Genomic DNA, 64,975 nt, shown 5'->3' on the forward strand with positions numbered 1-64,975 from the left:
ACACCACCACCTTGCATTTATATAGCGCCTTTAACGTAGTAAAACGTCCCAAGGTGCTTCACAGGAGCGATTATCAAACTAAATTTGACACCGAGCCACATAAGGAGATATTAGGACAGGTGACCGAAAGGCATTTATGAGCTTTTTACATCGGATACAAGGCACAGAAACAGCCCGTTCGGCCCAACCAGTCCATGCCGGCATTTATGCTCCACTCGAGCCTCCTCCCGTCTTTCCTCATTTAAATCTATCAGCATAACCCTCTATTCCCTTCTCCCTCGTGTGCTTGTCCAGCCTCCCCTTAAATGCATCGATACTATTCACTTCAACCACTCCCTGTGGTAGCGAGTTCCACATTCTCGCCACTCTCTGGGTAAAGAAGTTTCTCCTGAATTCCCTATTGGATTTCTTGGTGACTATCTTATATTGATGGCCTCTAGTTTTGCTCTTCCCCACAAGTGGAAACATTCTCTCTGTATCCACTCTATCAAAACCTTTCATAATTTTAAAGACCTCTATTAGGTCACCCCTCAGCCTTCTTTTTTCAAGAGAAAAGAGACCCAGCCTGTTCATCCTTTCCTGATATGTAGACCCTCGCATTTTTGGTTTTAAAGGAGGAGAGGCGCGCAGAGGTTTAGGGAGGGAATGCCGAAGCTCAGGGCCCCGGCAGCTGAAGGCACGGCCACCAATGGCAGAGCGATTAAAATCGGGGATGCTCAAGAGGCCAGAATTGGAGGAGCGCGGAGATCTCGGAGGGTTGTAGGAGATTACAGAGATAGGAAGGAGCGAGGTCACGGCGGTATGTGAAAACGAGGATGAGAATTTTAAAATCGAGGCATTCCCGGACCGGGAGCCAATGTAGGTCAGCGAGCACAGGGGGTGATACTGGCAGGAAAGTTTGGGATGAGCTCAAGTTTATGAAGGGCGGTAGATGGGAGGGAGGCTGGCCAGGAGAGCGTTGGTATAGTCAAATCTAGAGGTGATAAGGCATGGCTGAGGGTTTCAGCAGCCGATGAGCTGAGGCAGGAGCGGAGTCAGACGATGTTAGAGGTGGAAGCAGGCGGTCTTGGTGATAGTGCATGTGGTCAGAAGCTCAACTTGGCATCAAATGCGACACCAAGATTGCGAACTGTCTCGTTCGGCCTCAGGCAGTTGCCAGGGAGAGGGATGGAGTCTGTGGCTCGGGAACGGAGTTTGTGACGGGGACCGAAGACAACAGCAGATCCCCTGCACGCTCCCACTCTCCAGACTCTTGATTAAATGCTTGGGGGAGTCAGAATCCTAGTACAGGAAACTCTTTAGTATCCGGCACCGACGGGACCGGTATGGTGCCGGTTGATTAAAAATTCCAGATAAGGAAGAAGGGGCACAGAGTGACAATGGCCCATGGTACGAGAGCCCCGTAACACAGCCAGAAGTGCTGGAGCCCCGTAACACAGGTACAGAGGACCCGGTTGCACAACCAGAGGTGCAGAAGCCATGGTTACACGGCAAAAGGTACGAGATCCCTGGTTACATAGCCGCAATTATACAGTATACGGAAGCCTCAAAACCTACTCCTGAATTTTGCCGGTTATTAGAGAATTCTGGATAACTAGGTGCCGTTTAAACGAGAGTTTCCTGTAGGTAGCAGTACGGCTGGAGGTCTGGTGCATAGTAGATAAAAGAAACAATTCATGCATCTCTAATGCAGTTTGGACATGTTGGTGTATTGTGCGACAAACATGCACATTTTCTCTGTCATTAATTTGAGGCAGGAAAGTTGATAATATTGTTTTGCAGTGTGGCACTGTCAAGCCAGCAACATACACCGACATTACCGACACAAAGGGCTGGATTTTCATTGGGCCGTGGAGTCGGGACTGGAGGCGTGTGGGGGTTTAAAATCCCAAAATCGGGGGTCCCGACCCCATGCCAGTTTCAAAGGAGGCGGGTACCCGCCCCGCACTGGGACCCGCCTCCCCGAGGCGGGAAGGGGATTAGTGCCAATTAACTGCCTGTTAACAGGTATTTCAGTTTTTAGCCTAATCCCTATTTTTATTGTTGAAGTGTGGGATTCCCGACGGCTCCAAACCACGCCAAGTTAGAGAGGCGGGCCGTCGGGATGGAGGGCTTGGAGGGGTCGAGATGTCCGGTGTTCAGGTGAGTGATGGGTGCATGAGTGCAGAGGTAAGTGTGTTTGGTCTGTGTAAAGTGTTTAAAGAAGTTTTACTTACCTTTACAGCCTTCCTTCCTTCAGGTCTCGGGAGTCCCTCATCTCACCGGCACAGAAAGCAGAATGGTCGCGAACTGTCAAAAGTTCCAGCATTCAGCTTTCTGTTCTGGAGAGATCTCTAAATCATCCTGAGAGGAAGGAATTAACCTGGAGTACAGATTGCCAGTGTTTGACAGCTTCAAACAGCTGTCAAACACTGATATTTCATCTGTCAAAAGGTCTTGACAGATGAAATTTCAATCTGTGACGTCACCTGTTGTCAGGTGGCCCTTAATTGGCCTGCTGAGTCCGCTGGGCGGGCTCAACAAGGTCAATCAAATCAAGATTGCTTGGGTTGGCTAGAACTCGATGGAGGCGGGACTACAACCCCAAAAGTTGTAGTCCCGCCTCCTACCCAACTCCTCAATGAAAATCCAGCCCAAACACTCTGAACAGTGTCCATCAATACCGACCAATCACAATCTCTCCCCTGCCTTGCAACACAGCCCAATCACTCCTACAACATGAGTTTTCCTATAAGAAGCAGAAACGCCCAGAACACAGTGTACTGTGAATCAGTGCGAAAACAAATCAAGTCCCTGCCCCCAAACAGTTGACCTCGGCCTCCACTCGCAATACTCTATCCCGTACCTCCGACAATCTACAGTGCTCGGTATTTCAAAGCAAAAGTATCTTTAGAAAAGGACAAAGAGATAACAATTCTGGGCACCACACTCTAGGAGGGACGTCAAGGCCAAGGGAACAGAGGAGGTTTACCAGGATGATGGACTTCAGTTATGTGGAGAGATCGGAGAAGCTGGGATTGCTCGAGGAATTCTGGCTCTGTGTTGAAGAGCTGGAGTCAGAGCTTCAAACACTGAGACACATCAGGGAGGGGGAGAGTTACCTGGACTCTGTGTATCACGAGGTATTCACACCAATTAGATTAATTAATTCAGATGTAGTCCGTGGCCAGGGTCAGGATGGTGTGACTAGAAGTGAGGCAGGTACGGGGATCCAGGAGGTAGTGTTGGAGGAGCCGCAGCCCTTGCACTTGTCCAACAGGTTCGAGGCTCTTACTCCCCGTGAGGATGGGAACAGGGACTGCGGGGAGGATGAGCAACCTGGCCACAGCACCGTGGAGCGGGGGGCCATTCAAGTGGGGGGGGAGTTAAAAGAAATGTTGTAGTGGTAGGGGATAGTATCGTTAGGGGGATAGATAAGAGTTCTTTGCAGCCGAGAACGAGAGTCCCGAAGGCTGTGTTGCCTGCCCGGTGCCAGGGTTAAGGACATCTCCTCTGGACTGGAGAGAAACTTGGAGGGGGAGGATCCAGTTGTCGTGGTCCATGTTGGTACCAACGACATAGATAGGACAAGGAAGGAGGTTCTGCTGAGGGAGTTTGAGCAGCTAGGGGCCAAATTAAAAAGCAGAACCACAAGGGTAATAATCTCTGGATTATTACCTGAGCCACGAGCGAATTTGGCTAGGACAAATAAAATTAGAGAGTTAAATGCGTGGCTCAAAGACTGGTGTGGGAGAAATGGGTTTTGCTTCCGGGGACACTGGCACCAGTACTGGGGCAGGAGGGAGCTGTTCCATTGGGACGGGCTTCACTTGGCCAGTGCTGGGACTAGAGTCCTGGCGGATCATATAACTAGGGCTGTAGAGAGGGCTTTAAACTAACTAGTGGGGGGGGAGGTTCCTAGAGAGCAAATAATAAAAATGACAACAGAGAAGGTCATAGACTTAGTTAGCAGTGGGGAAATTAAAAACCAGAGTGTGTCAGGAAGGGGCAGAAGGTATGGAGTAAAAGGTAAAGTAATAAAAAGGGCAAAAGCAGGAACTAAGTGTCACAAAACATATTTGAAAGTTCTCTATCTGAATGCACGTAGCATTCGTAACAAAATAGACGAGTTAATGGCACAAATAACTACATATGGGTATGATCTTGTGGCCATTACAGAAACATGGCTGCAGGGTGACAATGCCTGGGAATTAAACATACCAGGTTATTTAACGATCAGGAAGGACAGGCAGGAAGGAAGGGGAGGTGGGGTGGCTATGTTAATAAAGGAAGGAATCACTGTAATACAGAGAAATGATATTGGGTCAAAAGATCAGGATAATGAAACAGTTTGGGTGGAGGTAAGGAATAATAAGGGGAAAAAAACACTAGTGGGCGTAGTCTATAGGCCTCCGAACAGTGGCAACTCTGTTGGACGGAGTATCAATCAGGAAATAGTTGAGGCTTGTAATAAGGGAACATCTATAATTATGCGGGATTTTAACTATCATATTAATTGGACAAATCAAATTGGGCAGGGCTGCCTTGAGGATGAGTTCATTGAGTGTATTAAGGATGGGTTTCTTGAGCAGTATGTAACTGAACCGACCAGGGGGCAAGCAACCTTAGATCTGGTCCTGTGTAATGAGACAGGATTAATTAAAAATGTCCTAGTAAAGGATCCCCTTGGAATGAGTGACCATAACATGGTTGAATTCCATATTCAATTAGAGGGTGAAAAGGTTGGATCTCAAACAAGCGTGCTAAGCTTGAATAAAGGAGACTATGAAGGTATGAGAGCGGAATTGAGTAGAGTGGATTGGGAAAATAGATTAAAGGGTAAGACGATACATGATCAGTGGTGTACATTTAAGGAGTTATTTTACAACTTCCAAAAAAAATATATTCCACTGAGAAGAAAAGGGTGTAAAAGAAAAGACAGCCATCCGTGGCTAAGTAAAGAAATTAAGGATAGTATTCGACTAAAAACAAGGGGATATAAGGTAGCCAAATCTAGTGGGAGGATAGAGGATTGGGAAAACTTTAAAAGACAGCAAAAAATAACAAAAAGATTGATTAAGAAAGGGAAGATAGATTATGAAAGTAAATTAGCAAAAAATATAAAAACAGATAGCAAGAGTTTTTATAGTTATATAAAAAGAAAAAGGGTGGCTAAAGTAAATGTTGGTCCCTTAGAGGATGAGACCGGGAAATTAATGGTGGGAAACATGGAGATGGCAAAAACACTGAATGAATATTTTATATCAGTCTTTACAGTAGAAGACACTAAGAATATCCCAACACTGGACAAACGGGGGGGCTAAAGGGGGGGAGGAGCTAAACACGATCAAAATCACTAAGGAAGTGGTACTCGGTAAAATAATGGGACTCAAGGCGGATAAATCGCCTGGACCTGATGGCTTACATCCTAGGGTCTGGAGGGAAGTGGCGGTAGGGATTGTGGATGCATTGGTAATAATTTTCCAAAACTCCCTGGACTCGGCAAAGGTCCCGGCAGACTGGAAAACTGCTAATGTAACACCCTTAGTTAAAAAGGGCAGTAGACAGAAGGCTGGAAACTATAGACCGGTTAGCCCAACATCTGTGGTAGGTAAAATTTTGGAGTCCATTATTAAGGAGACAGTAACAGGACATTTGGATAATCATCATTTAATAGGACAAAGTCAGCATGGTTTTATGAAGGGGAAGTCATGTTTGACAAATTTGCTGGAGTTCTTTGAGGAAGTAACATATAGGGTGGATAAAGGGGAACCAGTGGACGTAGTGTATTTAGACTTCCAAAAGGCATTTGACAAGGTGCCACACAAAAGATTATTGCTTAAGATAAAAAATCACGGGATTGGGGGTAATATTCTGGCATGGATAGAGGATTGGCTATCTAACAGAAGGCAGAGAGTTGGGATAAATGGTTCATTCTCAGACTGGCAATCAGTAACTAGTGGTGTTCCGCAGGGGTCAGTGCTGGGTCCCCAACTCTTTACAATCTATATTAACGATTTGGAGGAGGAGACCGAGTGTAACATATCAAAGTTTGCAGATGATACTAAGATGGGAGGGAAAGTAGTGAGTGAGGAGGACATAAAAAACCTGCAAGGGGACATAGACAGGCTAAGTAAGTGGGCAGAGATTTGGCAGATGGAATACAATACTGGAAAGTGTGAGGTTATGCACTTTGGCAGGAAAAATCGTAGAGCAAGTTATTATCTTAATGGCAAGAAACTGGAAAGTACTGAAGTACGAAGGGATCTGGGGGTCCTGGTGCACGAAACTCAAAAGGTTTGTATGCAGGTGCAGCAAGTGATTAAGAAGGCCAATGGAATGTTGGCTTTCATTGCTAGGGGGATAGAATATAAAAATAGGGAGGTATTGCTTCAGTTGTACAAGGTATTGGTGAGACCGCACCTGGAATACTGCGTACAGTTTTGGTGTCCATACTTAAGAAAGGACATACTTGCTCTCGAGTCAGTACAAAGAAGGTTCACTCGGTTAATCCCGGGGATGAGGGGATGGATATATGAGGAGAGGTTGAGTAGATTGGGACTCTACTCATTGGAGTTCAGAAGAATGAGAGGCGATCTTATTGAAACATATAAGATTGTGAAGGGTTTGGATCGGGTGGATGCGGGGAGGATGTTCCCGATGAGTGAAACTAGAACTAGGGGGCATAGTCTTAGAATAAGGGGCTGCTCTTTCAAAACTGAGATGAGGAGGAACTACTTCACTCAGAGGGTGGTAGGTCCATGGAATATGCTGCCCCAAAAAGCTGTCGAAGCTACATCATTACATAAATTTAAAACAGAAATAGACAGTTTCCTAGAAGTAAAGGGAATTAAGGGTTACGGGGAGCGGGCAGGAATTTGGATATGAGTCTAGGTTCGGATCGGTCATGGCCCTGTGGGTAGCGGAGCGGGCCCAGGGGCCGTGTAGCCTGATCCTGGCTCCTATTTCGTGTGTCTAATTCTGTTAGATTCAGGAGATGGTTCTGTGATAGTGGATTGGCGGTTAGGATCAGATCAGCCATGATCTTATTGAATGGCGGAGCAGGCTCGAGGGGCCGATTGGCCGACTCCTGCTCCTATTTCTTATGTTCTTATTGTTCTCCTTGGAGCAGAGAAGGTCAAGGGGAGATTTAATAGAGGTGTTCAAAATTATGAGGGGTTTTGATAGAGCGAGTAGGGGGAAAGTTAACTCTGGCAAGTAGGCCAGTAACCAGAGGTCATGGATTTAAAATAATTGACAAAAGATCTAGAAGGGAAACAAGGAGAATTTTTTTCACACAGAGGGTTATTAAGATCTGGAACGCTCAACCAGAAAGGGTGGTGGAATCAGATTCCATTGGAACTCTCAAAAGGCAATTGGACGTGTACCTGAAATTTGAAGGTTTATGCAAAGGGAGTGGGACTAAATTGATCAGTTCTTTCAAATTGATCAGCACAGGCACGACGGGCCGAATGGCTCCCTTCTGTGCTATAAGATTCTATGATTCACCCTTATATGACAGGCCTATGTAACTCACTCACCATCGCCTGTCTTGTGCTTTACGCCAGTGATAACACTGCAGTGCTCCATTTCAATGAAGTATCTGCTGGATCTCAGTGACAACACCCACACGGCCAGCGTATTGAGCAGGGAATACGCTCTACCCATCACAGCTGACATCTGATGGCAGGAAAGGACGAGCTGATACTGGAGAGCAGGGCAGGAGACCCTGTGAAAACTTCAGATTCTTTAGCATCCCAAAAATGGTACAGCAACTGCAGGAAAAGCTTGCGTCTAATTCTCACCAATTTGCTCCTCTCTCTTGAAGCTGTTGGTGCCCTCCTTGGTTATCCTCAACAGGCACTAAGGTGCTCTGTTATACCTCGTCCAAGTGACAATTATTCACACGCAATCCTTGACAAGGAGCGGCGACTAAAAGCCCGACTATTCCGTGAGTCGTAGCCCCGCCCAACCCTGTCCCCATCAGACACCCACACCTTTGGTACAGGCCACTAGACTAGCGTCAGGAGCACCATCTGTAACTCATTCCCACCTCCCAAAGCTTAGAGTGGAGGCCAATTCTGGAGCCCCTACCTGCGACATTAGCAGACATCAGCCAACTCAACTCAAACTGGGGCTGGTACAGGAAACTTTGGTTTATCCGGAGGTTGTATGTCCGGAAACCTCAATCTAACGGCAGAAATCAGCAGCCGTTTTGGTTAGGTTTTTTTTCTTCTCCTAGCATTTTTTTTTTTTTTTAAACAGTCAGGCTCTGGAAAGCGTCTCTGTAGCTTAGCAACAGCTTCAGAGACGCTTCCAAGGTACGGGCCGAGTGTTTACAAGCTGTTGCTAAGCAACAGTGTTTGTTGTCAGATACGGAGATGAAAACCTCCGTATCCTTCAACATTAGCGCTGGTCTATCCGGAAGTTTTGATAGATCGGCAGCAGCTCGGTCCCATCGGTGCCGGATATCAGAACTTTTCCTGTACTTGGGACTGCTCCGGTCCACAGGGTTTAAGCTTCTTAGTGGCTCAGTTCGTTGACCCCACCGAGCGTTGTTATCCATCCCTAATTGTCCTCGAGAAGGTGGCGTTGAGCTGCCTTTTGACAACCGAGTGGCTTGCTAGGCCATTTCAGAGGGCAGTGCTGTGGGTCTGGAGTCACATACCGGCCAGACCGGGTAAGGGCGGCAGATTTCCTTCCCTAAAGGGCATTAGTGAACCAGATGGGGTTTTAAGACAATCCGGTCGTTTCATGATCACCATTACTGACACTAGCTTTTTTAATTCCAGATTTATTTAAGTAACTGAATTTAAATTCCCCAGCTGCCGTGGTGGGATTTGAACTCACGTCTCCAGCTCATTAGTCCAGGCCTCTGGATTACTCATCCCGTAACGTAACCACTCTGCTACCGTTCACGTTTATGCTCCTCGAGCCTCCTCCCATCCTTCCTCATCAGCATAACCCTCTATTCCTTTCTCCCTCATACGCTTGTCTAGCCTCCCCTTAAATGCATCTATACTATTCGCCTCAACCACTCCCTGTGGTAGCGAGTTCCACATTCTCACCACTCTCTGGGTAAAGAAGTTTCTCCTGAATTCCCTATTGGATTTCTTGGTGACTATCTTATATTGATGGCCTCTAGTTATGCTCTTCCCCACAAGTGGAAACATTCACTCTGTATCCACTCTATCAAAACCTTTCATAATTTTAAAGACCTCTATTAGGTCACCCCTCAGCCTTCTTTTTTCAAGAAAAAAAGAGACCCAGCCTGTTCATCCTTTCCTGATAGGTATACCCTCGCATTTCTGGTTTTAAAGGAGGAGAGGGAGAGAGGCGGAGAGGTTTAGGGAGGGAAATCCAAAGCTCAGGGCCTCGGCAGGTGAGGGCACGGCCGCCAATGGTGGAGCGATTAAAATCGGGGGTGCGCAGGAGGCCAGAATTGGAGGAGCGCAGAGATCTCGGAGGGTTGCCGGGCTGGAGGAGGTTAGAGAGAAAGGGAGGGGGCGAGGTCATGGTGGTATTTGATTTCTTGGTGACTATCTTATATCGATGGCCTCTAGTTTCGCTCTTCCCCACAAGTGGAAACATTCTCTCTGTCTAACTCTATCAAAATCTTTCATAATTTTAAAGACCTCTATTAGGTCACCCCTTAACCTCTTTTCAGAAGAAAAGAGACCCAGCCTGTTCATCCATTCCTGATCGGTATACCTTCGATTGAACAATCTGAAATAAACCAATATAAACGGTGAGAAAATAGTCCTTTATGTGGAAACCAAAACGCATTGTTGAGCATTCCACCAGTGAATGAAGTGATAAGTGAATTAACAACGTCAGCAACTTGCATTTATATAGCGCCTTTAATAGCAAAACGTCCCGCGGTGCTTCACAGGAGCGATTATCAAACAAAATTTAACACCGTGCCACATAAGGAGATATTAGGACAGATGGCCAAAAGCTTGGTCAAAGAGGTAGGTTTAAAGGAGCGTCTTAAAGGAGGAGAGGCAGAGGGGTTTAGGGAGGGAATTCCAGAGAAAAGGGCTCAGCCATCAATGAAGGAATAACAACGATAAGCCTGACCCTGACTGTTATTACAGGAGCAGGAGTTGAAAGGGACTGATTTTCAAGGTAGACTTGAACAACCAGTTTGTCATGACAAAGAAGAATTCAGAATGGCGCAAGAGTGAGAACGATGTTTCCGCTGCACCTGACTCAGCTGCCCAACCCAAAGTCAACAATGACGAGAGCAATATTGGGACAGACCATCAGAACATAAGAAATAGGAGCAGGAATAGGCATCTTGGCCCCTCGAGCCTGCTCCGCCATTCAATGAGATCATGGCTGATCTTGGGCTCAAAGCCACTTCCCTGCCCGCTCCCCAGAACCCTTCACTCCCTTATTTTGCAAAAAATCCGTCTTATCTCCACCTTAAATGTATTTAATGACCCAGCCTCCAACGTTCAGCAGTATATCGGTACCAAATGAAACTGCTGGGGAGGACTGCAGCACACAGTGGAGTTCAGCGAAGATTCACAAGGCTGATCCCTGGGATGGCAGGAATGACGTATGAGAGATTGGGTCGATTGGGCTTATACTCGCTGGAGTTTAGAAGAATGAGAGGGGATCTCATCGAAACTTATAAAATTCTGACACGTCTGGACAGACTAGATGCAGGAAGGATGTTCCCGATGGTGGGGGAGTTCAGAACCAGGGGTCATAGGCTAAGGATAAGGGGTAAGCCATTTAGGACTGAGATGAGGAAGAATTTCTTCACCCAGAGAGTGGTGAACCTGTGGAATTCTCTGCCACAGAAGGCGGTTGAGGCCAAGTCTTTAAATATATTCAAGAAGGAGTTAGATATATTTCTTAGAGCTAAAGGTATCAAGGGATATGGGGAGAAGGCAGGGACAGGGTACTGAATTTGGATGATCAGCCATGATCTCATCGAATGGCGGAGCAGGCTAGAGGGGCCGAATGGCCTACTCCCGCTCCTATCTTCTATGTTTCTATGTAACACGCTGAGCTTTCACCTCTGGGACCTCGATGTGAGTGCATGTCATACGAATGAGATGAAGGTTTCCTCTGTCTGCTGGCTGGCAAGACTAGGCAGTCTCGACCCATTTCCTAGTGGATGTGGGCCAACAGCACAAAACTGCCTCTAATTTGGCGCTGAACTTGAGATTTGATACACTAAGGCTACAAAGGGCAGCTGGTGTTTGGAGGAGGTGAGGCACAATTTTGGGGAAAGGGTTGCGAGGTTGGCTCGGCACTGAATCGAGCATTGCTTGATGCTGACACTGGGTTCTTTGACGGCGACTAGCAACAGGATACCTGACGACTATACCTCTCCCTGAGCTGGCCGATCTTGACGTCAACACCAAGTGCGCAAAATGCAAAAGTGTTTCAGTTCCCCATGATAACAGATGGATCAGCACAAAACAACATCCAAACTAGGAAAGGGAGGGGGGCGGAATGAAATGGCTCATTCTGTTCAAATATAAAAGCTCATAGAATCACTGGTCTCCTTCTGTGCCGTAAATTTCTATGATTCTATGAGCTTTTATATTTGAACAGAATGAGCCATTTCATTGGTCTCCTTCTGTGCCATAAATTTCTATCAGTGTCGGTGTTGGCCGACAAAGAGCTCTCCAGCCTAATCCCAATTTCCAGCTCTTGGTCTGTAGCCCTGTAGGTTACGACACTTCCAAGTACTTTTCAAATGCAATGAGGGTTCCTGCCTCTACCACCCTTTCAGGCAGTGAGTTCCAGACCCCCACCACCCTCTGGGTGAAAAAAGGTCTCCTCAACTCCCCTCTAATCCTTCCACCAATTACTTTAAACCTACGCCCCCCCCCCCCCCGGTTATTGTGATCGAGTAGTGATTCCTGCATTTTAACACAGTCCTAATCATATCATAATTCTTTTGAGTTTAGGGTTATTTTTGAAGTTTCTTTTAATCTCGAACATTCACACTTATGATCATCCTCAGGACAGATCTATCTATTGGGACTAGACTGAGGATCGATCATCAGTTCACTGGTTCCTGGGATGGGGGGATTGTCCTAGGAGGAGAGATTGAGTAGACTAGGCCTATATTCTCGAGAGTTTAGAAGAATGAGAGGTGATCTCATTGAAACATACAACATTCTTCCCGGGCTTGACAGGGTAGATGCAGGGAGGATGTTTCCCCTGGCTGGGGAGTCTAGAACCAGGGGTCACAGTCTCAGAATAAGGGGTCGGCCATTGAGGACTGAGATGAGGAGAAATTTCTTCACTCAGAAGGCTGTGAATCTTTGGAATTCTCTACCCCAGAGGGCTGTGGAGGCTCAGTCGTTGAGTATATTCAAGACAGAGATCGATAGATTTTTGGATATTAAGGGAATCAAGGGATATGGGGATAGTGCAGGAAAGTGGAGATGAGGTAGAAGATCAGCCATGATCTTATTGAATGGCCTACTCCTGCTCCTATTTCTAACGTTCTTATCACGAGGGAGCAGGTTTCACCACTGAACCTGATTTAGTACCCAGGCTTAAATTTCATTGATGCTCTGACTTGGCCGAGACAAGAGGGAGGAAAATGAGAAGGGCTCACTCCTTGCTAACTCGAGAATGACACCTTGATAAGGAAGCCAGATTTCGAAGCACATTTCAAGCTCGTCGGATTGGCACCATTTCAAGTCTAGCACCTAAAGCTTGACCAAGAAAAGCTTCTACTCAGCTGCCAAAACGGCAGAATCATCATTTTGAGAGGCTAGTGAAAGATTGTTACCACAGATTGATGAAAATGGGGACAGATGGCTCCGAAGAATGTTTCCACACGGACGGTTTTAGAACATACAGTAGATGGCGTTATCGCAGGTGGCTATTGAGGTAGAGGCCACATCGTTTAAAAAAGGAGTTTGGATACTTATTTGGAAAGGGAGCATATAAACGGTAAGAGGAAAGGGCAGAGAAATGAGATTAGCGTAAACAGCTCCCGCTGAAGACCCAGAACCAACACAGGTATCCCGGGCGGAACAATCTCCTTGTGCTCTGTCATTTCTATGGTATCGCTCTTCTGACTGGAATTAAACTACCTGCTGTGCAGGATATCTACCCCGAGAGGTGCCGGGGGAAGGCCCCGAGAATCATCAAAGACGCGAGCCACCCCAACCACAACCTCTTCGCCCTGCTCCCGTCCGGCAAGAGATACCGAAGTATACGGTCTCGTACCAGCAGGTTTCAAAACAGCTTCTACCCCCAGGCCATAAGACTCGTGAACAAATAAATTATTATTTATTACTGTTGTCTTATTTATTATTACTGTATTTCTATTAGTATTTTTATCATTGCTATGCCATATTTATCCCAATATTGGGAGGACTCGTAAAAATCAACATTTCATTGTGCAGTACATATGTCTGCTGCATATATGACAAATAAAATTGAATTGAATTGAATTGAAGAGTGGAGATGCTGGGAACGTGGTTCCCGAGGGTGAAATTTAAGTTTTTAAAGAAGCCTACAAGTTGAAATGTCAATTGTTTTTCTAATACTGTAGAAATGTTATCAGTAGAATATCACACCACAAACTGACAGCATAATGTTGCACTAAAGAATATTGCCAACTGAATAACATTTATCCCACCTCCTAGTGATATGTGTGTCCCTTAAAACCTGACAAGCTGCCGAGAACAATTGCGGCTCATTGTACAAAACCCATCATGTGTAACCTGACTTACGACTGCAAACTAGAAACACGCAGGTTCGATCATACGTGAAAGAGAAAGGCAGGTTGAAGGCTCGCTTTAAACAGCAAGCTCTCCGTTTGACGCTGACTTGAGGCATTTTCTGTTCATTTCTACTGAAATTAAATTACTCGGGGTAATAAAAAGCAAGAATGTGTTAAAATTTTCCATAAATTGTTCACAAGCGCGACAGTGCAAATCGCTCACAACACGGCTGTGCAATCGGCGGAACCACGTGACCCAATAGTGGCAAAAATAGCAACACCGTCACGGGGAGAACGAGTTGTAAGTGACACTGCGGTGAAGACAATGCCGTCACGGCAAGTCCCGCGTGACACTGCAGCCGGCCCAGGCCTGGCGTCCAAAGTTCCCGCTTAGCTGCGCGACCGCGCAGCGGTCTGGAGGTCCCGCGCAGGCCGCTCACCGGCTTTTACGTTGAAGAAACCGCGCAAGCGCGAAAATTTGAAGGGGCCGCGCAGCCAGTTAAAGGGACCGCTCGCGAAAACAAAACTTGCTGAGGGAAGATTGCGGCGGTCGCGGGCGACCCCGGCGTGACATCATGGCGCCCAAAGACAACGTGTGACCCTTCCCCTTTCCCACCCCCCCCAACAAATAAATAAAGCAACACTTTTTCTCATGGAGACTGTGGCTCTCCCCCCTTTACAGGGCGTCTTGTTAGCCCTGAACAGGGAGTAAGTGGGTGGAGTCAGGCTCCCACACTGCGTGCTTCCTGGACCATTTATCTAGCGCCTTTCACGACCTCAGGACGTCCCAAAGAGCTTTACAGCCAATGAAGTACTTTTTGAAGTGTAGTCACTGTTGTAATATAGGAAACGCGGCAGCCAATTTGCACACAGCAAGCTCCCACAAACAGCAATGAGTTAATGAGCAGTTTCAGTGATGCTGATTGAGGGATAAATATTGGCCACGACATCGGGGAGAACTCCCCTGCTCTTCTTCGAAATAGTGTTGTGGGATCTTTTACGTCCACCTGAGGGGGCAGACGGGGCCTTGGTCTAACGTCACATCCGTGTCAGCAGTGGCTCATTGGGTAGCACTCTCACCGGAGTCAGAAGGTTGTGGGTTCAAGTCTCACTCCAGCCGACTTGAGCACAAAAATCTAGGCCGACACTCCCAGTGCCAGTACTGAGGGAGCGCTGCACTGTTGGGGGTGCTGTCTTTTGGATGAGACATTAAACCAAGTCTGCGCTCAGGAGGACATAAAAGATCCCACGGCACTATTTCAATGAAGAACAGGGGAGTTCTCCCCGGTATCCTGGTCAATGTTGATTTAAAAAGATAATTATTGCTGTTTGTGTGAATTTGCTGTGCACAAATTGGCTGCTGTGTTTCATACATGACAACAGTAACTGCACTTCAAAAAGCACCTCATTGGCTATAAAGCGCTTTGGGATGCCCGAGGTCGCGAAAGGCGCTGTATAGAAAGAGGGCACCTCTGACAGTGCAGCACTCCCTCAGTACCTCTTCTTCCATAGCCCTGTATCTCCAATTGCCCCCTCCTCCATAGCCCTGTATCTCCCATTGCCCCTCTCCTCCATAGCCCTGTATCTCCCATTACCCTCTCCCCATAGCCCTGTATCTCCCATTGCCTCTCCACCATAGCCCTGTATCTTCCATTACCCTCTCCCCATAGCCCTGTATCTCCCATTGACCCTCTCCCCATAGCCCTGTATCGCCCATTGCCCCTCTCCCCATAGCCCTGTATCTCCCATTGCCCCTCGCCCCATAGCCCTGTATCTCCCATTACCCTCCCCATAGCCTTGTATCTCCCATTGCCCCTCTCCCCATAGCCCTATCTCCCATTGTCCCTCTCCCCATAGCCCTGTATCTCCCATTGCCCCTCTCCCCATAGCCCTGTATCTCCCATTACCCTCTCCCCATAACCCTGTATCTCCCATTGCCTCTCCACCATAGCCCTGTATCTTCCATTACCCTCTCCCCATAGCCCTGTATCTCCCATTGACCCTCTCCCCATAGCCCTGTATCTCCCATTGCCCCTCTCCCCATAGCCCTGTATCTCCCATTGCCCCTCGCCCCATAGCCCTGTATCTCCCATTACCCTCTCCCCATAGCCCTGTATCTCCCATTACCCTCTCCCCATAGCCCTGTATCTCCCATTACCCTCTCCCCATAGCCTTGTATCTCCCATTGCCCCTCTCCCCATAGCCCTGTATCTCCCATTACCCTCTCCCCATAGCCCTGTATCTCCCATTGCCTCTCCACCATAGCCCCGTATCTTCCATTACCCTCTCCCCATAGCCCTGTATCTCCCATTGACCCTCTCCCCATAGCCCTGTATCTCCCATTGCCCCTCTCCCCATAGCCCTGTATCTCCCATTGCCCCTCGCCCCATAGCCCTGTATCTCCCATTACCCTCTCCCCATAGCCCTGTATCTCCCATTACCCTCTCCCCATAGCCCTGTATCTCCCATTACCCTCTCCCCATAGCCTTGTATCTCCCATTGTCCCTCTCCCCATAGCCCTGTATCTCCCATTGTCCCTCTCCCCATAGCCCTTTATCTCCCATTGCTCCTCTCCCCCATAGCCCTGTATCTCCCATTGCCCCTCTCCCCCATAGCCCTGTATCTCCCATTGCCCCTCTCCTCCACACCCTGTATCTCCCATTGCCCCTCTCCTCCACACCCTGTATCTCCCATTGCCCCTCTCCCCCACACCCTGTATTTCCCATTGCCCCTCTCCTCCACACCCTGTATCTCCCATTGCCCCTCTCCTCCACACCCTGTATCTCCCATTGCCCCTCTCCTCCACACCCTGTATCTCCCATTGCCCCTCTCCTCCACACTCTGTATCCGCCACTCCCGACACTGGAGCATACATATCTCAGTACTGAGGCAGTGCACTGGATGGTCAGCTTGGATTATTTTGTGCTCGAGTGTCGGGACCGGGATTCAACCCCCGGTGCCTTCCCGCTCGGAGACGAGTGCGCTGCCCGCTGAGCCACGGCTGGGCTGCACGGGCAGGCGGACCGGCAGCTGGGCTTAAAAAGTCGACCCGGCTCGGCGACAAGGAGATGCGGGTGTAAATCAGCGACCCCACCAACTACCCACCCCCCCGACCCCGATAAAAAAAAAACCCTGATTAAAAACCATCCTCTCTCTAAAAGCCTCCATCGCAAGCCCGAGGTGCTCGGCCGCCACTCACCGCACATCCCGACCTCTGGCTCTTCTCTCTCACACACCCGCCGCCGTCTGCGTTTCCAGCCGCCCGCCCACCAGTGAGCCACAAAATGGCGGGGGGCCGGCCTCCGGGCTCCCGCCCCCTTCGCCCGATCCCGTTGGCCCGCTCTTCGCCACGCCCCCAACGTCGGCAACGCGTCGGCTGGTTGGTCAGCGCCGCTGTCACTCCCAGTGAGTGACGGGGGGGCTGTCCCTTTGGCTTTTGATTGACAGCTTCGCTGGAGACGTCCTTGCAATGAGGGAGCAGGGCAATAAGGGAAAGTAAAGATGGACTTGCAACACGTATCAGCAACACCAATTTGCATGTATATAGAATTTTTAATGTATAAAACGTCCCACAGCAGCGTCAGCAAACAAAATCTGGCACCCAGCAACAAAAGACAGGCGACCAAAAGCTTGGTCAAAGAGATGGGTTTTAAGGAGCGTCTTAAAGGAGGAAAGAGAGGCGGAGAGGTTTAGGCAGGGAATTCCAGAGCTGAGGGCGCAGGCAGCTGAAGGCACGCCGTCAATGGTTAAAATCAGGGATGCTCAAGAGGGCAGAATTACAGGAGCGGCAGATATCTCGGGGGATTGTGGGGCTGAAGGAGGTTACAGAGATAGGGAGGGGTCGAGGCCGTGGAGGGATTTGAAAACAAGGATGAGAATTTGAAAATCGAGGCATTGCTTAACTGGGAGCCAATGGAGGTCAGCGAGCACAGCGGGCGATAGGTGAACGGGACTTGGTCCGAGTTGGAACACGGGGTAGCCGAGTTTTGGATGACCTCAAATTTACGTAGGGTAGAATGGGGGAGGCCAGCCAGGAGTGCGTTGGAATAATCAAGTCCAGAGGTAACAAAGGTACGGATGTGGGTTTCAGCTGCGGATGAGCTGAGGCAAGGGGTGGAGTCGGTTGATGTTCCGGAGGTGGAAATAGGCGGTCTTGGTGATGGCGTGCACATCTCGAAAGTAATGAGTATAGGGGCAGTAATTAACAAAGGAGAACAAAAAAAACAGAATGAAAGTAGCAAATGAAGAAAACAATGAGAGTGCAGGGACAGTAATGGGGATGCAAACTCTTAAGTGAAACACTGAGAGACAAGAACAACAAATATAGCAATATAGAGGGCGGAGGTGGCAAATTGAAGGTTGCAATTAATTAATCAAAAGAAGTGCAGATACTAAAAGAAGGGAATGAAAGTGCATATAGCATATTGATAACTGAGTGGTAAAACAGTTAGTTAAGTATTCAGAGCACACAGCACTAAATTCAGGAAGAATGAAGACAGCAGATCAAGGAATAAGGGGATATACAATGCCTTTCACCACCTCAGAACGTCCCAAAGCGCTTTACAGCCAATGAAGTACTTTTGAAGTGTAGTCACTGTTGTAATGTAGGAAACGCAGCAGCGAAATTGCACACAGCAAGCTCCCACAAACAGCAATGTGATAATGACCAGATCATCTGTTTTTAGTGACGTTAATTGAGGGATAAATATTGGCCCAGGACACCGGGGATAACTCTTCTGCTCTGCTTCAAAATAGCACCACAGGATCTTTTACATCCACCTGAGAGAGCAGACGGGGGCTCAGTTTAAAGTCTCATCCAAAAGATGGCACCTCCGACAGTGCAGCACTCCCTCAGCACTGCGCTAGAGTGTCAGCCTAGATCTTTGTACTCGAGTCTCATGGAGAAGGATTTGAACCCACAACCTTCTGACTGAGCGGCGCGAGTGCTACCCACTGATCCACAGCTGAGAACGCATGGAGAATGATTAAAGGTCTCTATTCTGCACCAAGGATGATATATAATTGCATCCAAACCTGCAATACTATCAATTTAAAAATAAAACTGCATTAAAAAAAATTAAGCTTTCACTTAAAGCTGTGACAACCTATAACATTCATAAGAACATAGAATCATAGACAGCATGGTGGCATAGTGGTTAGCACTGTTGCCTCACAGCGCCAGAGACCCGGGTTCGAATCCGGCCTCGGGCGACTGTCTGTGTGGAGTTTGCACATTCTCCCCGTGTTTGCGTGGGTTTTCTCCGGGTGCTCCGGTTTCCTCCCACAGTCCAAAGATGTGCGGGTTAGGTTGATTGGCTATGATAAATTGACCCTTAGTGTTAGGGGGATTAAATACGTGGGGTTACAGGGATAGGGTGGGATATGTGTTGGTGTAGGGGTTACGGGGATCGGGTGGGATATGTGTCGGTGCAGGCTCGATGGGCCGAAATGGCCTCTATCTGCACTGTGGGGTTTCTGTGTGATTCTGTGTGTGTGAATGGTGTCAGCTGTGGCTCAGTGGGCAGCACTCTCACGTCTGCGCCAGAAGGTTGTGGGTTCAAGTCCCCACTCCAGAGACTTTGAGCACAAAAAGCTAGGCTGACACTCCCAGTGCAGTACTGAGGGAGTGCCGCACTGTCGGAGGTGCCGTCTTTCAGATGAGATATTAAACCGAGGCCTCGTCTGCCCTCTCAGGTGGACGTAAAAGATCCCACAGCACTATGTTGAAGAAGAGCAGGGGGAGTTCTCCCCGGTGTCCTGGCCAATATTTATCCCTCAATCAACACAACAAAAACAGATTATCTGGTCATCATCACATTGCTGTTTGTGGGAGCTTGCTGTGCACAAATTGGCTGCCGCGTTTCCTACATTACAAAAGTGACTACACTTCAAAAAATACTTCACTGACTGTAAAGCGCTTTGGGACATCTGGTGGTCATGAAAGGCGCTATAGAAATGCAAGTCTTTCTTAATGGTTACAGCACAGAAGGAGGCCCGTCCAGCCCGTGCCGGCTCTCTGCAAGAGCACTTCAGCTAGTCCCACTCCCCCGACCCTTCCCTGTAGCCCTGCAAATTTTTTTCCTTCAGGTACTTATCCAATTCCCTTTTGAAAGCCTCGATTGAATCTGTCTCCATCATCCTCACAGGCAGTGCATTCCAGATCCTAAAAAGTTGCTGCGTAAAAAAGTTTTTCCTCATGTCGCCTTTGGTTCTTCTGCCAATCACCTTAAATCTGTGTCCTCTGGTTCTCGATCCTTCCGCCAATGGGAACAGGTTCTCTCTCTCTACTCTGTCTCGATCCCTCATGATTTTGAACACCTCTATCAAATCTCCTCTCAACCTTCTCTGTTCTAAGGAGAACAAACCCAGCTTCTCCAGTCTATCCACGTAACATAAGATTACATAGGATTATATAGAATGTACAGCACAGAAACAGGCCATTCGGCCCAACCAGTCCATGCCGGCGTCTATGCTCCACTCGAGCCTCCTCCCATCCTTCCTCATCTAAATCTATCAGCATAACCCTCTATTCCCGTCTCCCTCATATGCTTAACTGCCCCTTAAATGTATCAATACTATTTGCCTCAACCACTCCCTGTGGCAGCAAGTTCCACATTCTCACCACTCTCTGCTTAAAGGAGTTTCTTCTGAATTCCCTATTTGATTTCTATAAGATCATACGACCTTTTGAGTTTGCTCTGCCATTTAATAAGATTTTTTTTAAATTTGTTCTCTGGATGTGGGTGTAGCTGGCAAGGCCAGCATTTATTGCCCATCCCTAATTATCCTCGAGAAGGTGGTGGTGAGCCGCCTTCTTGAACCGCTGCATTCCGTGAGGTGAAGGTTCTCCCACAGTGAGTATACTTCTTTGTAGCGGTTTGGCACAACCGAGTGTCTCGCTGGGCCATTTCAGAGAGCAGTTAAGAATCAGCCACATTGCTGTGGGTCTGGAGTCACATAGAGGCCAGACCGGGTAAGGACAGCAGATTTCCTTCCCCAAAGGACATTAGTGAACCAGATAGGTTTTTACGACAATCACGATAGTTTAATCTAATACAGATCATGGCTGAACTTCTACCTCAACTCTACTTTCCCGCCCGATCCCCATATCCCTGGATTCCTTTAGAGTCCAAAAATCTATCGATTCACCATACACACTGACATGAATCTTGTCATTCATGTGGAAATGACTTATGAAATAATACTGGGCGGCCTGCTGGTGGCGCTGTCCAGGGAGAGTATAAATACTCGGGCATGGGCCCAGCTTGCTCAGGACATTCTTTAACAGGAACTAGTGAAGGACACAACTAGATCTCCATGTTGTAAAACAGTTGATTAAAGCCTTGTTTAACGCTTAGACCAAGTGCCTCGTAGTTTTCTTACATTACACACTTGGGAATGACTCCCATGGTGTCACTGCTTATTGTGCAATGCACCTCCATGCGCAGCCTGAAAGGGCGGCAAAAGCAGATTCAACAGTAACTTTCAAAAGGCAATTGGGACGGGGGAAAACTTTGTCGGGCTATGGGGAGAAAGCAGGGGAGTGGGACTAATTGGATAGCTCGACCACATAGCCGGGACAGGCACGATGGGCCAAATGGCCTCTTTCTGTGCTGCATCATTCTATCCCTTGCATATCCATTAAGGTTGACACTTAAAACCACAAAAGACCAAAAAAAAATGTTGTTTCATGTGCGTCAGCTTGGGAAACCAGTTTAAACACCTTGTTATGGTTAGAGGGCGGAACAAGAAAAATACAATTTAAAACAAAGTTCAACTTGCATTTCATTGACTGAACGGGGTGGGGTTCCATTTATAATCAACGATTGCAACACTTCTGTTGTTGCTTTAGGTGAGATTGAATTATTCCATGCAAATCAATGGCCTTGATTCCTGGAACTGCCTCCCGAAACCGCTCCCCTACGTTAAGACACTCCTTAAAACCTACCTGAGTACAATTCTGGTCGCCACATTATAAAAAGGATAGCGAGGCACTGGAGGGGGTGCAGAGAAGATTTACAAGGATGATACCAGAAATGCGAGGGTAAACATATCAGGAAAGGATGAACAGGCTGGGTCTCTTTTTCTCTTGAAAGAGAAGGTTGAGGGGTGACCTAATCGAGGTCTTTAAAATTATGAAAGGTTTTGATGGAGTGGACACACAGAGAGAGTGTTTCCACTTGTGGGGAAGAGCATAACTAGAGGCCATCAATATAAAATAGTCACCAAGAAATCAATTAGGGAATTCAGACGAAACTTCTTACCCTGCCTAGCCTATCCAAACCCGTCATAATCTTGTACACCTCTATTAAATCACCCCTCAGCCTCCTTTGCTCTAATAAAAACAAATCCAGCTTCTCCAACCTGTCCTTGTGGCTAAGATCCCCCACCCCTGGAACCAAAGATACCCCATCTCCAGAACCATTTTGGTAAATCTCCTCTGCACCCTCAGCACTGCACTGAAGTGCCAGCCGAGATTTTTGTGCTCAAGTCTCTCGTGCTGCTGTACATGGACCATGTACAGCAGGCACCTCAACGCACTGGAGAGGTACCGCCAACGCTGCCTCCGCAAGATCCTGCAAATTCATTGGCAGGATAGGCGCACCAACGTCAGTGTTCTCGCTCAAGCCAACATCCCCAGCATCGAAGCTTTGACCACGCTCGATCAGTTCCGATGGACAGGTCACATTGTCCGCATGCCCAATACGAGACTTTCAAAACAAGCGCTCTACTCGGAGCTCCGGCACGGCAAGAGAGCCCCAGGTGGGCAGAGGAAACGCTTCAAGGACACCCTCAAAGCCTCATTCGAAAAAGTGCAACATCCCCACCGACACCTGGGAATCCCTGGCCCAAGACCGCACAAAGTGGAGGAGAAGCATCCGGGAAGGCACCGAACACCTCGAGTCTCTTCGCCGGGAGCAAGCGGAAGCCAAGCGCAAGCAGCGCACGTCAACCCAAGCACCCCACCCATCCGCCCCTTCAACTACCATCTGCCCCACCTGTGACAGAGAGTGTAGGTCCCGCATTGGACTAATCAGTCACCTGAGAACTCATTTTTAATGTGGAAGCAAGTCATCCTCGGTTCCAAGGGACTGCCTCAGAGAAGAAGGCCCAAGTCTCTGGAGCAGGACTCGAACCCACGACCTTCTGACTCAGAGGCGAGAGAGTGCTGCCCACTGAGCCCCGGCTGGCACTATCTGTGGCCCCTTCACTATTGGAAACAGTTTGCTTCAACCCACCCAGTCCCAACCCTTCATAATTTTAAACACTTCCATCATAAACGGCCTGTGATCCGAGTTGTTTCAGTTCCGACGAAGGGACCACGTGCAACATGAGCCTTACTCCTCACAGATGCCGGCTGACCTGCTGTATTCTCTGGTTTAGTTTTAGCATTTGCAGTTTTTCTCTCCCCCTACCCCCACCAGCCTAGATGCTTAATCCTTCCGTTCAGTACCTGCTGGTTCTTCCCTTCACATTGGCAGACGTGCAAAATTCATCAGGCAGCTTCGACGTTAAAAGCTTGATTCCGACGTGTCGGGGGACAGAAAAATCAGTTTGAATCTCAGAGTTCCCTGACGCTGTGACACTCAGTCACGCTGGACACTACTGCCACGCCTGCCGTTGCCCTGGCAACATGCCAAAATTTAAACAATTGGTTGTATTTTGCAGGTTTAATGACAAAGTTGAAAGAGATGACTGGTTAATAGAACTTCTGTAATTTGTAAACATTGTGTCGTTAAAGCACCCAAACGCTGAGGTCAAAAGCTGGGTGGGCGTGTGTGCTGCGAGGAGGATGCAGAGAAAATCCAGTATGATTTGGACAGGTTGGGTGATTGGGCAGACACATGGCAAATGCAGTATAATGTGGATAAATGTGAGGTTATCCACTTCGGTGGCAAAAACAGGAAGACCGATTATTATCTGAACGGCAATAGATTGGGAGAAGGGGAAGTGCAACGAGACCTGGGTGTCCTTGTGCACCAGTCGCTGAAGGTAAGCATGCAGGTGCAGCAGGCGGTTAAGAAGGCAAACGGTATGTTGGCCTTCATAGTGAGAGGATTCGAGTACAGTAGCAAGGATGTCTTGCTGCAGTTGTACAGGGCCTTGGTGAGACCACACCTTGAGTATTGTGTGCCGTTTTGGTCGCCTTATCTGAGGAAGGATGTTCTTGCCATGGAGAGAGTGCAGCGAAGATTCACCAGACTGATACCTGGGATGGCAGGAATGACGTATGAGGAGAGATTGGGTCGATTGGGCTTATATTCGCTAGAGTTTAGAAGAATGAGAAGGGATCTCATTGAAACTTATAAAATTCTAACAGGACTAGACAGACTAGATGCAGGAAGGATGTTCCCGATGGCGGGGAGTCCAGAACCAGGGGTCACAGTCTAAGGATAAGGGGTAAGCCATTTAGGACAGAGATGAGGAGGAATTTCTTCACCCAGAGAGTGGTGAACCTGTGGAACTCTCTACCACACAAGGCAGTTGAGGCCAATTCATTAAATATATTCAAGAAGGAGTTAGATATATTTCTTAAGGCTAAAGGGATCAAGGGATATGGGGAGAAAGCAGGGACAGGGTATTGAATTTGGATGATCAGCCATGATCTCACTAAATGGCGGAACAGGCTCGAGGGCCCGAATGGCCTACTCCTATCTTCTATGTTACTATGCCCAGACAGGGGTAAGACTGTAGGCCTAAAGTGCCAATAATTATTTTGGTGGTGGTTAAGACGATGGAAGTGTACTTGGGGCAGAACCCTCGGAGCATCCCAAGAACCACTCTGTCTTCATGCCAAGTAAGGCTGATCTTCAACTATGGATTACAGTTCACTAACCCTTTAAACTGAAACTGCTGCCAACAGCAATGCTATTTCTCACACTGGAAACTTTAAATCTCATGTGGAGAGACTCGACTGACATGTACATTAACTTGCACTCCAAGCTGCCAGAGCTGGTGGTTGTCTGCCAATCTGAACAGTTCCATCTCGGTACCTTTATCTCAGAGATCCCCTCACTTCCAGATGAACTGTGAGGTGATCGAAAATGCTGGCAGAACGTGCGAGAAACGATTCCTCCCTCGTTAAGGTGGACTATCCTGTTGTCATACGGCCCCCTCTGCCAAAATGCTGAGCTGAGAGAGGCAGCCTTTGAGTTAGAGGTCATTGTAGAGCGCGCAAGAAGCCGTCCCCAGCTTGCCTATTGGTATAATAAAGTATTCTCTTACTGTCTGTCCAAATGTGCACCAGCTTGCCTTGGACTAGTGAATGAAAGCGCTGTCGTACTTGACCATCAGAGCAAGATAAAGTACTGTTTCTTGAGTCGGAGCCTGCACTTACGCCAAACATCTCAACCAGTTTGAATTTTTATGTTTTGCTTTCTTTACTAGGGCCTGGACACAAGGTCGCTGCAGAGAGAGAGTAGGTTTGACACAACTGCTGCTGGTCGTCTATTTCAGGTGCACGAGCATAGCTGTAATGTTTAGCTCCCTATCCTGTGTAATCTCCTCCAGCCCTATAACCGCCCCCCGCTCCAGATCGCTGCACTCTGCCAATTCTGGCCCCTTGAGCATCCCCCAGTTTAATCGCTCCACCATTGGCGGCCAAGGCCCTAAACTCTGGAACTCCCTCCCTAAACCTCTCCGCCTCTCTTTCCTCCTTTAAGATGCTCCTTAAGGCAGTTCAGAGATGATTCACTCGGTTGATTCCTGAGATGGAGGGGCTGACTTATGAAGAAAGGTTGAGCCTATACTCATTGGAATTTAGAAGAATGAGAGGTGATCTTATTGAAACATGTAAGCTACTGAGGGGGCTCGACAAGGTAGATGCAGAGAGGATGTTTCCCCTCATGGGGAAATCTAGAACTCGGGGGCACAGTTTCAGAGTAAAGGGTCGCCCTTTTAGAACTGAGAGGAGGAGGAATTTCTTCACTCAAAGGGTCGTAAATCTGTGGAATTCTCTGCCCCAGAGAGCCGTGCAGGCTGGGTCATTAAATACATTTAAGGTGGAGATAGACAGATTTTTGCAAGATAAGGGAGTGAAGGGTTATGGGGAGCGGGCAGGGAAGTGGCTTTGAGCCCAAGATCAGCCATGATCTTATTGAATGGCGGAGCAGGCTCGAGGGGCCAAGTGGCCTATTCCTGCTCCTATTTCTTACGTTCTTGTTGAAATCTATCTCTTCCTGCCCTAATATCTCCTTATGTGGCTCGGTGTCAAATTTTGTTTGATAATCGCTCCTGTTAAGCACCTTTGGGACGTTTTACTGTGTTAAATGCACTATACACTCGCACAGCAGTTTTCTATCAGGTCATGAGACAACCTGCATAATGCAAACTTCTCATTTCTCTTGGTTCAGTGCAAGGGAGCCACGAGATGTTGCTGTGGAACGAGTGGACACAGGGGTATAAATGCAAGCCGTTGCTGTTCAATTCATATGTTGTTTGGCGGCAGATCACCCGCCACACTGCTCATAAAACGTGGCTATTCCCAGCCCGGAAAAGGATAAGCCTTTCCTTGAAGAAGAGCTGTTGAGTCTTCTCCAGTTTATTGTGACTTCACACTGGCCTGTGTGTAGTGCACGAGGAGCTCTTAGAGGCTGAAAGGAAATAGTTATCAAAAAAAAAATTAAAACACAAGAGAATACAACAGAATTTTATTTAACTATGCCAAAATTCATAGAAGAGCTCAGAACCTCATGAAAGCGAGTGGTGTCACTTCAGGCCCTGGGGCGACAGATGACAACAACCTATATTTATATAGAGCCTTCAACGTCATAAAACGTTCCAAGGCGCTTCACAGGCCTGTTATCAAATAAAAAATTTAATTTGACACTGAGCCACATAAGGAGATATTAGGGCAGATGACCAAAAGCTTGGTCAAAGAGGTAGGTTTTAAGGCGCGTCTTAAAGGAGGAAAGGGAAATGGAGAGGTTTAGGGTGGGAACTCCAGAGCTTAGGACCTCGGCAGCTGAAGGCACGGCCGCCAATGGTGGAGCATTTAAAATCGGGGATGTTCAAAAGGCCAGAATTAGAGGAGCGCAGAGATCTCGGGGGGGGGGGGGGGGGGGGGGTGGAGTTGTGGGGCTGAAGGAGATTAGAGAGATAAGGAGGGGCGAGGTCCATGGAGGGATTTGAAAACAAGGATGAGAATTTTAAAATCGAAGCGTTGCTTAACCGGGGGCCAATGTAGGTCAGCGAGCACAGGGGTGATGGGTGAACGGGACTTGTTGCAGAGTTTTGGATGACCTCAAGTTTATGGAGGGCAGAACGTGGGAGTATGGAGTCACATCATTCTCGCACATGCCGCCAGTGTTCTCAGTCACCTCACGATTCATCGATGGATCCACGTGGAGCTAGGCCAGGGCATCTTTGAGATACAAAGGTACATAGTAGCAGAACTGCTTACACCGCCAGACAATCACCAGCTCTGTGCTTTCTGCCCCAGGACAAGGTAATTGGAGTATAAACTGAAGTAGCACGACAGCATCATTAGAAAAATTGTCTTCGGCCAATGCTCATCATGTGATTTCTCTAATCTAAATCAATTTCAGCCCAAGTGTCTGTGGGGTGTGTACAGTGTTCCAGAGCCAAAAACAGAAAGGGAGGGCTTCTGACTTTTTCTATTACTGACCTTCTGCACTGATGTCATTTCTCAATGAATCGTTCTTTGTTTACAGCTCAACTAGTTAGGCGTGCAATATGTATTAAGGAGGATTAGCCCGTGCGGCTTTATCAACACGAGGCAGGATGGGGTGGGGTAGGAGAAGGTAGCGCAAACCTGTAGCGAAACAGTGACAAAAATAAACACAATCACTGCCAAATTTGTCTTTGCCTTTATGCTGCGAGAAGCAGTCTCGGAATCCTGGCATTATCCAAATTCTCCTGACTAAACAATCTTCAAACCGTATCGACTTCCCCAAGTGGTGATCAGAAAAATCAAGCAATTAAACGTTGAATTACTAACAAGTCGATCCATGATTTACTGCTCATTGTACAATAGTGTGTTAATCCAATTTGCTACCTCCCTTCGTTTAATAAGCCTCTTCGGAACCTAGATTTCTGACCATGTGATTGATCCTCTCTTGCTCTCCAATCTTTTCTGTTGCTTGACGTCTCTCTCTCTCGCTTGGGCTCAACTGCACGAAGCGTGCTGTAAAAATGTAAACGGTTGGAAGAGCCCTCGACACTTCCCGTCCAAATCCACACCTTAGTAACGGTCACTCGAGGGAGATACCGGAGGAACGCTACTCCAGAAAGGAGGACAAAGAGGGGAGAAAATTGGTAACAGGAACAGATCGGAGACAAACAGTATTGATACACAACTGCCGTGATGGTGTTTGTAACAACTGCTGTAGAATCAGAGGGGGAGAAATTCGGTGGGCTGCGCCACCAGTTAGCGCCTAAAGAGGGCACTCAGTGGCTTTAGCGCCACTGGCCGCACCTCCTGCGATATTTAGCTGGGGCGCTAATGGCGGCGTTAGCCTGTTGCGCTGCGCCGCCACCGATGACTTCATCGGTGTGCGCAGCGCCCCGCTACCGCCCCGATCGCGATAATTGGCAGCGACCGCCTCTGTAGCGCTGCTCGCTAATCGTGCCCGGTTCACGGGGCCTACCTGTGGCGGCAGTGGCGCAAATTAAGGTGGAGGTGCGGGGTGGCCGCCTGCCAGCACCTCCGTCCCCGGCCTCCTGTTCTCCCCCCGCGGCATTGCCGGCTGTTTTCCAAGAGCCCGGCACTTCTCCTCGGTGCCGGGCTCTTTTGCCGGCACTCGCGATCGCTCATCGCGCTGGTGCAGGCCCCTCCCCCTTAAGAATGGGAGGAAGGCCTGCAGTACCGCAGCGCGCCGTGCCGCAGTGTGTGGCGCTGCGGCACGTTACGCTGCGATATTCAGTTTCAGCGCCCTAAGAGGGACGCGGAGCACCTCGAGCCTCACCCCGTGTCCCTCTTGGGGCGCTCAAGCTGAATTTCCGGCACTCGCTGCTGCTCCGATCGCAGCGCAAAATCTGGCACCCAGGCGAGCTTGGCGCCCCGTTTGCGGCTCCACCCAATTTCTCCCCCAGAGAATTTTACAGGAGGCGGCCATTCGGCCTAATCCCACTGTCCAGCTCTTGGTCCATAGCCCTGTCGGTTACGGCACTTCAAGTGCATATCCGAGTACTTTTTAAATGTGATGAGGGTTTCTGTCTCCACCACCCTTTCAGGCAGTGAGTTCCAGACCCCCACCACCCTCTGGGTGAAAAAAGTTCTCCTCAACTCCCCTCTCATCCTTCTGCCAATTATTTTAAATATTTCCCTACTGGTTATTGACCTCTGCTAAGGGAAATAGGTCCTTCTGATCCACTCTCTCTATTTGCACAAACACTGTCACAACTTCTGTGACACAGCGTTTGTAAGAACTGCCATGAGTGTGTTTGGCAACAGAAACAGAACAAACAGTATTGATTCACAACTCCCGTGTCAGTGTTCACCCAGACGGCAGTGCAAATCCATTGGCAAGATAGGCGCGCCAACGTCAGTGTTCTCGCTCAGGCCAACATCCCCAGCATCGAAGCTCTGACCACGCTCGATCAGCTCCGATGGACGGGCCACATTGTCCGCATGCCCGATACGAGACTCCCAAAACAAGCGCTCTACTCGGAGCTCCGACGCGGCAAGAGAGCCCCAGGTGGGCGGAGGAATTGCTTCAAGGACACCCTCAAAGCCTCCTTGAAAAAGTGCAACATCCCCACCGACACCTGGGAATCCCTGGCCCAATACTGCACAAACTGGAGGAGAAGCATCCGGGAAGGCGCCGAACACCTCGAGTCTCTTCGCCGGGAGCAAGCGGAAGCCAAGCGCAAACAGCGGAAGGAGCGCACGTCAACCCAAGCACCCCACCCACCCACCCCTTCAACCACCGTCTGCCCCACCTGTGACAGAGACTGTAGGTCCCGCATTGGACTCATCAGTCACCCGAGAACTCATTTTTAATGTGGAAGCAAGTCATCCTCGGTTCCGAGGGACTGCCTAAGGTGGGGGGGGGCGGGGGGGGGGAGGGGAACGACTAGAACTCACTGCCTGAAAGGGTGGTAGAGGCAGAAACCCTCATCACATTCAAAAGCCATGCATAAAACCGACTGAAAAACAAAAGCTTAAATTCTTTATTGCAAAATATATTACAATACAGTTTGTGTTTTTCAATGTATTGCAGTCAGTGCAGGGCGACAACAATTGTTAAGGTGCACAAGGAGGTCCTCAACAGGCAGGATCTTGATCAGAGTATAATGACTGGGTTACCAGCCCGGTCGTTCGATTTAGGCAGAAACAATTCACGAAATTTCAGCTTCTTTCTTCATCTACAACCTGGCAACGAATTAAAGCAGGAATTAAAGACATTGGTGTTTCATCGTGTAATATTAGATTTTCATTTTTGGCCGGGTGGGGGGAGATCGTTAGTCAATTTGTTCAGAGCGAAACGGGATAGGGCTGGAAATGGAATAGCTCCACTATATAGATATAGAGACGCACGCACACACACTATCTCCACTACCTGCAATCTCCCAGATTAGAGAAAGAACTCTCAGTTCTGATAAAAGGTCATCGACCTGAACCGTTAGCTCTGTTTCTCTCTCCACAGATGCTGCCAGACCTGTAGAGTGTTTTCCAGCATGTTATGTCTTTATTTTGCAATTATTTAGCTCTTTTCACAGCCTCAGGACATCCCAAAGAGCTTCCCAAAAAAGTACTTTTGAAGTGTAGTCACTGTTGTAATGTAGGGAAACGTGGCAGCCAATGTGCGCACAGCAAGCTCCCACAAACAGCAATTAAAAAATTGACCGGATAATCTGTTTTGGTGATGCTGATTGAGGGTATAAATGTTGGCCAGGACACTGGGGGCAACTCTCCTGCTCTTCTTCGAATAGTGTCATGGGATTTTTTTATATGCACCTCTAGGGTTTAACTTCTCATCCGAAAGACGGCACCTCCAACAGTGCAGCGCTCCCTCAGCACTGCTCTGGAATGTCATCCTAGATTATGTGCTTAAGTCTCTGGAGTAGAACCCACAACCTTCTGACCCACTGAGCGAAGGCTCACACCCATGACTTTGGTTCCATGACATTGCCTGAATGAACATACTGTGAACCAAGTCCTAAAACATCTCAGTCTTGAATATCCTCCATGACTGAGCATCAACAGCATTCTGAGGTAGAGAATTCCAAAGATTCACAACCCTTTGAGTGAAGAAATTTCTCCTCATCTCAGTCCTAATCCTGAGACTGTGCCCACTATTCCTAGACTCCCCAGCCAGGGGAAAACAGCCTCTCAGCATGTAAAGTCACTGCTAAACTTAATCGTCCACAACTGGGTGCCTAAACCACAACCGATCGCTCAATCCAACCCAACACAGGTCAGGAGGACAACATCCAAGCTACTTTGTGGGTTGATACTTGGGCATCCAATAAGAATTTTGTCAGAGGTCATGCCCGTGATTTTCTCTCAACACCTACAAGTCATACAAAAACAAAATACTGCGGATGCCGGAAATCTTCACCTTAAATATATTTAATGACCCAGCCTCCACAGCTCTCTGGGGCAGAGAATTCCACAGATTTACGACCCTCAGAGAAGAAATTCCTCCTCATCTCAGTTTTAAATGCGTGACCCTTTATTCTGAAACTGTGCCCCCGAGTTCTAGATTCCCCCATGAGGGGAAACATCCTCTCTACCCTGTCGAGCCCCCTCAGTATCTTATATGTTTCAATAAGATCACCTCTCATTCTTCTAAACTCCAATGAGTATAGGCCCAACCTGCTCAACCTTTCTTTATAAGTCAACCCCTTCATCTCAGTAATCAACCTCGTGAACCTTCTCTGAACTGCCTCCAATGCATATATATCCCTCCTTAAATAAGGAGACCAAAACTGTACGCAGTACTCCAGGTGTGGTCTCACCAATACCCTGTACAGTTGTAGCAGGACTTACCTACTTTTATACTCCAACTCCCTTGCAATAAAGGCCAACATTCCATTTGCATTCCTGATTACTTGCTGTACCTGCATGCTAACTTTGTGTTTCATGCACGAGGACCCCCAGGTCCCTCTGTACCGCAGCATTTTGTAATCTCTCTCCATTTAAATAATAATTTGTTTTTTTATTTTTCTTACCAAAGTGGATAACCTCACACTTTCCCACATTATACTCCATCTGCCAACACCCACGGTGCATATATATACACTCACACATATACAGGAAACTTTGTGATATCCGGCACCGGCGTGTTGCCGATCTATCAAAACTGCTGGACATACAAAGTTAATGTTGAAGCATACGGAGGTTTTCATCTCCGTATCTGACAACAAACACTGTTGCTTAGCAACAGCTTCTAAAGAGTCGGCTGCAGCTGCAAGCATCTCTAGCTGAAGCTGTTGCTATAGCTACAGACCTTGCAGTGCCTGACTGGGGAAAAAAAAAGAACGAGATCTAAAAAAACTTATAGAAAACGGCTCCTGATTTTTGCCGTTAAATCGAGTATTCCGGACATACAACCTCCGGATAAACCAAAGTTTCCTGTATCCACATTATATTCCATCTGCCAACACCCACAATACATATATATACACACACACACGCATCTTCAATTGCCTTTACCTGTTCAACACCTTCGACCTCTGGAACGTAGAACTGCAGCATGTTTTGAATTCCACTCTTCAAAGTCACGATGGAGCTGGGACAGCTTGTGCAGGAACCCTGCAGCATCAACTTCACAATGCCATCCTCAAACCCTTTGTAAATCACGTCACCCCCGTCCTCTTGAACTGTGGGCCTGATAGTTAAAGGTGGGGGAGAGGGGCAGGGGGAGTGTGAAAGAGAAAAAACAGTCAAGACACTTTAGCCACAACCCAGACTATCGAGATTCAAACAAGGATTGAGCTTCACTTTGCAATAAGCCAGTTCTCAAGCTAGAGCAAGCCAAAAAGAACTTCCTATTTTTTTTTACCATGAGGCTGAATAGTTAATTTTATTACTCATTCATCATTTCGATTTTAAACATTAGTAGTCTTTGCAGAATCCAGAACCATAAGAGTTCATGAACAGCCGAGCAGTGTGCTTCCCCTCGGGAAAGGCACCTCACTCTTGGAGAGGTGGGACGGGCAGAGGCAGAGAGAGAGAGAGAGACAGAGAGAACTGAGAACGTGGCTGCCACCTAGTGGCTCACAGGTTTCTTGGTAATGCAGCAGAGGAAGGTGATTGAAGATAAACGGGAATGGAGAAAGCGAACTACAAAGTGTTTGCAGCACAGAAACAGGCCCGTGCCAGTGTTTATGCTCCACACGAGCCTCCTCCCACCCTTCTTCATCTTCTTAGGCAGTCCCTCGGAACCGAGGATGACTTGCTTCCACACTAAAAATGAGTTCACAGGTGACTGATGAGTCCAATGCGGGACCTACAGTCTCTGTCACAGGTGGGGCACACGGTGGTTGAAGGGGCGGGTGGGTGGGGTGCTTGGGCTGACGTGCGCTCCTTCCGCTGTTTGCGCTTGGCTTCCGCTTGCTCCCGGCGGAGAGACTCGAGGTGTTCGGCGCCTTCCCGGATGCTTCTCCTCCACTTTATGCGGTCTTGGGCCAGGGATTCCCAGGTGTCGGTGGGGATGTTGCACTTTTTCAAGGAGGCTTTGAGGGTGTCCTTGAAGAGTTTCCTCTGCCCACCTGGGGCTCTCTTGCCGTGTCGGCGCTCCGAGTAGAGCGCTTGTTTCTCATCTAACCTCATCAACATATCCTGCTATTCCTGTTTATCTAGCTTCCCCTTAAATGCATCTATACTATTCGCCTCAACCACTCGTGGTGGCGAGTTCCACATTCTCACCACTCTCTGGGTAAAGAAGTTTCTCCTGAATTCCCAATTGTATTCATTAGTGAATCTCTTATACTTACGGCCCTTAGATCTGGGCTAGCCCGCAAGTGGAAACATCTTCTCTACGTCTATCCTATCGAACCCTTTCATAATCTTAAAGACCTCCATCAGCTCACCCCCTCAGTTCGTAGTTCCTGGACATCCTGATGTTCATCCCTACGTTATCTTCATAATCTAAGTGCTCCAGCTACTTCTGTGGAATACTGACGTGCTTTCCATTCCAGTGCCAGTGTCAGGAGAGTGCTGCTGGTGTTCCAGACTCGCAGGGCCACTTTCCACTGTTTATATTGCTATCTGCTGCGGCGGCAAACTAAATTTGCAGTAATAGTGTGGAGGACAAATTCATGGAATGTATGCAAGATCGTTTTCTAGATCAGTATGTTGAGGAACCAACTAGGGAACAGGCTATTTTAGATCTAGTACAGGAAACTTTCGATTTACCGGCACCTAAATAACCGGAAATGTCGGTTAACCGGCAAAATTCAGGAGTAGGTTCAGGTAACTTTTATTACTCCATTTGTTGCTGTGCAAGGGTGTGGCTGCAGCTGTTGCTAAGCTACAGAGGCGCTTGCAACTTGTGCCCATTGCAACAGGGTTTGTTGCTTTATAAGGAGCTCTCAGCTCCGTATCTTTTACTATAGCGTTCGGTTATCCGGAATTTTTGATGAACCAGCACCACGTCGGTCCCGTCCGTGCCGGATAAAAGAAAGTTTCCTGTATTATGCAATGAAAAGGGTTAATTAATAACCTTGTAGTAAAGGGGCCTTTCAGGAAGAGTGATCATAATATGATAGAATTTTATACTGAATTTGAAACTGGTTTCGTTAAATCTGAAACTAGGGTCTTAAATCTAAACAAAGCAAACTACGTAGGTATGAGGGGCGAGTTGGCTAAGGTAGATTGGGAAGCTACATTAAAGGGTATGACGATAGACAAGCAATGGCTAGCATTTAAAGAATTAATACATAACTTACAACAAATATACATTCTGTAAGGCATAAAAACCCCACAGGAAAAGTGGTCCAACCGTGGCTAATAAGAGAAGTTAAAGATAGTATTGGATCAAATGAAGAGGCTTATAATGTTGCCAAAAAGCGTAGTAAGCCTGAGGATTGGGAGGATTTTAGAATTCAGCAAAGGAGGACCAAGAAATTGATAAGAGAAAAAAGAATATGAGAGTAAATTAGCAAGAGACATAAAAACAGATTGTAAATGTTTCTATAGGTATGTAAATAGGAAGAGATTAGCGAAAATAAATGTGGGCCCATTAGAGGCAACAAGGAAATGGCAGAGACATTAAACAGTAGCGGACACAAAAAACATTGCGGAAATAATGGGGAACCAAGGGTCTAGAGAGAATGAGGAACTTAAAGAAATCAGTATACGTAAAGACAGTACTGGAGAAATTAATGGGATGAAGTGGCGACAAATGCCCTGGACCCGACGACTTGCATCCTAGGATTTTAAAAGAGGTAGCTGCAGAGATAGTGGATGAACTGGTATTAATCTTCCACAATTCCCTAGATTCTAGAACAGTCCCCAAGGGTTGGAAGGTAGCAAACATAACCCCGCTATTTAAGAAAGGAGGAAGAGAAAAAATGGGAAACTATAGGCCAGTTAGCCTGACATCAGTAGTAGGCAAAATGCTAGAATCTGTTATTAGGGACGTGGTAGCAGGGCACTTAGAAAATCATAATATGATTGGGCAGAGTCAACATGGTTTTCTGAAAGGGAAATCGTGTTTGACAAATCTGTTAGAGTTTTTCGAAGATGTAAGGAGTAGGATGGATAAGGGGGAACCAGTGGATGTACTGTACTTGGATTTTCAAAAAGCATTCGATAAGGTGCCACACAAGAGGTTATTAAACAAAATTAGGACTCATGGTATTGGGGTAATATACTAGCATGGATTGAGGATTGATTAATTGACAGAAAACAGAGAGTAGGAATAAACGGGACTTTTTCAGGTTGACAGGCTATAACTAGTGGGGGTACCACAAGGATCAATGCTTGGGCCTCAGCTATTTACAATCTATATTAATGACTTAGATGAAGGGACTGAGTGTAACATATCCAAGTTAGCTGATGATACAAAGTTAGGTGGGAAAGTAAGCTGTGAGGAGGACGCAAAGAGGTTGCAGAGAAATATAGACAGGTTGACTGAGTGGGCAAGGACATGGCAAATGGATTACACTGTTGGGAAGTGTGAAGTTATCCACTTTGGTAGGAAAAACAAAAAAAAACAGAATATTTTTTGAATGGTAAGAGACTGGGAAATGTTTGCACTCAAGAGGGACCTGTACTGAATCATAGAAAGTTAATCATGCAGGTATAGCAAGCAATTAGGAAAGCAAATGGTATGTTAGCTTTTGTTACAAAGGGATTAGAGTATAAGAGTAAAGAAGTCTTGCTACAATTAAACAGGACATTGGTGAGGCCACACTTGGAGTACTGTGTACAGTTCTGGTCTCCTTACCTAAGGAAAGACATACAGGAAACTTTGGTTTATCCGGAGGTTGTATGTCCGGAAACCTCGATCTACCGGCAGAAATCAGGAGCCGTTTTGTTAGGTTTTTTTCTTCTTGTGGCTTTGTTTTCAACAGTCGGGCTCTGGAAAGTCTCTCTGAAGCTGTTGCTAAGCTACAGAGACGCTTCCAAGGTACGGGCCGACTGTTTACAAGCTGTTGCTAAGCAACAGTATTTGTTGTCAGATACGGAGATGAAAACCTCCGTATGTGTCAACATTAACTTTGTATGTCCGGCAGTTTTGATAGATCAGCAACAGCTTGGTCCCGTCGGTGCCGGATATCACAAAGTTTCCTGTACTAGCCTTAGAGGGAGTGCAGTGAAGGTTCACTAGACTGGTTCCTGGGATGGGGGGATTGTTCTATGAGGAGAGATTGAGTAGACTAGGCCTGTATTCCTTAGAGTTTTGAAGAATGAGAGGTGATCTAATTGAAACATATAAAATTCTTACAGGGCTTGACAGAGTTAATGCTGGGAAAATGTTTCCCTTGGCTGGGGAATCTAGAACACGGGGTCACAGTCACAGAATAAGGGGTCGGCCATTTAGAACTGAGATGAGGAGAAATGTCTTCACTCAGAGGGTTGTGAATCTTTGGAATTCTCTACCCCAGAGGGCTGTGGAGGCTCAGTCATTGAGTATATTTGAGGCAGAGGTCGATAGATTTTTTGGGAACGAAGGGAATTAAGGGATATGGGGATAGTGCGGGAAGGTGGAGTTGAGGTAGAAGATCAGCCATGATCCTGATGAATGGCGGAGCAGGCTCGAGGGGCCAATGGCCGACTCCTGCTCCTATTTCTTATGTTCTTATACCATTGCCGCCACCAGTTTATATCTTCTAACCTCAGCCAACTGTGAGTGAACCACAGGAGCGCAAGAATATAGGTGTGTAGCTACATTGTTTTAATAGTGTTAGCTGTGGCTCAGTTGGTAGCTGTGAGTCAGAAAGTTGTGGGTTCAAGTCCAACGTTCCGTTTAAGCTGCACGGCCGCACTGCACTCTGCAGCTCCCGCGCAAGTTGGTGAGCTATCTTTTAAATGGGGAACACTACGCATGCATGGTATTCTGAAAAAATTAAAGAGAACATTGTTCAAGTCCCCACTCCAGAGACTTGAGCACAAAAGTTCAGGCTGACACTCCCAGTGCAGTGCTGAGGGAGCGCCGCACTGTCGGAGGTGCCGTCTTTCGGATGAGACGTTAAACCGAGGCCCCGTCTGCCCTCTCAGGTGGATGTAAAAGATCCCACGGCACCATTTCGAAGAAGAGCAGGGGGAGTTCTCCCCGGTGTCCTGGGGCCAACATTCACCCCTCAACCGACATCACTAAAAACAGATGATCTGGTCATTATCACACTGCTGTTTGTGGGAGCTTGCTGTGCGCAAATTGGCTGCCACATTTCCTACATTACAACAGTGACTACACTTCAAAAGTACTTCATTGGCTGTAAAGCGCTTTGGGATGGCCTGAGGTCGTGAAAGGTGCTATATAAATGCAAGTCTTCCTTTCTATTACAGAACAAAGACAGAACAGCCAATGTAGGCAGAATGAGTTCAAACAGTATCTCATCTGTTGATCAACACGATACTCCAGGACAAAAGATATAGTTCGAGAAAAGCAACAATAAAAAGCAAAGGATGCTGAGATAACAATGGAACAGGATATTGACCAGGATATGGCCCCTATGATTGCGTGTTTGTGTGTGTGTGTCCAGCAATCTGCTCGATGACCCGAGGGTCATAAATCACCCAACCAAGTTAAACGCAGGAGGAGTTAGACAATGAATGCTCAGTTAGGAACATACAGCTAACTTCGAGGTGAGGTACCGTGAACGGGCATTTGACGTATAGTCACGGTTGCAATGTAGGAAACGCAGCAGCCAATTTGCGCACAGCAAGCTCCCACAAACAGCAATGTGATAATGACCAGATAATCTGTTTATAGTGATGTTGATTGAGGGATAAACATTGGCCCCAGGACACCGGGGATAACTCCCCTGCTCTTCTTCGAAATAGTGCAGTGGGATCTTTTACGTCCACCTGAGAGAGCAGACGGGACCGCGGTTTAACGTCTATTCCGAAAGACGGCACCTCCGACAGTGCAACGCTCCCTCAGCACCGCACTGGAGTGTCAGCCTAGATTTTTGTGCTCAAGTCTCTGGAGTGGGGACTTGAACACACAACCTTCTGACTCCGAGGTGAGAGAGTGCTACCCACTGAGCCACGGCAGACAGACAGCGAGCCTGAACCAGAAACCCATTTACTTCTGGTTAGTGCAAAAAGGCCACCATTGTTCACCAGCTGCAACCATGTTCAGTACTTGACTGCTCTTGATATAGAAATGAAGTTAAAAACATGCACTGTGATTTACTCCCATATTAATATTTGAAGCTCTTTTGGCAGCATTCAACTGGTACTCACCGAATTCTGGTGTCCAACAACTCCTTAATTATGGCTACAATTTCATCATCATCCTCCGAAGCAGCTAAAAGCACAGGGGAAAACATAAGTGTTCTGACAATTCCTTGATGAGCAATACACTGAATTACTTAAAAAGTTGTGTCTCTATTCTGTGGGTCAATTACTAAAATTAGAAGAAAAGGTCACACAGCAAGACTGGAACGAGAAGCATGGAACTGACTTGCTCCCAGGCCTCGGTCACTGCCTCTTCTGATTGGTAGGGGAACCTGGTCTCCTCTCATCTGCATCTGAGACACCTCGGATGTCAAGTTCCTGACCTTGGTTGATCAGTTGGTCAGGGAACACGTACTTCGCCTAAAGGAGTCACGGATGCCAACTCTCGTCGGAATACTCCGTAGTGGAGAGTGTGTTAGGCAACTGGAGTTCGTCTTTTACTGCAAGACGTGATTTCAATTTACATCTGAACTGTTTAAACCGTGATGCAGCAGCATACAGCTACCGCTGCCCTTACAGCATACAGCTCTTCTCCTTAGGCAGTCCCTCGGAACCGAGGATGACTTGCTTCCACACTAAAAATGAGTTCGCAGGTGACTGATGACTCCAATGCGGGACCTACAGTCTCTGTCACAGGTGAGGCAGACGGTGGTTGAAGGGGCGGGTGGGTGGGGTGCTTGGGTTGACGTGCACTCCTTGCGCTGTTTGCACTTGGCTTCCGCTTGCTCCCAGCGAAGAGGCTCGAGGTGTTCAGCGCCTTCCCGGATGCTTCTCCTCCACTTTATGCGGTCTTGGGCCAGGGATTCCCAGGTGTCGGTGGGGATGTTACACCACAACTACAACTGCCCTTACAGCATACAGCTACCACTGCCCTTACAGCATACAGCTACCGCTGCCCTTACAGCATACAGCTACCGCTGCCCTTACAGCATACAGCTACCGCTGCCCTTACAGCATACAGCTACCGCTGCCCTTACAGCATACAGCTACCACTGCCCTTACAGCATACAGTTACCACTGCCCTTACAGCATACAGCTACCGCTGCCCTTACAGCATACAGCTACCGCTGCCCTTACAGCATACAGCTACCGCTGCCCTTACAGCATACAGCTACCGCTGCCCTTACAGCATACAGCTACCGCTGCCCTTACAGCATACAGCTACCGCTGCCGTTACAGCATACAGCTACCACTGCCGTTACAGCATACAGCTACCACTGCCCTTACAGCATACAGCTACCACTGCCCTTACAGCATACAGTTACCACTGCCCTTACAGCATACAGCTACCGCTGCCCTTACAGCATACAGCTACCGCTGCCCTTACAGCATACAGCTACCGCTGCCCTTACAGCATACAGCTACCACTGCCCTTACAGCATACAGCTACCACTGCCCTTACAGCATACAGCTACCACTGCCCTTACAGCATACAGCTACCGCTGCCCTTACAGCATACAGCTACCGCTGCCCTTACAGCATACAGCTACCGCTGCCCGTACAGCATACAACTACCACTGCCCTTACAGCATACAGTTACCACTGCCCTTACAGCATACAGCTACCACTGCCCTTACAGCATACAGCTACCACTGCCCTTACAGCATACAGCTACCACTGCCCTTACAGCATACAGCTACCACTGCCCTTACAGCATACAGTTACCACTGCCCTTACAGCATACAGCTACCACTGCCCTTACAGCATACAGCTACCACTGCCCTTACAGCATACAGCTACCACTGCCCGTACAGCATACAGTTACCACTGCCCTTACAGCATACAACTACCGCTGCCCTTACAGCATACAGCTACCACTGCCCTTACAGCATACAGCTACCGCTGCCCGTACAGCATACAGTTACCACTGCCCTTACAGCATACAGCTACCACTGCCCGTACAGCATACAGCTACCGCTGCCCGTACAGCATACAACTACCACTGCCCGTACAGCATACAGTTACCACTGCCCTTACAGCATACAGCTACCGCTGCCCGTACAGCATACAACTACCACTGCCCGTACAGCATACAGTTACCACTGCCCTTACAGCATACAGCTACCGCTGCCCTTACAGCATACAGCTACCACTGCCCTTACAGCATACAGCTACCACTGCCCGTACAGCATACAGCTACCACTGCCCTTACAGCATACAGCTACCACTGCCCGTACAGCATACAGCTACCACTGCCCGTACAGCAGTTACCACTGCCCTTACAGCATACAGCTACCACTGCCCTTACAGCATACAGCTACCACTGCCCTTACAGCATACAGCTACCACTGCCCTTACAGCATACAGCTACCACTGCCCTTACAGCATACAACTACCACTGCCCGTACAGCATACAGTTACCACTGCCCTTACAGCATACAGCTACCACTGCCCTTACAGCATACAGCTACCACTGCCCTTACAGCATACAGCTACCACTGCCCGTACAGCATACAGTTACCACTGCCCTTACAGCATACAGCTACCACTGCCCGTACAGCATACAGCTACCACTGCCCTTACAGCATACAGCTACCACTGCCCTTACAGCATACAGCTACCACTGCCCGTACAGCAGTTACCACTGCCCTTACAGCATACAACTACCACTGCCCTTACAGCATACAGCTACCACTGCCCTTACAGCATACAGCTACCACTGCCCTTACAGCATACAACTACCACTGCCCGTACAGCATACAGTTACCACTGCCCTTACAGCATACAGCTACCACTGCCCTTACAGCATACAGCTACCACTGCCCTTACAGCATACAGCTACCACTGCCCTTACAGCATACAGCTACCACTGCCCTTACAGCATACAACTACCACTGCCCGTACAGCATACAGTTACCGCTGCCCTTACAGCATACAGCTACCGCTGCCCTTACAGCATACAGCTACCACTGCCCTTACAGCATACAGCTACCACTGCCCTTACAGCATACAGCTACCACTGCCCTTACAGCATACAACTACCACTGCCCTTACAGCATACAACTACCACTGCCCTTACAGCATACAGCTACCACTGCCCTTACAGCATACAACTGCCACTGCCCTTACAGCATACAGTTACCACTGCCCTTACAGCATACAGCTACCACTGCCCGTACAGCATACAGCTACCACTGCCCTTACAGCATACAACTACCACTGCCCTTACAGCATACAACTACCACTGCCCTTACAGCATACAGCTACCACTGCCCTTACAGCATACAACTACCACTGCCCTTACAGCATACAGCTACCACTGCCCGTACAGCATACAGCTACCACTGCCCTTACAGCATACAACTACCACTGCCCTTACAGCATACAGCTACCACTGCCCTTACAGCATACAGCTACCACTGCCCTTACAGCATACAGCTACCACTGCCCTTACAGCATACAGCTACCACTGCCCTTACAGCATACAACTACCACTGCCCTTACAGCATACAGCTACCACTGCCCTTACAGCATACAGCTACCACTGCCCTTACAGCATACAACTACCACTGCCCTTACAGCATACAGCTACCACTGCCCTTACAGCATACAGCTACCACTGCCCTTACAGCATACAGCTACCGCTGCCCTTACAGCATACAGCTACCACTGCCCTTACAGCATACAGCTACCACTGCCCTTACAGCATACAGCTACCACTGCCCTTACAGCATACAGCTACCACTGCCCTTACAGCATACAGCTACCACTGCCCTTACAGCATACAGCTACCACTGCCCTTACAGCATACAGCTACCACTGCCCGTACAGCATACAACTGCCACTGCCCTTACAGCATACAGCTACCGCTGCCCTTACAGCATACAGCTACCACTGCCCTTACAGCATACAGCTACCACTGCCCTTACAGCATACAGCTACCGCTGCCCTTACAGCATACAGCTACCACTGCCCTTACAGCATACAACTACCGCTGCCCTTACAGCATACAGCTACCACTGCCCTTACAGCATACAGCTACCGCTGCCCTTACAGCATACAGCTACCACTGCCCTTACAGCATACAACTACCGCTGCCCTTACAGCATACAGCTACCACTGCCCTTACAGCATACAGCTACCACTGCCCTTACAGCATACAACTACCACTGCCCTTACAGCATACAGCTACCACTGCCCTTACAGCATACAGCTACCACTGCCCTTACAGCATACAACTACCACTGCCCTTACAGCATACAGCTACCACTGCCCTTACAGCATACAGCTACCACTGCCCTTACAGCATACAACTACCACTGCCCTTACAGCATACAGCTACCACTGCCCTTACAGCATACAACTACCACTGCCCTTACAGCATACAGCTACCGCTGCCCTTACAGCATACAGCTACCACTGCCCTTACAGCATACAGCTACCACTGCCCTTACAGCATACAACTACCGCTGCCCGTACAGCATACAGCTACCACTGCCCGTACAGCATACAGCTACCGCTGCCCTTACAGCATACAGCTACCACTGCCCGTACAGCATACAGCTACCGCTGCCCTTACAGCATACAGCTACCGCTGCCCTTACAGCATACAGCTACCACTGCCCTTACAGCATACAGCTACCACTGCCCTTACAGCATACAACTACCACTGCCCGTACAGCATACAACTACCACTGCCCTTACAGCATACAGCTACCACTGCCCTTACAGCATACAGCTACCACTGCCCTTCCAGCATACAGCTACCACTGCCCTTACAGCATACAACTACCACTGCCCGTACAGCATACAGCTACCACTGCCCTTACAGCATACAACTACCACTGCCCGTACAGCATACAGCTACCACTGCCCTTACAGCATACAACTACCACTGCCCGTACAGCATACAGCTACCACTGCCCTTACAGCATACAGCTACCACTGCCCTTCCAGCATACAACTGCCACTGCCCGTACAGCATACAGTTACCACTGCCCTTACAGCATACAGCTACCACTGCCCTTACAGCATACAGTTACCACTGCCCTTACAGCATACAGCTACCACTGCCCTTACAGCATACAGCTACCACTGCCCTTACAGCATACAGCTACCACTGCCCTTACAGCATACAGCTACCACTGCCCTTACAGCAGCTGGCAAACGTCACGGTAACCATGAAATGAGACAGCAGTCGACTCCAGTTACACATTTGCTTGTCTAACATCTGACCTAACTCGAGGATTGCCTCTCATCAGTCCTAAATCAAAAACATGCCACGATATATTGACAGCAAATCTGCAACAAAATCCGCTTTGCAGCAGCTGATTTAATCCTCTTTGCCTCTAATCCCCTTTGCCTCTAATCCCCTCAGCTGGGCCATGTAGCGACTACTTCCTCATCTACCTCGTCTTCTCTCCAACTCTTCACCCTTTGCAGTGCCTGCATTATGGGCCTCGCTACCTCAAATTAAAATAAATTCTCTCTCAATGCTTCAGTCAAGCTCACATTCATTGCCAGGCAACAGCGTGCTTTATGTGCTAGTAACCGAGTGCGAGGCGATTCCCCCTTCCGCTGTGGACAGGAAGCAGGTTGGAGGATGCCCCTAGCCGCGATATCCTCTCAGTTCTGGTATCATCCTTGTGAATCTTTTCTGCATCTTCTGCAGTGCCTCTGTATCCTTTCTACAATATGGAGACCAGAACTGTGCAAGGTGCTCCAAGCGCGGTCTAACCAAGGCTCGATACAAGTGTCGTGAATCTTACCATTCATGTAGAAATGACTCATGAGATAACACTGGGCGGCCAGCTGGTGGCGCCATCCAAGGAAAGTATAAATACTCAGGCGTGGGCCCAGCTTGCTCAGGATGTTTCTGTAACCAGGAACTAGTGATGTAACTAGAATCTCCTGGTTGTGAAACAGTCGATTAAAGCCTTGTTTTACACTCAAACCAAGTGCCTAGTAGTTTTCTTACATCAACAAGTTTAACATAACTTCTCCGCTTTACAATTCCATCACTCTAAAACTGAACAACAGTGCTTGGCTTGCTTTTTTGTGGCCTTATTAACCTTTGCCGCTACTTTTAGTGATCTGTGTATCTGTACCCCTCGATCCCTCTGCTCCTCTACCCCATTTGGACTCTTATTTTCCAACTGCAGTAAACTCTTGTTTAAACGGCACTTAATCATCCGGAATACTTTAATAACCGGCAAAATAGATCGCCGGTAATCTTGTCCATCCAGCACTTGTTTTGCCGAGTCCGAGTCGTCCACGGTGGCCGAGTTAGTCAGTGGTTTTTATTTTTGTTTGTGTTAAAAATTGCCTTGGTAGGTATACCTCTGTTATCCAGAATTTTTCAGCAACCGGCACCATCCTGGTGCTGGATAAGAAAGAGTTTACCGTATATTAAAATTCATGTGCCACGATACTAGATTCATGTTTTGCCCCAGCATCGGTGTCTGCCTTGTGGGCAGAAGGGGTGAAAGTTGTGAGATAACCATTTCCCACCCCCGACCTTTCCTCTGAATATCCGGCTTTCTGACACAGATTGGTATCATTTGCAGACCATGTTTTCGAGATGGTGAGACGCTTTGACAGAGCGGATTGAGAAAAATTACCCCCCCTCTGGCGAGTGGGTCAATAACTCGCGTCACAGATTCAAAATCATTGGCAAAAGATCTAGCGGGGAGGTGAGGAGAATTTTTTTCACTCAGAGCTGTCAGGATCTGGAACGCTCGACCTGAAAAGGTGGTGGAAGCTGATTCCATCAATACAGGAAACTTTCGATTAACTGGCCCCTAAATAACCGGAAATGTCAGTTAACCGGCAAAATTCAGGAGTAGGTTCAGGTAACTTTTATTACTTTTTTTACTCCATTTGTTGCTGTGCAAGGATGTAGCTGCAGCTGTTGCTAAGCTACAGAGACGCTTGCAACTTGTGGCCATTGTTCTAATTGTTACTATAGCGTTCGGATATCCGGAATTGTTGATGAACCGGGACGACGTCGGTCCCGTCCGTGCCGGATAACAGAAAGTTTCCTGTAATTTTAAAAGGGAGTTGGACGGGTTCTTGAGGATGAGGAACTGACAGGATTACGGACGAGAAGCGAGGGGGTGTGGGACTGAGCACGACTGCTCCTTCAAAGAGCCGGCACAGGCACGACGGGCCGGATGGCCTCCTCCTGCGCTGTAAGTTTCTACGATTCCATGCTCCACTCGCACTGAATTCCAGGTGGCTCACAGTTAACACTTGCCCGAGAGATATAGAATCATAGAAATTTACGGCACAGAAGGAGGCCATTCGGCCCATCGTGTCCGTGCCGGCCGAAAGAGCTATCCAGCCAAATCCCACTTTCCAGCTCTTGGTCCGTAGCCCTGTAGGTTACAGCACTTCAAGTGCATATCCGAGTACTTTTTAAATGTGATGAGGGTTTCTGCCTCTACCACCCTTTCAGGCAGTGAGTTCCAGGCCCCCACCACCCTCTGTGTGAAACAAGTTCTCCTCAACTCCCCTCTAATCCTTCTACCAATTACTTTAAATCTATGCCCCCTGGTTATTGACCTCTCTGCTGAGGGAAATAGCTCCTTCCTATCCACTCTATCTAGGCCCCTCATCATTTTATATACTTCAATTAAGTCTCCCCTCAGCCTCCTGGGTTCGGTGCTGCTTCATAGTGACCCAAAACTCGGCTGCCCGTGTCCTAACTCACACCAAGTCCCGTTCACCCATCACCCCCTGTGCTCGCTGACCTACATTGGCTCCCGGTTAAGCAGCGCATCGATTTCAAAATTCTCATCCTTGCTTTCAAATCCCTCCATGGCCTCACCCCTCCCTATCTCTGTAATCTCCTTCAGCCCCATAACCCCCCCGAGATATCTGCGCTCCTCTAATTCTACCCTCTTGAAGATCCCTGATTATAATCGCTCAACCTTTGGTGGCCGTGCCTTCTGTTGCCGAGGTCCTAAGCTCTGGAATTCCCTGCCTAAACCTCTCCACCTTGCTACCTCTCTCTCCTCCTTTAAGACGCTCCTTAAAACCCACCTCTTTGACCAAGCTTTTGGGTCCTCTGCCCTAATTTATTATGTGGCTCGGTGTCAAATTTTTTTGTCTTAAAATACCCCTGTGCAGTGCCTTGGGACATCTTACTACACTAAAGGTGCTATATAAATACAATATGTTGTAGTGAGTCACTGCTCGCTGAGGGGTTCTGTGCGTGACGAGGTTTCCCGGCCGAGCAGCTCGCGCACCCACCTGTATCAGAACGTGGAGCTTCATCCGTCACTATAGGGAGGCCAGATGCAAAGAAATCCATCATGGTGGCGTACACATCTGGCTTGAGCAGTTTCCACTCCACGTTGTTGTCTTCCTGGAAACATATAGAATAGAATCAAAGAATGATACAGCACAGGAGGCGGCCATTTGGCCCATCGTGCCTGTGCCGGCTCTTTGGTAGAGCTATCCAATTAATCCCACTCCCCTGCCCTTTCCTCGCAGCCCTGTGATTTTTTTTTCCTTTCGAGTATTTATCCAGTTCTCCTTTGAATTTTACTATTGTATCTGCTTCCACCGCCCTTTCAGGCAGCGCGTTCCACATCACAACAACTTGCTGCTTAAAAAAAGTCTTTCCGCATGTCGCCTCTGGTTCTTTTGCCGTTCACCTTAAATCTGTGTCCTCTGGTTACCGGCCCTTCTGCCACTTGTAACACTGTCATGGTTAAACTTGACTGAATCTCCATTTGACTGAATCTAAAAAAGTGACCAAATATACCAACAAGCTTTGAGGGCAAGAGACTAGCTTGGCTAAAAAACATTTGTAAAATAAGTGATGTTTTTCCTTCAAAAGATAAGATCTTGAAAATTCTGTGAGAACCACGAGTCAGCAACCCTGCAGATGTGAAAAACAACTCTCTCCAATCCTTGGATGTCTGGCCTTGGTGTACTAAGCGTCAAGACAGATAGGGAGAGAGAGAGAGGAAAACCACATTACTCACAGTAGAAACATGAATGCTGTGGGCCAGTTGCCAAGTTTTGGGGTATAAGTCATATTGGACACTGACATTCGGGGCTATAGTCAATGGTGACCTGGTCAGTTGCCAGTTAAAGTTAGTCATACGTCTAGTTCATCGTTGAATTGGCCTCTCATCTGGTGAATAGTAACGTATGTGGTTTTGCTTATTATCACCTGAGCTTAAAGTAAATGATTTTAGATGCTTGCTTGTGATAAGTATATGAATTGAGTACAGTTTGTGACATAAGAAAACTACTAGGCACTTGGTCTAAGCGTTAAACAAAGCTTTAATCAACTGTTTTACAACATGGAGGTCTAGTTGTGTCCTTCACTAGTTCCTGTTAAGAATGTCCTGCGCAAGCTGGGCCCGTGCCAGAGTATTTATACTCTCCCTGGACAGCGCCACCCGCAGGCCGCTCAGTATTATTTCATAAGTCTTTCTTTCATGAATGACTGATTCATGGTAATTACTTGTAACCTCTTGTTGATTTTTTACGTAAAAGAAGTTTCACAGATCCATTGGGTTTTGTGTTGTCTGCTCCACGGGTCTGAACTCTATAAACTGTCAAGACAATCAGAGCGTCTTACACACTGCAAACAGTTGCTCCTTGTTTACTCTTTATCAAAACCCGTCATGATTTTGAACACCTCTCTCAAGCCTGCTCCTGCAGCACGAGTTGTAAGAGGGCAGCAGCACATTTCCTTCTTACCTTGGTGATGGTTATGAAATCAGGCCCGAAGAAAACCCCTTTCACTCCGTCAATTCTGAACAGCTGCCTGCCGAACAAAAATAAAACCACTTCAAACACCACGGCACAACCGCTTCTGCTTATCCGGCGGTGCTGGGTTGTCCTGCAGCCTGCAACCAGCCCTACAACCCTCCGAGAACCCTGCGCTCCACCAAATTCTGGCCTCTTGCCCATCTGCCCTACCCCCTCCTTCCATAGCACCATTGGCGGCTGCGCTTTCAATCATCTGGGCCCCACGCTCTGAAATTCCCCCCATAAGCCTCTCCACCTCGCTCTCTTTTCAGACATTCCTTGAAATCTACCTCTTTCCTGTCCTAATGTCTCCTCCTTTGGCTTGCTGTCAATTTTTGCCTCAAGTCGCTCCTTGGGAACGTTTCACTACGTTAAAGGCGCTATATACAGGAAACTTTGTGATATCCGGCACCGACGGGACTGAGCTGTTGCCGTCCCATCAAAACTGCCAGACAAACCAGCGCTAATGTTAAAACATATGGGCCTAGAAATTGGGTTTTGGCGCAGCGACGGCTTTAGCGCCGGAAGTTAGTGCCGGAGCTAAGTCGCGCTGGGCGGGCCAAAAATTCACTAGTTCTGCGCCCAAACGGCTGCCGGCGCTGCTGAAAGCTGTTTGCGCCTGAAAACTGGCGCTACGCACTGAATTGCGGCGCTATTCCGGCGCTGCGGCGCCCGCTGCGGTGCGGCAGGTTCGGGAAGTGCAGGCCTCCTCCTTCCCTTAAGGAGGAGCTGCCTGCACCCGGCCGCGGCCCGCGAAAATCATTGTAAAAATGAGCCCGGCACCTCGGACAAGTGCCGGGCTTGCATCTGTCTGGGGGGGGGGGGGGGGGGGGGGGGGGGAGAAGTCCGGGGAGGGAGCTGCGGCCAGGCGGCCGGCGGGAAAGCGGCTGGCCGCCGCGGGGCCTTTAATGCGCCGGCGCAAAGTCCAGTAAGGCACCTCTGCCAGAACGTTGCTTGCGGCTGCCACGGGCGAGGCGGCCGCAAGTCAATTTCGGAGTTCAGGCGGGTTACCATGGCAACCGGGACACTGCGCACACCGATGACGTCATTGGTGCCGGCGCAGCGCTAACGGCCTAACGCCGATTTAGGGACCCACTCAATTTCCAAACTGGCCATAACTCCGGCGCTAGGCCCTCTAGCGCCTCAAAAGCGGCGCTAAGCCTACCGAATTTCTAGGCCATGGAGTTTTTGAGCTCCGTATCTAGCAACAAACCCTGTTGCTTTCTAAACAGTCGGCCGTAGCTTGCAAGCGTCTCTGTAGCTAAGTAACAGCTTTAGCTAGACCTTGCAGAGCCTGACTGGTGAAAAAAAGCAACGAAAAGAAAAAAAACTTACTGAACCGACTCCTGAATTTTGCCGGTGGATCGAGCATGCCGGACAGTTAACCTCCGGATAAACCAAAGTTTCCTGTAAATGCAATGTTGCTGTTGTTGTCTTTGGTGTACCAATAAAATACAGCCAGTTTCACTCCCCACAGCCCCAAACCTGGAACAGTGCAACTGTCTTCTTAGAAAATATAACACAGCTTGGAATGGGAAAGTAATTCACATCCACTCCTTCCACAGTTCACGCACGATTGGCTCAGTCATCAACTCGCCACTCTTGATCTCTATGTGCTCTTTCTGACCCCCATGTCAATCCAGCAGGTCTAGTAGTATCCCTAAAACCCTCAAGCCCCTTTTGCAATTCCTGAGATGTACCTCGAGCTCTCTCACTAACTTGCGGCCCAATCCCAGGGCCACCAGGAGGCCTGTCCGTCCGCAACACGATTCTGTTATCATAAGAAACAGGAGCAGGAGTGGGCCATATGGCCCCTTGAGCCTGCTCCGCCATTCAATTAGAGAGTCTACCTCATCTCCACTTTCCCGCCTGATCCCCATACCCCTTGGTTTCCTTAGTGTCCAAAAATCTATTGATCTCTGTCTTGAATATACTCAACGACTGAGCCTCCACAGCCCTCTGGGGTAGAGAATTCCAGAGATTCACCGCCCTCTGAGTGAAGAAATTTCTCCTCATCTCAGTCCTAAATGGCCGACCCCTTATTCAGACTGTGTCCCCTTGTTCTAGACTCCCCAGCCAGGGGAAAGATCCTCCAAGCAGCTACCCTGACAAGCCCTTTAAAACTTTTATGTTTCAATTTGATCACCTCTCATTCTTCTAAATTCTCGGGAATATAGGCCTAGTCTACTCAATCTCTCCTCATAGGGCAATCCCCTCATCCCAGGAATCAGTCTGGTGAACCTTCGTTGCACTACCTCTACAGAAAGTATATCCTTCCTTAGGTAAGGAGACCAAAACTGTACACAGTACTCCAGGTGTGGTCTCACCAGGGCCCGATATAATTTTAGTAAGACTTCTTTACTCTTATCCCCCAACCCCTTCACAGCAGAGTTACGTGGAAAGGCTGTGCGTGCACAGTGGTCACAGAGTCACGCTCGTGAGTCTAGCTCCGTGCGTGGAAGGGCCAAACAAGAAAAACCGTGTTGCTGGCCTGAGCGAACAGGCTGAGAGCTCAGCCTGCCTGCAGCCACAGGGAAATGGCTGCTCATCAGCGATCTGCGCAGCCGTGCTGTTGCTCGTACAGCTCTCAACATGTTACACCGCAAGCTCTTAACATGCCTCCGCAAGATCCTGCAAATCCATTGGCAGGACAGGCACACCAACGTCAGTGTTCTCGCTCAGGCCAACATCCCCAGCATCGAAGCTTTGACCACGCTCGATCAGCTCCAATGGACGGGTCACATTGTCCGCTTGCCCGATACGAGACTCCCAAAACAAGCGCTCTACTCGGAGCTCCGACACGGCAAGAGAGCCCCAGGTGGGCAGTGGAAACGTTTCAAGGACACCCTCAAAGCCTCCTTGAAAAAGTGCAAATCCCCACCGACACCTGGGAATCCCTGGCCCAAGACCGCACAAAGTGGAGGAGAAGCATCCGGGAAGGCGCCGAACACCTCGAGTCTCTTCGCCGGGAGCAAGCGGAAGCCAAGCGCAAACAGCGGAAGGAGCGCACGCCAACCCAAGCACCCCACCCACCCGCCCCTTCAACCACCGTCTGCCCCACCTGTGACAGAGACTGTAGGTCCCGCATTGGACTCATCAGTCACCTGAGAACCCATTTTTAGTGTGGAAGCAAGTCATCCTCGGTTCCGAGGGACTGCCTAAGAAGACATACTCCCACCCGACCCCAGGTAAAGAACCGAACCACCTTGTAAGGTGGCACTCCGCATCCCCACAGGCAAGTATATTCCCCCCACCCCGCTCTTATATTACAGCTTTGATTCCGACGGCAGTACTGGCTCCACAGGCAGACTGGCAACCCCACAGGAAAAAGCCTGCACCCTTTCCACGCTCTCCTGACTCTCGGGCTTTCCTCTCCACACCTTGCCAAGCCAGCACTGGGCTTCTAAACCCTCGCCCAAACCGGCTCCACTTTGCCCAGCGCCCAAGTTTCACCCTTTTAACGGTCCCGTGGCCAATAAGAGGTGGCGAGGTACTGCACCTGGCCAATGGGGAGCAGAAGGCACTGTGGGGTGCGGAGAAATCCATGGTTCCCGATTCCAGCACCGGGCGGCCGGGGATAAACTTCAAGCTGTTTGGGTTTGGTGTGTCCTGGGTCTGAATGAACATACTTCTTGCTGAAAGAAGGCAACAAGACAATAGATTATCACCAGAGCAATGATCACCTGCTGATCTAACCCCTTTCAACAAAGGCATTGCCTCTCCCTGTGGAAAGGATTGGTGCACAGCACTGCTGCGTGGGACGCTTTTATATCTTTTAAATCCAGTATAATCCTGGATTACGTGTCCAGGCAGGTACGGCAGTGCAGGTAGATGTTTTACCCCCAACTTTGGGCGATCAGGGCTAACACAACCAGGGCACGTGACCTTTGAGCAGCCGAGTCAACCACTCTCACTCGCCTCCTTGTGGCTGACCACAGAACAGCACTGGCACAGGGGTGGGGTAAAGTGGGGGTTAAAATTGGGACGCGGGCAAGTCGGATTGCTGTGAAACGCACCTTGCATTCTGTAAATAACAGTAAATGGGGGGGGGGTCCTCGCGAATATGGGTACTTTACTGATTCCACTCAACCTCCCAGCTGCAGAAACCAACGCCCACCCAGAAAAGGAACGGTTAGAATACAAGGAGAGTCAGCCGTGGCACAGTGGGTCGCGCTCTCGCCTCTGAGTCAGAAGGTTGTGGGTTCACGTCCCACTCCAGGGAATTGAGCACAAAAAGCTAGGCTGGCACTCCAGCGCAGTGCTGAGGGAGTGCTGCACTGTTGGAGGTGCCGTCTTTCGGATGAGACTTTAAACCGAGGCCCCTTCTGCTCTCTCAGGTGGACGTAAAAGATCCCATGGCCACTATTTCGAAGAAGAGCAGGGGGCGTTCTCCCCGGTGTCCTGGGGCTAATACTTATCCCTCAATCAACATAACCAAAAACAGTTTATCTGGCATTATCGCATTGCTGATTGTGGGAGCTTGCTGTGCGCAAATTGGCTGCCGCATTTACAACAGTGACTACACTTCAAAAAGTGCTTCATTGGCTGTCAAGCGCTTTGAGACATCCGGTGGTCGTGATAGGCGCTATATGAATGCAAGACTTTTTTTTAGGGTTCGAAAGGAGATCCACGACAACAATTAATTGTGGGGGGGGGGGGGCGCAATCACGTTTTGCGCCAAGGGTTACGATCACTGTTCCCGCAAAGGTGCGCAGGACTCCGAAAGGTCCCGCGCAGGCCGCTCACCGGCTTACATTGGAAATACTGCGTCAGAAGTTTAAAGGGACCGCGCGCATTAAAAGAAACAGGCCGCGCAGAGCAAAGCGCAGCTTACAGGGAACATTGGTTACAATCTCTCCCCCACCCACCCCCTCAAAAATCAAGTCTTTATTACAGTTGAATTCAGCTCATATTTCGTCACAACGATTTGTTCTGCTGCCTGAAGCCTTGATCGCCAATGTTTTTATCGTAGCTTTGGACATGCAAACTGCTCACTTTTTTTGGGGGGCAAATTAATTTATTTACGCCCATATAATCCACTGAAGACAATTTCCTGGCTAAGTCAGTGAACTGTTTCACGGTGAGCTCTATGATCACGCTGGCTGCCTTGATGGCAGAGTCCAAAAAGATGTAATTATTAAACACCGTGAGGGATCAGAGCTGCCCGGTCAGGTTTCTGGGTCCAGGAGACTCGCTGCAGCGCAATCTCATCACAAATCTCTGCTGTAACTATCATTCCCCCTGGATTCGCTCCCATTTGAACCGCACTGCCCCAAATCTTACTCCTGCAAACCCTTTTAAGGCTGCACGACACAGGAACTGAAAAGCTCGGGTACCTGGGTTACTGGGTCAACAGGAAAAACTTCCTTCAATTCCAAAGGGCTAACTGCACGGGAGCCGAGGAGACCAGGTGCATATTACGCAGATTCAGCCCAAACGACGAGAGCTGCTTAATTTGGAGTCTGTGCTTTTTAACTGCTGGAGCAGACACAGACAGTCTGTTTCCACTTGCGGGAAAGAGCAAAACTAGAGGCCATGAATATAAGATAGTCACCAAGAAATCCAATAAGGAATTCAGGAGAAACTTCTTTACCCAGAGAGTGGTGAGAATGTGGAACTCGCTACCACAGGGAGTGGTTGAGGCGAATAGTATAGATGCATTTAAGGGGTGGTTACATAAGCATATGAGGGAGAAGGGAATAGAGGGTTATACTGATAGATTTAGATGAGGAAAGACAGGAGGAGGCTCGAGTGGAGCATAAACGCCAGCATGGGCTGGCTGGGCCGAATGGCCTGTTTCTGTGGTAGAGAAAAAGTGGGTAAGCCTGACATCGGTAGTGGGGAAAATGCTAGAGTCTATTATAAAAGATGTAATAGCAGAGCACTTGGAAAGCAGTGACAGGATCGGACAAAGTCAACATGGATTTACAAAAGGTAAATCATGCTTGACTAATCTACTGGAATTTTTTGAGGATGTAACTGGTAAAATAGATAAGGGAGAACCAGTGGATGTGGTGTATTTGGACTTTCAGAAGGCTTTCGATAAGGTCCCGCATATGAGATTAGCGTGCAAAATTAAGACACATGGGATTGGGGGCAAGGTATTGACTTGGATAGAGAACTGGTTGGCAGATAGAATGCACGGTGGCATAGTGGTTAGCACTGTTGCCTCACAGCGCCAGGGACCCGGGTTCGAATCCGGCCTCGGGCGACTGTCTGTGTGGAGTTTGCACATTCTCCCTGTGTCTGCGTGGGTTTCCTCCGGGTGCTCCGGTTTCCTCCCACAGTCCAAAGATGTGCGGGTTAGGTTGATTTGGCTATGATAAATTGACCCTTAGTGTTAGGGGATTAAATACGTGGGGTTACGGGGATAGGGTGGGATATGTGTCGGTGCAGGCTCGATGGGCCGAAATGGCCTCTATCTGCACTGTGGGGATTCTGTGATTCTGTGTGAAAGCAAAGAGTTGGAATAAACGGGTCGTTTTCCGAGTGGCAGGCAGTGACTAGTGGGGTACCACAAGGATCGGTCCTAGGACCCCAGCTGTTCACAATATATATTAATGATCTGGACGAGGGAATTGGATGTAATATCTCCAAATTTGCAGACGACACAAAGCTGGGTGGGAGGGTATGCGGTGAGGAGGATGTCGTGAAACTCCAGTACGATTTGGACAGGTTGGGTGATTGGGCAGAAACATGGCAAATGCACTATAATGTGGATAAATGTGAGGTTATCCACTTTGGTGGCAAAAACAGGAAGGCAGATTATTATTTGAATGGCAATAGATTGGGAGAAGGGGAAGTGCAGAGAGACCTGGGTGTTCTTGTGCACCAGTCGCTGAAGGTAAGCATGCAGGTGCAGCAGGCGGTTAAGAAGGCAAATGGTATGTTGGCCTTCGTAGCAAGAGGGTTCGAGTACAGGAACAAGGATGTCTTGCTGCAGTTGTACAGGGCCTTGGTGAGACCGCACCTTGAGTATTGTGTGCAGTTTTGGTCGCCTTATCTGAGGAAGGATGTTCTTGCCATGGAAGGAGTGCAGCGAAGATTCACCAGGCTGATACCTGGGATGGCAGGAATGACGTATGAGGAGATTGTGTCGATTGGGCTTATACTCACTGGAGTTTAGAAGATTGAGAGGGGATCTCATCGAAACCTATAAAATTCTGTCAGGCCTGGACAGACTAGATGCAGGAAGGATGTTTCCGATGGCCGGGGAGTCCAGAACCAGGGGTCATAGTCTAAGGATAAGGGGTAAGCCATCCCAGAGATGAGGAGGAATTTCTTCACCCAGAGAGTGGTGAACCTGTGGAATTCTCTGCCACAGAGGGCGGTGGAGGCCAGTTCATTAAATATATTCAAGAAGGAGTTGGATATATTTCTTAAGGCTTCAAGGGATATGGGGAGAAAGGAGGGACCGGGTAGTGAATTTGGATGATCAGCCATGATCTCATTGAATGGCGGAGCAGGCTCGAGGGGCCGAATGGCCTACTCCTGCTCCTATCTTCTATGTTTCTATGTTTCTGTGCCGTATATTCTGTGTAATCCTATGAACTGCGTGGGCTCAACGCGGCAATGTGGCTGTGTCTGTAAATTAACTGGCGCAAAGCACCGCCGACAGAGAGTCATTTAAATGCTCAAAGAGAAATATAAAGGTTGGAAAATAATGTCTGAATTTCGGAGAACTCTGACTTCAGGAGCAACGGAGGATTCGTGAGCTGCGCTTTGCTGATAAACACAAAGAATGGAGCCTTTTCCCGTCACTGCCTTGGCAACGTTCAATTAGCTGCTCGGGCTCCATTGCCTTAGCAACATGGAAAGCAAAGTGCGACATTTGAATCGCAGGTCTGCCACGAGACTGGCACGGCGCCAGCTTCTGCACTAAGTATAGATTGAGGGGTATTAAACACAGGCTAGGTCTCAACAGGACATTGCAGCCACGAGATCCTTTAAAAAAAAAAGACAGAACAGTTCCAAAAGGTGGCGGTTAACGTTCCTTTATTCTACATGTTAATGCGTCTTTAAAGCAAGCGTCAATGTCATCACCGGGTAGCAGCTTGAAGGAGATGCGGAGCTGACGGCAACAGAACTGAATCAACATTAGTTAAGAGGCACGAGCCGAGGAATGACTCAGCATCAACCGTGCATAGTAATTAAGCTCCGTCACCCAATCAGGCTAGGGCACCCAGCAGAGCTGGGACTACTCGAGATTATTAACACGCGCTGAAAATCGTTCATAGAATCATAGACACTTACAGCGCTCCCTCAGCACTGCACTGAGAGTGTCAGCCTAGATTTATGTGCTCAACATAGAAGATAGGAGCAGGAGTCGGCCATTCGGCCCCTCGAGCCTGCTCCGCCATTCAATGAGATCATGGCTGATCATCCAAGTTCAGTACCCTGTCCCTGCTTTCTCCCCTGATCCCTTTAGCCTTAAGAAATATATCTAACTCCTTCTTGAATATATTTAATGAATTGGCCTCAACTGCCTTCTGTGGTAGAGAATTCCACAGGTTCACCACTCTCTGGGTGAAGAAATTCCTCATTTCTGTCCTAAATGGCTTACCCCTTATCCTTAGACTGTGACCCCTGGTTCTGGACTCCCCCGCCATCAGGAACATCCTTCCTGCATCTAGTCTGTCCAGTCCTGTTAGAATTTTATAAGTTTCTTCTAAACTCCAGCGAGTATAAGCCCAATCGACCCAATCTCTCCTCATACGTCATTCCTGCCATCCCAGGTATCAGCCTGGTGAATCTTCGCTGCACTCCCTCCATGGCAAGAACATCCTTCCTCAGATAAGGCGACCAAAACTGCACACAATACTCAAGGTGTGGTCTCACCAAGGCCCTGCACAACTGCAGCAAGACATCCTTGTTCCTGTACTCCAGTACTGTACTGCAGCGGGACTTGAACCCACAACCTGCTGACTCAGAGGCGATGGTTGCCACCCACTGAGCCACGGCTCACACTGGGCGGTTTAAAATGGAAAACCGCACCCGCGCGGAAAATTGAATGGGCCGCACAGCCCGTTAAAGGAGCTGCGCCCACCCGCAAAAATTTGAGGTAATGTTGGAGTAGGCCACTCAGCCCCTCGAGCCTGCTCCGCCATTCAATAGGATCATGGCTGATCTTCTCCCTCAACTCCACTTTCCTGCACTATCCCCGTATCCCTTAGTATCCAAAAATCTATCGATCTCTGCCTCAACGACCGAGCATCTACAGCCTGCGGTCTCCGCTGCTACTGAAAGGGAATCGTGGATCTACAGGCAATCAGCAGGGCATCGTGGATCTGCAGACAATCAGCAATGTTTCAGAGGAACGCCCCCCTGACCGAGGGCACCCCAGTGACGACCACAAACTCAAGGGACCTTGATGATTCAAATAGCTTACAGGGAGCGGAGAATGAAGGCGATGGTAGCAGAATTTTTTGACATCCCATGCCAGTCCCACTCCATTTCTTGGTGCAATACAAACGTTTCACCAGCGATCCTGTGTGTATTCTGAAAAATAAGAATTCAATTAGCAGTGTGGTTCGCTCTATCAAAGGAGGGAGGTCATTAATACACCTTAAATTCCAACTCTGCAATAAAAATAAATGTGTTCCTTTTCTTTTGCAGTTGCTGCTGGCTTGAGAATCAAGTGCACCAGGTACATTATATACAGGCTTTAATGTCCTGTCATTTTGCAAGCTTCCCAACAATCTTATTTTCAGCACTGCAAATGCTAAATAACACATCTACACTCAAGCCTTGCATCCCGACAAATTCCTCCTCTCAGTTAACGAACAAGATAACAACTGAGGCAGCTCGTGTGGCGCATAAACGCCGGCATGGGCCACTTGGGCCGAATGGCCTGTTTCTGTGCTGCGAGTATAGTCTTTCGGATGAGATGTCGAGAGGCCACATCTGCCCTCTCAGGCGGACGTAAAGGACACAATTTCGAAGATTATCTTGTTATTATAACAATGCTGTTTGTGGGAGCTTGCTGTGCGCAAATTGGCTGCCGCGTTTCCCACATTACAACAGTGACCACACTTCAAAAAGTACTTCATTGGCTGTAAAGCGCTTTGGGACGTCCTGGAAGGCACTATAGAAATGCAAGTCTTTCTATAAAACACTAATGCAAACAAATCTAAATGCAAAAAAACAGCTGGTTGTTCACAAATAATTACAATCTCATCTGCAGAACGCCAGGGCATCTTTAAAAAAGGCGCACGTATAATAAAACAATTGCTAAGCAGGATGGAAGTCTCACCAATCTTGTCCCCGCACAGTCACAGAGAAAGACTTGCATTTCTATAGCACTTTTCACCACCTCAGGACGTCCCAAAGCGCTTTACAGCCAATGAAGTACTTTTAAAGTGTAGTCACTGTTGTAATGTAGGAAACACGGCAGCCAATTTGCGCACAGCAAGGTCCCACAGACAGCAATGTGAAAAAGACCAGATAATCTGTTTTAATGATATTGATTGATGGATAAATATTGGACAGGACACCAGGGAGAACTCCCTTGCTCTTCTTCTAAATAGTGCCGTGGGATCTTTTACGTCCACCTGAGAGAGCAGATGGGGCCTCGGTTTAACGTCTCATCCGAAAGACGGCCCCTCCGACAGTGCAGCGCTCCCTCAGTACCGCCCCTCCGACAGTGCGGCGCTCCCTCAGTACCGCCCCTCCGACAGTGCGGCGCTCCCTCAGTACCGCCCCTCCGACAGTGCGGCGCTCCCTCAGTACCGCCCCTCCGACAGTGCGGCGCTCCCTCAGTACCGCCCCTCCGACAGTGCGGCGCTCCCTCAGTACCGCCCCTCCGACAGTGCGGCGCTCCCTCAGTACCGCCCCTCCGACAGTGCGGCGCTCCCTCAGTACCGCCCCTCCGACAGTGCGGCGCTCCCTCAGTACCGCCCCCCGACAGTGCGGCGCTCCCTCAGTACCGGCCCTCCGACAGTGCGGCGCTCCCTCAGTACCGCCCCTCCGACAGTGCGGCGCTCCCTCAGTACCGCCCCTCCGACAGTGCGGCGCTCCCTCAGTACCGCCCCTCCGACAGTGCGGCGCTCCCTCAGTACCGCCCCTCCGACAGTGCGGCGCTCCCTCAGTACCGCCCCTCCGACAGTGCGGCGCTCCCTCAGTACCGCCCCTCCGACAGTGCGGCGCTCCCTCAGTACCGCCCCTCCGACAGTGCGGCGCTCCCTCAGTACCGCCCCTCCGACAGTGCGGCGCTCCCTCAGTACCGCCCCTCCGACAGTGCGGCGCTCCCTCAGTACCGCCCCCCGACAGTGCGGCGCTCCCTCAGTACCGGCCCTCCGACAGTGCGGCGCTCCCTCAGTACCGCCCCTCCGACAGTGCAGCGCTCCCTCAGTACCGCCCCTCCGACAGTGCGGCGCTCCCTCAGTACCGCCCCTCCGACAGTGCGGCGCTCCCTCAGTACCGCCCCTCCGACAGTGCGGCGCTCCCTCAGTACCGCCCCTCCGACAGTGCGGCGCTCCCTCAGTACCGCCCCTCCGACAGTGCGGCGCTCCCTCAGTACCGCCCCTCCGACAGTGCGGCGCTCCCTCAGTACCGCGCTCCCTCAGTACCGCCCCTCCGACAGTGCGGCGCTCCCTCAGTACCGCCCCTCCGACAGTGCGGCGCTCCCTCAGTACCGCCCCTCCGACAGTGCGGCGCTCCCTCAGTACCGCCCCTCCGACAGTGCGGCGCTCCCTCAGTACCGCCCCTCCGACAGTGCGGCGCTCCCTCAGTACCGCCCCTCCGACAGTGCGGCGCTCCCTCAGTACCGCCCCTCCGACAGTGCGGCTCTCCCTCAGTACCGCCCCTCCGACAGTGCGGCGCTCCCTCAGTACCGCCCCTCCGACAGTGCGGCGCTCCCTCAGTACCGCCCCTCCGACAGTGCGGCGCTCCCTCAGTACCGCCCCTCCGACAGTGCGGCGCTCCCTCAGTACCGGCCCTCCGACAGTGCGGCGCTCCCTCAGTACTGCCCCTCCGACAGTGCGGCACTCCCTCAGTACTGATCCTCTGACAGTGCGGCGCTCCCTCAGTACTGCCCCTCCGACAGTGCGGCGCTCCCTCAGTACTGCCCCTCCGACAGTGCTTATCTCCTTCACTTACCTGTTAATTCGGGGTGGGGCGGGGGAAACTAAACAAAAAAAGCCGTGACATTTTGAAATAAGTACCTGAACCCACAGCTTTCTGAGCCCGGGGCTGGGCTGTGAAGAGAGGCCCTGTGTGAAAAGGTTGGCACCAGGCCGCACTGTGCAAACTCCCCTTGCACTGACTGATGAAGGGCAATCTTGGAATGTGCAGACACTCGGCATTGATTGAGGAAAACTCCCCCTGACCCTGATTCAGGGAGCCCAGTGACAGCCTCCCACCCCACAAAAAAATAACTCACCTGGCAACCAGGCTGCAGCAAACCGGGGCCCAACTTGCCGCCGCCATCTTTGGCATAGGCAGCAACGGCAGCAAGGTCGCCGCCATCTTTGATACAGGCAGCCGCGGCAGCGAAGGCCGCCGCCATCTTTGATACAGGCAGCCGCGGCAGCGAAGGCCGCCGCCATCTTTGACACAGGCAATTACAAGTCTGGCTCGACGCCGACGCCGCTATCTTTGGTGCAGGCAGCTGCCAGGAATCCCCCCCACCCTGCTCTCAGCTGTCTGTCTCACACTTATTGCCCTTTTTGATTTATTCCTTCCCCTTCCCAAAAAAAGCAATCTTCCTTTTTTTTCCTCTTTGAAATTGATGTTTGAATGGTTGAAATTTTTTTTTTTAAGGGGGGTGGTTTGTGAGTTAGGTATTATTGTGGGTAAAATAGCATAGTGGTTATGTTACTAGGCTAATCATCTCGAGGCTTGGCTGAATAATCCGCTCAGTCATGAGTTCAAATTCCTCCACAACAGCCGGGGAATTAAAATTAAATTAATTAAACAAATCTGGAATAAAAAGCTAGTATCAGTAATGGTGACCATGAAACTACTGGATTGTCATAAAAACCCTGAGCTTCCGGTCGCCTGTTATTTCACTGCTCCATTCCCACTCGGACCTCACCGTCCTCGGCCTCTTGCATTGTTCTGCGTAAGCTCAGTGTAAGCTCGAGGAACAGCACCTCATCTTCCGATTAGGCACTTTACAGCCTTCCGCACTCAATATCGAGTTCAACAATTTCAGATCATAACCTCGGCCCCATCATATTTTTTATCCACACTTTTGGTTTGTGCCTTTTCCTTTTTCCCTCTCTCCCACATGGCAGCTGTCTCTCACTCTGCCAGCGCATTTCACACTTCATCTAGAGCCATCCTTTGTCTCTTTACCTGTCCTATTACCATCTTGTCTCGCCCTGAGTATCTCTTACTGTCTCTTCACCTCTCCCAGACCTTCCCTTTTGTTCTTTCATCCCCTCCCCCATTTCCCAGCCCCCACACTTGCTTTTCAATCTGTTTCATTTCCTGCTTTTTTCTCAGTTCTGAAGAAGGGTTTCGACCTGAAACGTTGACTCTGTTTCTCTCTCCACGGATGTTAACTGGCCTGCTGAGTTTTTCCAACGTTTTATGTTGTCATCCCATCTGGTTCACTAATGTCCTTTAAGGAAGGAAATCTGCCGTCCTTACCCGGTCTGGCCTACATGTGACTCCAGACCCGCAGCAATGTGGTTGACTCTTAACTGCCCCTCTGAAATGGCCAGTTCTATCAAACTGCTTAAAGTATCACCACCACCTTCTCAAGGGCAATTAGGGATGGCCAATAAATGCTGGCCTTGCTGGTGACACCCACATAAGAAATAGGAGCAGGAGTCGGCCATTCGAGCCTGCTCCGCCATTCGATGAGTTCATGGCTGATCTTCTGCCACAACTCCATTCACCGGCCCTATCGCCATATCCCTTGATGCCCTCACTAGTCAGAAATCGATCGACTTCTGTTTTGAATATACCCAATGACTGAGCCTCCACAGCTGTCTGGGGTAGAGAATTCCAAAGATTCACCACCCTCTGTGAAGAAATTTCTTCTCATCTCAGTCCTGAATGGCCTACCCTTTATCCTGAGGCTGTGGCCCCTGGTTCTAGACTCCCTAGCCAAGGGAAACATTCTCCCAGCATCCACCCTATCAAGCCCTGTAATAATTTTGTATGCTTCAATGAGATCCCCTCTCATTCTTCTGAATTCAAGAGAATACAGGCCTAGTTTACTCAATCTCTTCTCATACGACAGTCCCACTATCCCAGGAATCAATCTCGTGAACCTTCGTTGCACTCCCTCTATAGCAACTTTATCCTTCCTTAGGTAAGGAGACCAAAATTGTACACAGTACTCCTGGTGTGGTCTCACCAAGGCCCTATATAATTGGAGTGGTCTTACCAAGGCCCTATATAATTGGAGTAAGACTTCTTTTACGTAGGGTTGAACGTGTGAGGCCAGCCAGGAACACATTGGAATAGTCAAGTCAAGAGGTAACAAAGGCATGGATGAGGGTTTCAGCAGCAGATGAGCGGAGGTAAGGGCGGAGACAGGCGATGTTACGTAGGTGGAAATAGGCGGTATTAATTATAGATACATAGAAGATAAGAGCAGGAGTAGGCCATTCGGCCCCTCGAGCCTGTTCTGCCATTTAATGAAATCACAGAATCCCCACAATGCAGATAGAGGTCATTTCGGCCCATCGAGCTTGCACCGACACATATCCCCCCTATCCCCGTAACCCCACGTATTTAATCCCCTAACACTAAGGGTCAATTTATCATAGCCAAATCAACCTAACCCGCACATCTTTGGACTGTGGGAGCAAACCAGAGCAAACCCACGCAGACACAGGGAGAATGTGCAAACTCCACACCCGGGTCCCTGGCGCTGTGAGGCAACAGTGCTAACCACTATGCCACCGTTGCCCCCCCTCAAATCATGGCTGATCATCCAAATTCAGTACCCTGTCCCCGCTTTCTCCCCATATCCCTTTAGCCTTAAGAAATATATCTAACTCCTTCTTGAATATATTTAATGAATTGGCCTCAACTGCCTTGTGTGGTAGAGAATTCCACAGGTTCACCACTCTCTGGATGAAGAAATTCCTCCTCATCTCTGTCCTAAATGGCTTACCCCTTATCCTTAGACTGTGACCCCTGGTTCTGGACACCCCGCCATCGGGAATTATGCTGCGGATGTGTGGTTGGAAACTCATTTCAAGGTCAAATATGACACCAGGGTTGCGAACAGTGTGGTTCAGCCTCAGACAGATGTTAGGGAGAGGGATGGAGTCAGTGGCTAGGGAACGGAGGTTGTGGCGGGGACCGAAAACAATGGCTTCGGTCTTCCCAACATTTAATTGGAGAAAGTTTCTGCTCATCCAGAACTGGATGTCGGACAAGCAGTCTGACAATTTAGAGACCGTGGAGGGGTCGAGAGAAGTGGTGGTGAGGTAGAGCTGGGTGTCGTCAGCGTACATTTGGAAACCGACGCTGTGTTTTCGGATGATGTCGCCGAGGGGCAACATGTAGATGAGAAATAGGAGGTTAACAGGAAACATCAACACAAACCACAGAAGAAACCTATAATTCAGGAGGCGGCACAGGGTGATGCACTGAGCACCTTTTTCTTAGGCAGTCCCTCGGAACCGAGGATGACTTGCTGCCACATTAAAAATGAGTTAGCAGGTGACTGATGAGACCAATGCGGGAACAAGGGAACAAGCACAAGTACGATAGCAAAATACTGCAGATGCTGGAAATCCGAAATAACAGAAAACACTGGAAAACTCAGCAGGCCAGGGCAGCATCCATGGAGAGAGAAAAGAGAACGTTTCAGGTCAATGACCTTTCGTCAGAACTGGGAAAAAAGCAGGAACTGGAAAGCAGGTTTGAGGGCTGGGAAAAGGGGGAGGGGATGAAAGAACAAAAGGGAAGGTCGGTGATAGGATAGAAAGCAGGAGAGATTAAGAGACATTGAGAGATATTCAAGGCCAGAGGAGGTGGTACTAGGACAGGTTGAGGAATAAAGGATGGCTCTAGATGGGGTGTGAATTGCGCTGGCAGAATGAAGCACAGCTGAAGGGAGGGAAGAAAAAAATAAAAAGGGGGCCAAACAAAAAGTGTGGATAAAAAAAAGAAAATGTGTGATAGGGGCCGAGGTTATGATCTGAAATTGTTGAACTCTATGTTGAGTCCAGAGGGCTGTAAAGTGCCTAATCGGAAGATGAGGTGCTGTTCCTTGAGCTTACATGGAACAATGCAAGAGGCCAAGGACGGTGAGGTCCGAGTGGGAATGGAGCGGAGAATTGCTTGACACAAGTGCTCAACAGGGCAGAAAGCAGGCACACTGCCAGCCCATGCAACAACCCCTTCGGGAATAAAGATCTTGGATGGGGTCAAAGAGCACTAGTATTAATGGCCAACTGATCACCCTCACAGACAAGGCACATAAAGACTTGCATTTATAGAGTGCCTTTCACGGCCACCGGACGCCCCAAAGCGCTTAACACCCAATGAAGTACATTTTGAAGTGTAGTCACTGTTGTAATGTAGGAAAAGCAGCAGCCAATTTGCGCACAGCAAGCTCCCACAAACAGCAGTGTGATAATGACCAGATAATCTGTTTTGGTGATGTTGGTTGACAGGCAAATATTGTCCACAACACCGGGGATAACTCCCCCTGCTCTTCTTCGAAATAGTGGCCGTGGGATCTTTAACGTCCACCTGAGAGTGCAGACGGGGGCCTCGGTTTAACGTCTCATCTGAAAGACGGCACCTCCGACAGTGCAGCACTCCCTCAGTACTGCACTGGA

General features: G+C 48.9%; 2 protein-coding genes across 5 annotated transcripts in view; both read right to left on the reverse strand.

Annotated features, from left to right (window-relative positions):
- LOC147097906 (glutamine--fructose-6-phosphate aminotransferase [isomerizing] 1) overlaps nt 1–16,997 on the reverse strand; it is a 117,181-nt gene extending 100,184 nt beyond the window's left edge. For both annotated transcript variants that reach the window (XM_085970962.1, XM_085970961.1), the window contains exon 1: nt 16,890–16,997. In XM_085970962.1, the coding sequence (XP_085827088.1) occupies nt 16,890–16,896 (7 nt within the window). In that variant the 5' untranslated portion in view covers nt 16,897–16,997. The remainder of the gene's footprint in view (nt 1–16,889) is intronic.
- A 9,328-nt stretch (nt 16,998–26,325) lies between these two features.
- Nucleotides 26,326–60,708, reverse strand: LOC147097907 (NFU1 iron-sulfur cluster scaffold homolog, mitochondrial-like). 3 transcript variants are annotated; one of them, XM_085970963.1, is made up of 8 exons: nt 60,601–60,708; nt 57,610–57,719; nt 51,721–51,856; nt 48,171–48,237; nt 46,704–46,818; nt 38,517–38,580; nt 32,313–32,487; nt 26,326–27,930 (listed from the first exon to the last, which is right to left on the reverse strand). In XM_085970963.1, the coding sequence occupies exons 1-8, from the start codon at nt 60,684–60,686 to the stop codon at nt 27,904–27,906; spliced, it is 780 nt and encodes a 259-aa protein (XP_085827089.1). In that variant the 5' UTR covers nt 60,687–60,708; the 3' UTR covers nt 26,326–27,903. The 3 variants fall into 3 exon arrangements, with proteins under 3 accessions (XP_085827089.1, XP_085827091.1, XP_085827090.1); XM_085970965.1 differs by lacking the exon at nt 60,601–60,708 and adding an exon at nt 60,383–60,525; XM_085970964.1 differs by lacking the exon at nt 26,326–27,930 and adding an exon at nt 29,811–30,026.
- Between the last annotated feature and the right edge of the window lie 4,267 nt (nt 60,709–64,975).

The sequence above is a fragment of the Somniosus microcephalus genome, chromosome 30 (genome assembly GCF_052327205.1).
Source record: "Somniosus microcephalus isolate GS21.2 chromosome 30, FLI_Smic_1.0, whole genome shotgun sequence".
Lineage (NCBI taxonomy): Eukaryota > Metazoa > Chordata > Chondrichthyes > Squaliformes > Somniosidae > Somniosus > Somniosus microcephalus.

Excerpts from the sequence above, each read along its gene's own strand:
- LOC147097907 (XM_085970963.1), bottom strand. The coding sequence starts at position 60,686 with ATGGCGGCGACCTTGCTGCCGTTGCTGCCTATGCCAAAGATGGCGGCG. Across the intron at positions 48,238-51,720 it reads TTCTGCTCCCCATTGGCCAG|GCAGCTGTTCAGAATTGACG; the intron begins GTGCAGTACCTC and ends TTTGTTCGGCAG. Across the intron at positions 38,581-46,703 it reads AGCTCCACGTTCTGATACAG|CTGCTTCGGAGGATGATGAT; the intron begins GTGGGTGCGCGA and ends CTGTGCTTTTAG.